This window comes from Erigeron canadensis, chromosome 3, assembly GCF_010389155.1.
Source record: "Erigeron canadensis isolate Cc75 chromosome 3, C_canadensis_v1, whole genome shotgun sequence".
Taxonomy (NCBI): Eukaryota; Viridiplantae; Streptophyta; class Magnoliopsida; order Asterales; family Asteraceae; genus Erigeron; species Erigeron canadensis.
This window is the reverse complement of record NC_057763.1, coordinates 5,315,805-5,387,893: the sequence shown is the minus strand read 5'-3', so window position 1 is coordinate 5,387,893 and position 72,089 is coordinate 5,315,805. Positions and strand designations below refer to the sequence as shown.

General features: G+C 33.8%; 5 protein-coding genes across 6 annotated transcripts; 3 read left to right on the top strand and 2 right to left on the bottom strand.

The window, feature by feature from the left end:
* Positions 1-14,000: 14,000 nt before the first annotated feature.
* LOC122591415 (ATP-dependent DNA helicase PIF1-like) lies at positions 14,001-15,357 on the bottom strand. The gene is made up of 2 exons (XM_043763685.1): positions 15,265-15,357; positions 14,001-14,840 (listed from the first exon to the last, which is right to left on the bottom strand). The coding sequence occupies exons 1-2, from the start codon at positions 15,355-15,357 to the stop codon at positions 14,001-14,003; spliced, it is 933 nt and encodes a 310-aa protein (XP_043619620.1).
* A 17,750-nt stretch (positions 15,358-33,107) lies between these two features.
* LOC122593693 (leucine-rich repeat extensin-like protein 3) lies at positions 33,108-35,706 on the top strand. Its single transcript, XM_043766138.1, has one exon. It carries the CDS (start codon positions 33,111-33,113, stop codon positions 35,451-35,453), a length of 2,343 nt encoding a protein of 780 aa, XP_043622073.1. The 5' UTR covers positions 33,108-33,110; the 3' UTR covers positions 35,454-35,706.
* A 2,988-nt stretch (positions 35,707-38,694) lies between these two features.
* On the top strand, positions 38,695-44,247 carry LOC122592364 (2-methoxy-6-polyprenyl-1,4-benzoquinol methylase, mitochondrial). Its single transcript, XM_043764571.1, has 9 exons — positions 38,695-38,815; positions 39,160-39,262; positions 39,961-40,087; positions 40,174-40,235; positions 40,362-40,520; positions 40,606-40,750; positions 40,885-40,956; positions 41,223-41,331; positions 43,957-44,247. The coding sequence occupies exons 2-9, from the start codon at positions 39,169-39,171 to the stop codon at positions 44,056-44,058; spliced, it is 870 nt and encodes a 289-aa protein (XP_043620506.1). The 5' UTR covers positions 38,695-38,815; positions 39,160-39,168; the 3' UTR covers positions 44,059-44,247.
* A 2,507-nt stretch (positions 44,248-46,754) lies between these two features.
* Positions 46,755-49,677, top strand: LOC122592945 (18S rRNA (guanine-N(7))-methyltransferase RID2). The gene is made up of 9 exons (XM_043765279.1): positions 46,755-46,936; positions 47,019-47,094; positions 47,523-47,606; positions 48,035-48,090; positions 48,204-48,260; positions 48,559-48,608; positions 48,850-49,002; positions 49,128-49,263; positions 49,354-49,677. The coding sequence occupies exons 1-9, from the start codon at positions 46,838-46,840 to the stop codon at positions 49,516-49,518; spliced, it is 876 nt and encodes a 291-aa protein (XP_043621214.1). The 5' UTR covers positions 46,755-46,837; the 3' UTR covers positions 49,519-49,677.
* A 421-nt stretch (positions 49,678-50,098) lies between these two features.
* On the bottom strand, positions 50,099-55,910 carry LOC122592414 (pumilio homolog 5-like). Of its 2 annotated transcripts, none has more exons than XM_043764632.1 (10): positions 55,771-55,910; positions 54,308-54,848; positions 53,231-54,183; positions 52,673-52,814; positions 52,466-52,573; positions 52,066-52,278; positions 51,868-51,978; positions 51,592-51,786; positions 51,189-51,360; positions 50,099-50,439 (listed from the first exon to the last, which is right to left on the bottom strand). In XM_043764632.1, exons 2-10 carry the CDS (start codon positions 54,782-54,784, stop codon positions 50,417-50,419), a joined length of 2,394 nt encoding a protein of 797 aa, XP_043620567.1. In that variant the 5' UTR covers positions 54,785-54,848; positions 55,771-55,910; the 3' UTR covers positions 50,099-50,416. The 2 variants fall into 2 exon arrangements, with proteins under 2 accessions (XP_043620567.1, XP_043620566.1); XM_043764631.1 differs by having other exon boundaries at positions 54,308-54,833.
* Between the last annotated feature and the right edge of the window lie 16,179 nt (positions 55,911-72,089).

Sequence of the window (72,089 nt, the reverse complement as noted above, 5' to 3'; positions counted from 1 at the left end):
TGTTGATTCGTAAGGCGAGCTCTAGCTAGAGCTTGGACATAAAGGCTCGGTCGAGCTCGAGTCGAGTTTCGAGTTTTATAATCGAGTTGAACTCGAGCTTGGCACTGTGTCGGCGGACTCGGCTCAATAATACTCTACTATTTAAAGATAAAGTTATTTTATTTAACTAAATACATTATTTTTTTAATTTTACTTTTCCGATAATGATTTTTTTTTTAGTGAAGTTAGTTTCGATTCAAACATGTTGTAGGTAATTTTTACCAGCGATTTACTGGATCTCCAACCCCCTGCTCAAGGAAAATAGATTAAGATGAAAAACTCAAGACTCAAATACGAGACCTTAAAAGCATCAAGATTATTGGAAACTGAGGAATTAGGGGCAGCTTTGCTCGTTTAGGCCAAGAAGCTTGGTGATTCTTACTTCCTTTCCAATTCCTTATTCAGTTTTTAACTAAAGGTGTTATTTCATTTCCATGTTTTCAATTTCCCTATTATAATCTTTTCGATAAAATATATGTTCAAGTGAACATTTTTTCTTCTAGTTGGTAATATACAAGAATCATTAGATTTTATACGGATGAGTTTCTTTTTGTAAATCCACGCTATATTTTTATATTAGATTTTATACCCGTGTCCAACACTGAACACGAGACTTACAACATTATTAATATTAGATATTACTACATGTAACGCATAAAAGCTTATAAATTCAAAGTTGAAGATATAAGTAGATAATAAGTATTCAATACAAATGTCAAGAATAATAATAACATTGGAAACATCTACCCTACTTGATCATTTAAAAGACTTCTATCATGAACGAAATTTGTTGTAGTGTTTTTTGTCTTATCATCTTTGTCACATATTAACAGCTTAAAGCCCCTTCTCGACTTAACTCGAGATACTGCAATATATGTACAATTGTTCGTGTGTGAAACTGGGCTTTGTAGATAGAAACCAATTTTAGTAACATTGTAAAAATAGTTATTTTAGTTATTTGTTTTGTATTAATTACATAAAATGATGTAAAAAACTAAAAGATGACATCAACGAGAGTCAATTTAATGAAATCAAGCGATATGATTGGTCAATAAATCATTAGTTCAACTGTTTTACTATTAAAATCTTAACATATTTACATTAAATTTAATTTATTTTTAATTAATTATATATATATATATATATATATATATATATGATAGAACATATTATTGGATATATATTAGTTATTATTTTATTAGATTAATATATATTATTCTATTAGATATATATTAGCTATTATTATTTATTTATTATATTAAAGTTATCGGGTAAAAAGTGTAAATTTGTGATGGAAAACAAAATAGTGTAAATTAAATTAAAATCAAAATTGAAAACAATAGATATTGAGAAATCAAGAAATATGATTAATTGATAATTTATTAAAGCAACTGTGCTTTAATATAATAAAAGATGGTATATGAACTATCTGGTCTATTCTTTCGGGCTTGTTTGATTTCTGCATCTATGACTATAGATATGTGACTTACATTAATTTTGTTCATATCCCAAATTATAAGTATTGTTTATCTATTCCTCTTTTTCGAAACTTGTGTAGTCAAATAATATCAACACCTATACCCATTGTTATAATCACAAGCATCACTTTTTATGGATGGTTGAATTCAATGGTTAATAATGTTAAGATCGAGTTTACCCATTATAAATAGTGTTATTTTGTATAATGAAATATAATTTTAATTACCGGATTGAATTTGGATTGATTAGTTAGTTGTTTAGAAAATCGTTATTTTTTAACTCACATGACGAGTATTTCAAAACAGCTATAGGTTAGATAATGAAATGAAATAGATAAAATAAAATAATAAAAAACAGATTGGATAAAAAAAAACTCAAATTGTACTCACAAGTATAAAAACTTTAATGGGCTATCAAAAACATTTTTCAGTTTGAAAAACAAAAATTGAAGTTGTGTCTATTATGTGGATATATTTAATCTAACAGGAATGATAGATAGACCGATGTCATAAAACAAACAAATATATAATGGTTTATTTCATCAACTTTGATTTGACCTTTGGTGAATTAGCTCAACTGCACAAGTTAAAACAAACCAACAAATTTACATAGTACTATACTATACATAACCAAACCACCAACACATGTACATGGTAATCCTTTCTTTTATTGGTTTTATTGTCTTTTTGTCAAGATAATGTTGGCTTCTGTCACAGAGTATTTTGTTTTACCGATTCATTATAGGCTTGACTTTGTGTATTGATATATACTGAATTTCTTCACAAGCCAAAGGAATTTGTGCATCTTTTTCAACAAATTAGACGAGTTCGTTTAGTACTTAAGTGATCATGATGTCATTTGAAGACCTATTCAGTTTTAACAAAAGGGGTCAAAATCAAACAAACTCGTATAACTTATTATTTATTAAGCATTTGAAATCAAGGATGAGATCGATCAGTTGATTATTCTAGCTGTTCAATTCATGCATGACCTAAGACCTCGCTACAGCAAAAAAAAAAGAAAAAAAAAGGGAACTAAAGAGGAGGGGAGACATACAAATGACACTAGTGAATTAATGGAGAAAACTTTTTATTAAATATATGATTTAAATATAATTACAGTTTCAGAAAAAAACTATTAACTCCAAATCCATTATGTGGGCTTCGGGGTGAGTTAACCAATGTTTCAAGTTCGAGTTTTGGGGTTTTCATCTCAAAAGAATTTTCCATGAGTAGTTGGAGGTTTAGAAAATCTCTGGTTAAAATTGTATGTAACACGTCTGAATCGAAACTCTCTTTACTAAAAAAAATACGAGTATATATATATATCTATCTATATCTATACTCCATATATAAACAAACTACCATTTCCCCATTCAACTCTCTACCTTTGAATTGTCCAATATACCCTTCTAATTTATACTACCTTCACATACCTTATCTCTAAAATTCCAAAATTACCCTTAAAAAAACTTCACAATTACTTAGAAACCCTATTATGATAAATACTCCATTCAGCTCTAAAATTATTGCTACGGATAAGAAAAAACATTTTAATTGTCATAGATTATATCACGAAATGTTTAAACAATAATTACTTTTTAATAATTCACGAAATTACTAACCAATTATGTCTTTTTTTATATTTGTATTAAATTTTAATCTTTGACTACTAAATTTTTTAATTGCCCTGGCCTCCTCCCTTACAATTGTATGTTTCATACAATTGTAATTTGTTATTTTTCATGGTTAGTTTTGCACTTCATTATTTCGTTATTTCTTGCACCTAACCCACGACTTATTTTTAGAATGATAGACACGGTTAGATGTTGCATTGACGCATATTATGAAAGAAACCTGAACGCTATAAACCGTTACGACATCTGACGCACTATAGATCGTCGCCGCTGCAACGCGCGGACACCACTCTAGTATATTATAAAAAGAATATCATTTTATTTTTGGAAGTGTTGAAAGTATGTAATATTTTTACTTAGTACCCCTTAAAATACTTTCACATACACTATCTTCTTAACATTAATGATTAGATTACATTATGAATAATTTATCTTTTAAAATATCTCCATTAACATTTTACATCAATTATCTACACCATATTCAAAAGTTTATCTATGTTTCAAATGATGATGGTAATCTAATCAATATGTTAATTTAAATCAACATCTTAAAAAATACAAACTATATTACTCGGTATATTAAAAATAGGATTTTTTTTTCTCTAAAACCCTATATACTTTTCATTTTGTCTCTTTCAGACCATCGAACTTTTTTATTCTGTACTAGGTCATTAAAAGTTATCAAATTGTTCCATATAGGTCATTGAACTTTTATTATTTTCTACTAGATCATTAAAAGATGTTATTAAGTTTAATGATAGCCACATCCACCGTTTGTATCATCACGATCATTTGATTCTCAATCGTTTTTTATGAGATATAGAGAATATGAGTCCTAAATTTTGTAGTTATGGGATTTATGATCGTGATTAGGTTTTATTTATGTTCTCAATTTAAAAAAATCCATTTGTACTTAGTGATGGCAACGGACCAAGTATAGGCAGAGTTTAGGTAATCTCGGGCCCAAACCCGATTTCCCTATTCGAAATCCGGATCCGAACCCAAACCTGGCGGGTCGCCGTTTACTTACTAACTATTAAGTAGCGAATTTCCACGTCGATAACCGAATATTCATTATTATATTTTTTCTAAACCACTTTAAACACTATATAAGTATTAACATGTGGCAAATAGAAAACCAAATATTCATTACATATATATATAATTAGAAAAAGATATTATTATATAATTTAATATATACGGGTCGGGTATAGGCGATACAAAAGATGAAAGTGGGTATAGTAAAACTTAATAACATCTTTCAGTGAGCTAATAAGAAATTAAAAGGTTCGATGAACTAAATGAGACAATTTGACAACTTTTAATGACCTATTGAGAAACAAAAAAGTCTGATGGTCTGAAAGGGATAAAATGAAAAATATATGGGAGTTTTAGGGAAAAAACCCTTAAAAATATATTAAAGAAATTGTTAAAATATCTATATCTATACTATATTATAAAAATAGTTACTCCATGTTGAAAGTTACATAGAAAAAAATGTATTATATTATACTATCAGTATTTTATCTTTTTAAAATATCTCAATTAACCTTTTATATTAATTATGTTTACATCAATTATCAACACCAATAGTCGTCCCCCATCACCACTGCACACCATCCCGCCATGAATATTGTCGTATTGCGCGAGTACATTAACTTATATATATCAAAGAAATTGTTAAAATATATACTAAAACAAACTTCCACATATATTCGATCATTTTTTTTTTTTTTTTGGGACATACCAAATAACATATCATCTATTATTTCTTAATCTTAAATAATAATAAAAGTGAGTATGGGGCTGCTATGTATCCAATTTGGGTGAAAAACTCCTCACATACCAATATTTTAATATTTTGAATAAATGTTTGGCCTTACATGATTTTTATCGTTTAAAAAAAGGTATGTAAGAAGTTTTTCACCTAAATTAGATGCCTAACAGTCTCATACTCCTATATATATATATATATATATATATATATATATATATATATATATAAAATTTACATCTTCATTATTAATAATTTGAATTTTAAAAAAATTGACTATTGACTAACCTGCAGAGACCTGAGACACGTACAATCTTTCGAATTAAATCAAAAAGGATATAATAAAGATAGAAGATGAGACTAATATTAAAGCAAATTTCATGTACAAGAATTATTACAAAAGATGAAATGAAATATATGTCATTTCAAAATTACATTATTTTATTCTGAATATATTTACATTCTTTAAATTTAAATAACCAACTTGTTTTTATTTTTTATTTTTTGAATTTGAATATTTTTGTATATTTAACATTTTTCATTTGAATATATAACGTCTTTTTATTTGCATTTATTTAAGAAATTAATTATTTTATTTCCAAAATCACGTTAACATCTACTATCTAGTAACTAAATTAATTAGCAAATTTCCATCGCAAAATATTCCAATTGTAACTTTGAAGTTTCATGTGGCATCATCTATAGTGCGACTAAACTTCAATAAAACCCACAAGAAAAGGTTTCCTTAAAAATATATGTCAATTATGGTTCTATGATAACTATTTCTAACCATCTAACTATTTAATTAAGTTGAATAACCCTATGTTAGAATTAGCATAAACGTGATAAGCAAATAGAAGGTTCTAGTTCGTATTCTAAGTGTCCTTCAATTCGATAATTAATAATGAAAATGGCCTCCTGTCAATATATCATGGTCGAGCTTGAAATCACCATGTCGTGGTATATTGATTTAGGTAAAGTGGTATGCTTACAGCTGACATACTCTTCTTCATCTCGCGTGTTAAATGTGGGACCAATGACAGATTTTGAACCTTAATTTTCTTTAGAGGAAAAATGTAAAATTTTAGTACATCTCTTATGGTCTATACACTTAACTTGATATTACTTCTAAGCAACTACTTAGTACATCTCTTGGACAGGTACGGGGGATTTCTTCGTGGCTTCGGTTAGATCAATGTTGTATAAACGATCATGGGTCACGAGTTGTATGTGTCTTCTCAAACAAAATGGATTAAAGATATGTCGATTAAAATTACCATTGAACCTTTGTCTTAGAAGGCCCTATACTCTTGTGCCCAAAATTGTGACGAACATGTTGAATCCACAACATGGTGGGACATTGGACTTCTGAATAATTTGTACATTGATGAATTGAATTACGAATAATTAATCATCTAATAAAATCGTTGTTAAGGAAAAAATCGAAACCTCATTGTTGATCAATTAACTCACGTACCACTAAGGTAGCAGCCCTCCAATATTATAAGAAAAAATAGTTTTAATTGTTGCCATCATCAAGCAGGCTTTCAGTAAAGTTTAATGGGAATTCAGTCCAATATGGGCCCAACTAGTTTTGCCATTGCTCAGTGCTCACTTTATTCCCTTATAGTTAATACTGTACTGTATATACCGATTAAGTAAAGTCAAATTATTTTCCCGTTAACGTCAAACCCAACTACTTTTAGTTGAAACATCGTTAAAGTAGATTTATAGGTTAATCATATTAAAAAAATTATTATTTGTGACGATCGAATGATATTTTATTTAATTTTAAGATGATATTACAAGTTACAACTATAGTGTAGATATATTTGATCGAATAAAGTTTTTCAAAGACTTGCATCAACAAAAACAACATGGCCAATACTTTTATAGAGGGTATAAAAAAAAGGTGAAATGTCAAAATTTTTATCTACCTAGTTGTAGAGAGACTGTTTTCATAAGAATCTATAGCCAAACAAAACAATAACAGGACAGTGTAAAAAAATTTAGTAACAATATCTGTCGACTACTGACTATATTACAAATTGATGAGAACAAATTTAAGCATACATCATAACATACTTTAGCGCAAATATAAGAATACATAGTAAATATGACATTTGAACATATTAGTTATCAACACAAAACATAATAAACATATTTGTCTGCATAAAACCAAGCATGTGTAATAAGAGCAACAATTACGTGTGACATGTGAAGGAACTTCTCTTATCGCCCTCCCAACAAGTCATAGAAGCAATATAAGAGTGGTATCTATCACACATATATACATATAAGTAGAAATTAACTAACAAATCATGAGGCCCGATGGGCCTAAGTATAATACGGCTGCTAATCAACCTATGAAATAGAGTAGCTTAGGTTACCTAGCTGCAAGAACACTACCCATAAAAGGTGCAAATAATTCATAGGACCATATAAGAAATGTATCATGCATGACATTCCTACATATAAGTAGATATTACGTAGGGTGCATAAGGTCCGACGAGCCCATCTAAGATAACGGATGCTACTCAACCTACGATCAAGCTGGCGAGAGAACTAACCCTAAAACCCCTAAAGGGATTTACTTATTACCATATTCCTCTAAACTAATCTTATTTCTCTGAGTTTTCTCTTAACGGTCATGTCCTCCGACAGGCAAAACACATTTGGGGTCAAAAACAAACGCTAGAGTACCCCCCCCCCCCCAACACGGTTTAGGCATACTTCTACTCAAGGTCAAACAGAACAAAAATAAATTTAAGTAACCGCCCATATGCCTTCCACTCCTTGTTTGCATCCTCCATCAAAAATACTCGTTTTGGAGGCATATGTCTTCCTTTCTTGGTCCGAGTCTACAAAACCAAAAATACTCCTTTGGGAGGCATATGCCTTCCCATATGTCTTCCACTCTTGGTTCGAGTCTACAAAACCAACCACTGGCTTGCATATATCTGATATTCGCACATACGTATATATATTAACGAATTGCCAGTTTTACTTACCAATTAGCTATGAAATAGGTAACTTTTCGGTAATTTGGATTGATGGTTTGGTTACGGCTCACAAATTTGATGAGAGATGGTCATTGAAAATTTCAAAAAGAAAGATGTGTATATATTATACTTAAAGATCACATATTTTAGAAGGATACGAGCACAAATCTCAGCCAAATATCTATTATTTCTCTTCTTAAGAACCTTCTCTTAATATTTCTACCATACACACACACACACACACACATATATATGTATATATATATTATCATCGTACGTATTAAAACTTTTCTTGTATCTCGGTTTTCATGATGGTTGCGAGTTTTTTTTTTTACTTTTTTTATAGTCCTCGCAGTTCAAAACCAAAGCAGTATCTAGAAATTTGTTGTTCATTGTATTTTTAGATATAGTAATTGTACTTATTTCCGTGATTTTTGCGTTTAATGCTTTGCTAGATTCCTTTTATAGTTGTTTAAGATATATATGTGTGTATAGGGAAATGTTATTTTCAGAACCCCAAAAATTGCAAAAACTTTTAAGAACTTTCTCTAATTTAAAATTATTTACTATATGATTGCTTACACGTATTTATATGATCATATAAGTGCTTACAAATGTTCACATAACTATTTATATACATTTGATTATCACCAATCTTATGAAAACATTAATTTACAAAATAATTGCATATATATGATTGTATGTGATCATAAAATTCATGTCTCCAAAAATTATATAATTAATGATAATCCATGTCTCTACATAATTGTAGAATCCAACATTGCACATAAGTAACTCAAAAACAATAAAAAAACAATCACCAGGTAAAGAATAATCAATTGTTAAGCTTGATTTAAAAAGTTTCTAAAAATTATTGCAATTTTTGAGGTTACTAAAAGTTATTTTATGGACCCAAAACTTGAAGAAGGTTGCTTTTGGAAAGAAAGAGATAGAAAGAATTTACTTTTATGTGTAAATATTGACTTTTATGTGTAAATATGGAATTTTTTTATTTACCTTTATATGTGTAAATACCATATACGTTTGTAAGTCTACAACACATATGTTTTTTTATTTATTTTATTTTTTAGTATAGGTTTTTATTTAAAAAAAATATTAAAAGGTAAAAAAAATTAAAAACAAGGTAAAAAATATTGAAAACTATCTTTTTTTTTCTTAAAGAAAAAGTTACATTATCATTTAATCTTTATCCAATATATTATTATGTACAAATTGTAAAGCTTTTTAACGAAAAAATCTATCCTAGACACATTAATATGACCATGTCATAACTTTAATATAAGTTTAAATTATTGGTACATCTATGATGAATAAGTTGCAAATCAAAACACATTGTACTCTATAAACTAGAAAGCAGATACAACAATAATGTATAATATAATAGACGTATATATATTCATGGTTTTATATAAATATGTAAAAAAAAAAAAGTATAGTAATAAATACAAAAATATTATTAAAAAATATATTATAAATTAAAATGTATCTCGTTTCGGTTTGTTTTTTCCTGTTGTTTTTTAATACGAAACCAAATACCGAACCGATACGGTTGATTATCAAAATATCAAAACCATACTAATCGGTTTAGGGTGTTTGGGATTACATTTTGAACGGATTATTCGATTATTACGTTTGTAAAATACGAATAATTAATCTAAAAAAGCATTTTGATAAAAAAAAAAGTGATTATTTTATATGAAATCGTAATTTTAGAAAACAAGCATATACATGTCTTTTCAAACGCATAATTTATTTTGAGAATGCAAAGTTTATTTTGAAAATGCAACAACAAACATCCCCATATATAGTTCGGTTCGGTTTGGTTTACATTAATAATTTACACTACTTGCAACCGACGCCCCCGCCACTAGTCGTCACCATTACCACCACCGGTCATCGATATCACCATCGTCGTTACAGGAACCCTTTACTCTTTAGCAAAATTTTTATTTATTTTTTCAATTTTAGCAACGACAATTCGGCTCTATTTATTTTTTATGATAACATGTGACATGTCGAATTGGCGAAGACATAATTGCGGTATAATTGTTTTTTACTCGTATTGTTTTTAAATTTAGCTACATGACTTCGCAAATAAATTAATCAAAGTCGTTGCAAAATATCTTTTGCATCAACCTATGGCGAATTGGCGACGACCTTTATGTTGATGTGATGACCCGTCATCAAAAACGATTGCGCTGAAACTTGCATGATCCTTAATTTAGACTTTAGTGATAAGTGATGAGTACCTTTGTCGTCGTGGACAATTTCTTTTTGGGCAGTGAGAATCGTACAGCTTCACCATATTTTTCCCTTTTTTTTTTTTTTTTTCTAACATCAGGAGAACCTCATCATATAATACTAAAGTTTAGTACATATATTAAATTATTAAACATAAATTATGAAAATAATTATAGTCACGTGTTAAAAATGCATATAGGGATGTATATATCGAAAATTTGTATGTCTTTCTAAAACTAATTATTTGTTAGCTTGTCTAACCTTTTCGGATTTCATTAATTCGTTCCGTTGAAAAAAGTTTGTTGCAATTGTGGGTGTTAGTGGAAGAGTGGATACTTGGTAAGTGCCTGGAAAATTTGTATCAAAATGTATTGAACAATGTTGGTATTAACTAGCATACATATATAGATTATTATTATTATTATTTTTTTTTTGAAAGGCATCACAAATAGATGTTAATCTGAATTTTCTAACTCTCCTTGGATTAATAGCACGATTCTTAAATTTTACAAATGTGGATATGACAAAGTAGTTAAGAAATCTCACTTAAATGGGAACTATATAGGAAGTCTTCCTATGAAGGCTTGGCTTGGGTATACCCAGGTTCAAATCTGAGGGGGCAGGGTTTACCCCTATTGATCGTCGTGCATTTGGGCGGATTAGTAGGGGGTTTTCCCCCATCGGGTATTTGAAATAGGCATTTCTATTTCGAGGGAGCTCTCTAGCGTGGACCCGGTTAAGACAACGTATGCTAGACCTCCCGCTGTCGAATCGCGACACGAAGTTCTCAAGCGAAATTCACCTTTAAAAAAAAATAATAATAAAGATACGTATAAGATTAAAACGCCAAATTGTGATTAATTGATATTTGATCTTATGAATCCAAATTTGAACGAAAAACTTAGAGCGATGCCACTTGATTGGTTTTATCCAATAATATACAATTTATGTTAATTAATGTCAATAACAACAACCAAGAATTTATTTCATTTTCATCACCTTTACTGTACATCAATTTGGAATTATTGATCATTGAATGCATGAATATTGTTGAATTGAAGTTAGGAGATACATATAGTTTATTATATAAAATTAAGATAGTAAACATTTAGGATGAAGTGGTTTACCAGTTCGGGTTTATATTCAAAGCCATCGTCCCCTCTGACCCCCCTCAAAAATTCAATCAATCCTTTATTTCTCCCCTAAAAAAAAACCATATATGTTTGAAATTATACTTTTCGACAATCCACATATTAGGTTTTCAAATTTAACACGATGATGTTTATAGTTTGATTCAAAATAAAGTACCTGAACATATGATCAATCACCTTTCTAAAATTCAAAGTCGCTTTTTGGTCACTAGGGCATCAAAGTGATATCACAATTTAATTGTGCACATCTTAGGTAAAAAGCTATAAAAATAAAAGTTCGATCATCTGTTTAGGTGTTTTATAAAACGTAATGTTTCAAATCACCTAGTCAATAGAATGGCACAGTAGAAGTAGAATATAAATATAATATAATCGTTATTCCAGTTAGCTATCTTGACTTTTTAGGTTGTAGTATTTGTAAATGTAAATCAATGATGAGTTGGTAGAGTGGTTTGGAGTTTCCTTGATAACCTATAGGTCTCAAGTTTGAATCTCCATTTTACCAACTTCGAGATATAAGTAGTCATTCTATGAGGGTTTGGATTGGGCATACCCAGGTTTAAGTCTGAGGGGGCAGGTTTTACCCCTATTAATCGTCATGCCTTCGGACGGATTAGTGGGGGGTTTTCCCCCATTGGGTATTTGAAATAGGCATTTCAACTTCGAGGGAGCTTTCTAGCGCGGACCTGGTTAAGACAACGTATGTAGACCTCTCGCTGTCGAATCACGACACGAAGTTTCAAGTGAAATTCATCTTTAAAAAAAACTAACTATATTACATACAATGAATACAACTTTAGTTATAATAGTTAGTTACATTCACAGATACCAAACCCGACTTTTTAATATAAACTAGAAATATGTATGTACGATTTGGCGAAAATGGTGGTAACATCGGCGGTGTGGTGGTGACGGTAATGGGTGATAATATAGGCGATGATGACAATGTAGATCATGTGGTTATTTATGTAGAAGTTTTAATGTAAAATAAGGTAGTGTAGCTATTTTATGACTCGAGTAACTTTTGTTGTAAATTAATTCATTAAAGATTATATAATTATATTAGATGGAAGTTAAGTGAAGAAACAGAGGTGATAGTTGAGGAATAAAACAGTTAATTTTAAAGGTTAAGAGGATGGTTCTTTTTTTTTTTTTAACAAGGGATAAAGATGCACTAATATAAAAGGATATGTATAAAACTGTTTCTGTAAGGAAAATGAAATTAATACGTTACTTTTTCTTTTTCTAACATATAAAACCCGTATATAAAATCAATGTGACTCGTCATTTATTGCATTTGCTTAGTAGGTACATGATTTTTTGACGAAGCGTCAACACTTATAGTTGGACATGTTTTATCACGAATTTGATTAACATATAGAAAAAGGAAAATCTCTATAAAAAATTACATGATTATCGTAATTATAGATTGAATTAGTTTTATTAAAATTAATAATAAAAAAATGTTGTAACTTCTTTAACTTTTAACTATATTTAATTTTGTTAGTCATAGACATTATGCAATAAATTATTAATTAATTTTAAATTAGATTAAAGTGTAAATTTGTGATGAAAAAATAAAAAGTGTAAATTAATTTAAACATGTGTTGATTTAATTTATTTTGAAAAATTGATAGTTGTGATTGGACAATTGAATCTAGGTCAGTTTTCTTTTAAGTTTATATAATACTAGTATTAATGAAGCAACATGGTTGGATCAGTGGTAAACACTCTGGCCTTTGGAAATAGAGGTCATGGGTTCGATCTTCATCTCATGCAAAGATTGAGGGTCTTTTCTCTACCTTTTAGATAGAAAATGGAAGCAGTCTCTCTACCCTCAAAACCCGCGGAAGGCGGCACTGAGTAGTTTCTTTCTTTCTTTTTTCTTTTATAATACTAGTTTTAATACCCATATGATGTACGGATTGACTATATACATGTTTAATACTCGTATATGGAATGATTTTTATATACATTGCATATAATGAGTTTATAATTAAACGACATTGGAAACAAAAGATAAGTTGGAGATTAGTGGGTGTTATTAGACTTTATCGATAGAATTTTTATTTTATTTTTTTGAATTATTTAAAAGGTATTACTGGTATTTAAATGATAATTATGTTTAAATCAAATACAAACTACATCTACGCGTGATAAGATTGGAACACGATACATCATGTAACAAACAAAAAAAACTATAGATAAATACATACTTCCGTAAAAAAGTATTTGTATATGGTATTAAACGGAAATAATATATAATCGTCATAATCATCATCATCAACATCATATACACTATATTACAAACTTATTAATTGATAAACGAAATACATATATACAAACAAATTAAATAACCAAACCTGATGATTGAAGATCGTTTAAGAATTAGGTTAGACTATCGGAGTATATTAACTAACTAGACTTTAGACCCGTCCGATGGACGGGTACTTTCAAAATATAGCTTTTAACTTTCGTGTTATTACGTATATTCAGATTAGATTGTAGAATATATCGAACACATAAGTTTTATTTCAACCAAATATAATTAAAAATAAACTATAAGGTGGAATGATGATAAATAGAATGCAAAGAATCCAATGAAATAAATACCGAAAATGTAGAAGGAAATAATGTTTGTAGTAGTTATAAGGCTGTCAGAGGCCCTGAAGAACTTCTTTGTATACAACATTTGTCGTATGGTTTGTTGGATGGCCTTGTTGATCACAAATAAGCACCTTCAGTCCTTGTCTACTTTTGACCCTCGACAATGCAACGTAAAGTTGTCCATGCGTGAATACCGGCTTGGGTAGATAGAGGCCAACCCTCCCCAACGATTGTCCCTGACTTTTGTTGATAGGTATCGCAAAACAAACGGAAAGTGGGAATTGTCGTCGCTGAAATTGGAAAGGCAGTTTCTTATTAGAACTTGTCAATTTCATACGGGGGATATATGTGATATGACCAACGTGACTTCCAGAAATAACAATTGCCTCAATAACATGTTCACATAGACGTTTTACCTGCAATCGAGTACCATTGCAAAGACCTTGTTGCTGATCAACATTTCTAAGCAACATGACAAGAGCACCTTCTCTCAGAGTTAGATTATGATTCGGAAGACCAGAAATCTTTATTCGGTTTAGAAAGTCTGGAGAATATAATTCTGGGCTAATATTTGGATTTAAATCAGCTTGGCAAATAGTATCAGAACTTAGGTAAACCCTCTCGTTACCAGGAAGAGTATTCAACATTCTATCATTAATGAGGTTCACAGTTTCAAGTGTCGGTGCAAGTATTGCTCTGTCTTCAAAGTAGTTCTTCTCATACAGTCGAGCAATGTAATCTGGATAGACATAGTTGATAATGTCGCTTACCGGGTCTTGCTCAGATTCAATAAGAAGGTCTTTTGGTATGGGTATGTCAGCCTCGCCATCATTAGGTTCGCAAAGTTCACCATTTCCAACTTTAAGAATCCACTCAGCAAACTCTTTGATCTATATAGATGTGTTGTTATCTTTTAGGTCAAGTAAAAATCAAAAACAATCTTGCAGAAAATTAAGGAGATATATCAGGTTTACGGAAAGTTTTAGAAGATTTTGTTATATATTTTAGATATTTTAGGAGATTTAATTTCGTTAATATGATTATAGTGTAAAAAAAATAGGAGATATACTCTATACTCTAATTTAGATAACAACTGGTATATTCAAAAATATAGGGATAGGAATAGGAATAGGAATCACGTACATAATTGGAATGAATATATGTAGATAGTGGTATCTGAGCAATAAATGTAAACATATGACAACAATTGACATCACCAGATGGGACAATGATTAAGTTTTACGGGAAGGGACTAAGAGTCTTCAAGTAACAATATTTATAAATAGAAATGATTTAAACAATATTACAACTCACTTTATGAAATATAAGCAACTCATCTAACCATGTAACATAAGTTACAGCAGAATCACTATGGCAAAAAATTTTAAGATCATAGTTTCTCACCATATATGACTTGGAGTGAAAACGAACTACAGAATATGAGTTGTAATAGCTCTCCATTAGGCAGCAGTTTGAATGTCTTGAAGTCAAGTGTGAAGCGAACAACCTTCGACAAGAAAAACACACCATTAGTTAATAATCCGAATTCAAGCTCCAATAATCAAATTTTGAAAGCTTGATATAATCTCATATTCGAACTTCAAATCGACAATTTTTAGCGAGTCTGACTTGAGTTAAACCCATACCAAAGGCCAGTGCCGGTCCTGAAGATTTGGATGCTCCGGACAAAGAGTTCACATTATGCCCGTAAGGAAAAAAAAACTTAAAACAAAACAACACAATATATTTAATTAAGTGTTTTGAATCTAGTGAAGCTACATGTTCATGTGTTAAAATATATAACTTTCACAAACTATAAAAATAATGTTTACTTACATATGTCGTTGAAACTTGCCATAACATCACTTACTTTAAACTTAATTTTTATAGGGCATTGACAAGTTCACAAGTTCACAATAAGTTTTAACCATTCAAAACAAATATACTTATATTACATGAATTATATAAAGGTACAGTATTTTAAAAACATCTACTTCAACTTTTAATGTATGCTGTTTTATATAGAGTCAATATATTAAAAGGGTCGAAATCTTAAAATACGGCATGTTATAATCAAAAATATTGAAATATTATTTTAATATTTCAAAAAGTATTAGAACTTTTTTATGTCAGTATATATAAGTAGAACTGTAGAACTACATAATATAAGATAAAGTACAACATTAAGATAGAAATGAATTTTAAAAGAATGAAGGTTTAAATTGAAAATTTTGAAAAATAGAGGGTTGTAAAAGGAAGTTGTGTTTGTAACTCCGTCTTCTACCTTTCTGCCGACTGCAACTTCTAGTTCCCCCATTAAAGCATTGTGCTAGATTTGTTTTTCTCAGAATTTTTCCTTCTATAATTAATATACCATAGCTTTAGTATCTAATCGAACATAATATAACATATTTTCTATGCCTAAATGAATATCCTATAACATAGCATGGAAACTAAATACGTCGCTTGATGCCCCCTCCGATTATGATGCTTCGGTCAGTCGCCCACTTGGCCCACTGATGAGCGATTTATTTGTGACTTTTTCATTACTAAATTGTTTTGATTTCGAGGCATGAATGAATCATTAATGTAAGCTTTAAGGTACTTAATGGATTTAGGTTTGTTGACAGGTTCGAATTGAGAGATGACTGATCGAGAGAGTAGGAATGAGTGTAGGAGAGTTAAGGACGAAGTTCAAGACTTGTGAGTACGAAGATTGAGAGTTGAACCATGGAAATGTAGGCGAAATGAAGTGTTCAGCGACGCTGGAATTTAAACCAGCGCCGCTGGAGTCCTTCAGGCACCGGACCAGCGCCGCTGGCATGAAAACCAGCGCCGCTCATCCTTCAGGCATACACCAGCGTCGCTGGCACCAAAACCAGCGCCGCTCGTCCCTTCAGGAAGCAGACCAGCGCCGCTGGCACCAAAACCAGCGCCGCTGGAGATAGGTCGGCCAGAATAGGGTTTTTCGTATTTTGCCTATAAATACCCCGTTATAAACCCTAAAAACATAAGCAGAGCACATAGGTCGAAAGTGACGGCTAGAAATCAAAGAATAGGGTTTCCCAAGGCATTCCATAACAGATTTAACATCATCAACACTTGGCAATCCATTCCAGTGATTCTTAATCACCCGGTTCTTCATTCTTTCTTTCTCTCTGTTGATTTCAGATTTCTATGTTATTTTATTTTATCAGATTGTTCATGGCTACTCAGTCTATGAGTAGCTAATTTACTAGACATTCGTTTGGACGTGATGTAAACATGACTTGATTGTTGATTATGGTTGATTGTTGAACAGTTTCTATGCTAAATCGTCGACCCATATTTATTTGATCCTGCTTGTTATTAATTTTCATATACAAACTGATTTTAATTGATTGAGTCGACTTGGTACCGAGGCTCTAGGGTCATTTTAATTTGTTTGCGAAACATTGATCGGTCTTTAATCAGTGTAATCAATTGATCTATAACTGGACACTTGGTTGGGAATTAATAATTGGTTCAAACGGGTATGATTTTAATTAAGATTAACTAAACCAATTTGGCGAACGGAAACCGGAGCCAAGTGGTGTGGGTAATCAGCGTCTTTATACTTTAACAAGAATTTAGACTTACATTAAAGATTTCAGTCATAGTAACAGGCTCAATACTTAATGCTTAATGAATGACCTTAGCAGGAGTTCATTAAAGTGTTCAACCAGTCGAAAGGCAGTTGAACTAAATTATTCAAGTGAATCTAACGAGAATCTGAATTTGAAAAGAGTCGTTCAACAACTTCAATCATAATTGCTTTTAAGCGTGTCAATCAAAACCAAACGAATGTCAGTTCTTACATTTATTAATTCTCTCAAATTTATGTGCAATTAGTTAATTAGGAAAACCCCCAATCACAACTTGTAATTTCATTTCTAAATATTTTAGTTTTCTTAGAATTAAGTTCCTTGAGAACGAACCTGGACTTACCTAGGCTATATTACTACTAGACAGAGTACACTGCTCTTAGTTGCGTTTTAAGATCGAATAGGTAATCCTTGAATTATAAATTTAAAACTTAGGTAGTTTAATAAAAACGCACATCAAAGTTTTTGTCGCCGTTGCCGGGGAACTTTGAAGAAGCTAGGAATATTAGAATAGAGAATTATAAGTTAGGTTTTAAGACTTTTCCACGAAATTAGAAACCTTAAGAGTAATTAGGATGAGTAACAGTGAAATGGAAGAATCGATGTTAGTAAAACATAGGAAAGTTCCCGAAACTCCCAATCCACCTATCAAGGTACCTGAAGCGGACATTCCGATTTTTGCGAAATCGACTCACATCAGCATGGTGCAGAGCTTGGGGTTTGATGGTGAGGTGAATCAAGATCCGTATCATCATCTTTCGCGATTTAGGGAAGAAATGCAGTTGTTTAACTACGGAACAGGTACTGAAGAAACAGTCAGATTAGGGATGTTTAGGTATTCGTTGCAAGGAATGGCGTTAGCATGGTTAGAGGAGCTCGACCCGGACTCGATCAAGACTTGGGAAGAATTGAAGGAGGCCTTTTGCAATAGGTTTTACCCACGAGAGTTGCGAAGAATGAGAGAGTTGGTAGTGGAAAACTACTCTCAATTAAGTTCAGAATCGATGGGAGAAGCTTGGAAAAGACTTAAGAAAATGTCAAGGGCTTGCTACGGTCGAGAAAGGAGTAGGGAAGAGCTAGTGCAGTTGTTCTATGGGGGAGGAACGCGAGACACGAGAATGTATTTAGACATTATGAGCGGAGGATCGCTTGACTACAAAACCGCAAACAGCAGCTATGCGGCCTTGGATGACATAGCCAAAAGGAATCTAGATAAAGATTGGTTAAAATCAGCCTTATTAGAAGGAAATGTGAAAAATTTCCAAAAGCAATTCGAAACCTTGAGTAGGGAAGTGAAGGAAACTAAAGAGGAAACACATAGGCAAATTGAGGAGGTCAAAGGCGAGCTTGGTAAGGTGACAAAAATGGTGGAACTGATTTATGAAAAGCTATCTCCAAAAGTAGAAACGGCAAAGGGAATTACGACTAGGTCAGGAAAAGCTACGAAATCGCCGAAGAATCCTCTGGAAGCTGAGGAAGAGGATAACGAGGAAGACACAGTAGAGGAGGAGCAGCCTGAGACGGTGAAGCAAAGAGGTAGAGAGAAAAAAGTCGAGGAAGAAGAAGCAGTTACACGTAATTGTCCCAGCGCCGCTGGCAGCTCCAGAAAAGCAACCAGAGCCACTGGTGAAACACCAAGCGCCGCTGTGTCTTCAGGAAACTCATCCAGCGCCGCTGGTACATCACTCCTAAGCTGGAGGATCCAGGAAGTTTCATCATACCATGTACATTGGGGAACCAAATCGCTTGCGATTGTCTAGCGGATTTAGGAGCAAGTATCAACTTGATGCCATGGTCTATTTATACCAAGTTGAGTAAGAAGGCCCTAGACACAACCATGATGACCATCAAACTGGCAGATCAAACCTTTCAGCGCCCTCTAGGTAAAACGGACAACATAGTAGTAACCATAGGAGATTTGCATTTCCAAGCCGAGTTTGTGGTAATGAACATTCCTGAGGATAAGAAGGTCCCAATAATCCTAGGTAGACCCTTTCTGAATACAGCAAAAGCAGTAATAGAAGTTGCAGAACGCAAAATCACCATAGGAAATGGTAGAAAGAAGTTGAGTCTAACCATGGAAGGAGACCCAGATTTGGGAAAGGATGAAGTAGGGTTATGCACTGAAGAGCTAGAGATGACCGAAGTGTACATTAAAGCTAATTTAGAAATAGAGGAGGTTCTTGGGATTGGATCACCAGAACGTCCTTGAGATCTAGGAGAGTTGGAAGAAGATGAATTCGATGGGGCATTAACTCCGACACCAAACAACCTGATTACATCTCTTGAAGAACCACCCACAGATTTAGAGATGAAACCGCTCCCGCAAGGATTAGAATATGCTTACCTTCAAGGAAAATCACAGCTGCCTGTAATAATCTCATCAAAATTGACCGTTAAGGAGAAGGCTGCTTTGATGAAGGTGCTAAGATCTCATAAAAAGGCTTTCGCCTGGAAGATAGCGGACATTAGGGGAATTGACTTATCATACTTTCATCATAGAATTCATCTAGAGACAAACTCAAAGCGAGTAGTTCGGAGGCAAAGACGTCTTAACCCAAACATGAAGGAAGTAGTGAAAAAGGAAATAATTAAGCTCTTAGACGCAGGGATAATTTACCCAATTTCGGATAGCGAGTGGGTGAGCCCGATTCACTGTGTTCCAAAGAAAGGAGGAATGACTGTGGTGGCCAACGAAAATGAAGAATTAAGAGCAACAAGGACGGTCACATGATGGAGAGTTTGCATAGACTACAGGAAGTTAAATGAAGCTACAAGAAAAGACCATTACCCGTTGCCATTCATGGATCAAATGGTAGAAAGGTTGGCGGGAAACGAGTATTTATGTTTTCTTGATGGTTTTTCAGGATATCTGCAGATTCCAATCCACACCGAAGATCAAGGAAAGACTACTTTCACCTGTCCATATGGAACGTACGCTTATAGGAAAATGCCCTTCGGACTATGCAATGCGCCGGCGACATTCCAACGATGCATGACAACAATTTTCCAAGACATGTTGGAAAAATCAGTGGAAGTATTCATAGACGATTTTTCGGTTTTTGGAGATTCATTCGACTCGTGCTTAAAGCATTTAGATAAGATGTTGGCTAGATGTGAAGAAACAAATTTGGTCCTTAATTGGGAAAAATGTCATTTCATGGTAAAGGAAGGAATTGTACTAGGTCATAAGGTGTCAAAGGCAGGAATAGAAGTGGATAGAGCAAAAATTGATGTCATGGCTAGATTACCAGTCCCGGTAAATGTGAAAGGGGTTAGAAGTTTTCTGGGACATGCAGGATTTTACAGAAGATTTATTAAAGATTTCTCGAAAATAGCTAGACCCATGACAAGACTCTTAGAAAAAGAAGTTAGGTTTGACTTTAATGAAGATTGCGTGAGGGCTTTTAAGAAACTTAAAGCTCACCTAGTAGAATCACCGATTGTAGTATCTCCAGATTACGCACTACCTTTCGAGATAATGTGTGATGCCAGTGACTATGCTGTAGGAGCAGTTTTAGGGCAGAGAGTAGACAAGCATTTTAGGCCAATTTATTATGCTAGCAAAACCCTAAATGAAGCTCAAAGGAATTATACTACTACTGAGAAGGAATTGCTAGCAGTCGTTTTCGCCTTGGACATATTTAGGAACTACATAGTCATGCAAAAAGTCACAGTATTTACAGACCATGCGGCAATAAGATACCTTGTTAACAAGAAAGATGCAAAGCCTAGATTGATTAGATAGGTGCTATTACTTCAAGAATTCGACATTGAGATAAGAGATAAAAAGGGAACAGAAAACTTAGTCGCAGATCACCTCAGTAGGTTAGATGAGCTATATGGAGAAGGATTGGTGACCGAAGAAATAAGAGAAACATTCCCTGAGGAGAATTTGATGAGAGTAGAGGTCAACGATAAAGAAGACGCACCATGGTTTGCAGATATTGCAAATTATTTAGCTGCAGGAGTTTTACCGTTGCATTTAGATTATTATCACAGAAAGAAGTTTTTCTCGGATCTTAAGTACTACTTTTGGGAGGAACCATTTCCGTTTAGGATTTGCGCTGATGGGATGGTTAGGAGGTGCGTATCTGAAAGCGAAAGTAGAAAAATACTTGATGATTGTCATTCAGGACCGACAGGAGGACATTATGGACCTTCTACTACAGCAAGAAAGGTTTTCGAAGCAGGGTTCTACTGGCCAGGAATATTCCAAGAAGCGAAAACATTGGTTAATTTGTGTGATGCATGCCAGAGACAAGGATCGATAACGAAAAGGGACGAGATGCCCCAAAAGAGCATTCAGGTTTGTGAAATTTTCGATGCATGGGAATTGACTTCATGGGACCATTTCCCCCATCTCATAAATATAAATATATATTAGTAGCAGTAGATTATGTGTCAAAATGGGCTGAGGCGAAAGCACTTCCCACAAATGATGCTAAGTCGGTCATAGATTTCCTTAAAAATCTATTTAGTAGATTTGGAATGCCAAGAGCTTTAATAAGTGATAGAAGGACTCATTTTGCTAATGCTCAGCTTGAAAAAGTGCTTAAAAGGTAGGGGGTTAATCATAGATTTTCAACTGCATATCATCCACAAACTAGTGGACAAAAAGAAAATACCAATAGGGCACTTAAAAGAATTTTAGAAAAAAATTGTATCAGATAATCCGAAAAACTGGGCACTTAGACTAGATGATGCATTATGGGCATTTAGGACAGCGTATAAAACACCCATAGGAACAACCCCTTACAAATTAGTTTATGGTAAAACTTGTCATTTACCCCTTGAGATAGAACACAAAGCCTATTGGGCACTTAAGAATCTAGATCTTGATATGTTTGAGGCAGGAGACAGAAGATTGTTACAATTACATGAATTAGATGAAACTAGGTGGATGGCATATGAGAATTCAAAATTATACAAAGAAAGGACTAAAGCTTGGCATGACAAGAGAATTAAGGCAAAAAGATTCAAGGAGGGAGACTTAGTTTTACTTTTCAATTCTAGATTCAAACTAAAATCACCTAAGTTCAAACCGAAACGGTCAGGACCTTACTTAGTTCTTAGAGTTTATTCTTCAGGATATGTGGAATTGAGAGCCAAAAATGGAGACAATTTCATAGTCAATGGTCATAGAGTTAAATTATATAATCAAGAAATAGGAGAAAGACAATCGATCCTAGTGACGACTTTACTTTCAAAATGAACTAGAAATAGGACAGAATTTAGTTTAAGTACTAACGTAGTGTTAGGAGCAGAAAAGTATTGTATTCTTTGACACATTGCAGGTTGAAGATAAAAGGGAATCATTTAGCTCGAAAAGAAATTCAGGTAAGTTTAATGCTGCATCGGAGCAACCAGCGCCGCTGGTCGCCACACCAGCGTCCGCTGGTACCTCACCTGTACAACCAGCGCCGCTTGCATCGAAGCCAGCGCCGCTTGCATCGAAGCCAGCGCCGCTGGCATGAAACCTGGAAAATGTATTTATAAAAAAAAAAGTGTTAACATGCGCCGGATTTGCTAACGTGCACCGGCCAGATTTTGACCAGTCAAATAAAGGTTTTAACCCTTTTCTCTTTTCCCTTCTTCCTCAAAAAACTCAAAAACAAAATTATCCACCCACCCCCCTCCTTAGCTCCGATCGACGGCCACCACCATACCCATCTTTCCATTTTTCATCACTTTTTATTCCTTGAAATCATGTCCCACGAGGTAATGTATCTTTCCCTTAATATCTTTTACCTGCATTTTTGATTTTTAATGAATTATTAAATAAGTTTTAGGTTGAAATTAGAATTTAATAATGTAATAGGTATTGGAAACTAAAAACGGTTAGGATAGGTTAGATTTAGTTAGATTAACAAAACCCTATTGCTAGATTTGCAAGAATTCAATGGTTTATTAAGATTATTAATCAAAAAACCAGTTTTTTTTTAACAAAAACGGAACCACCAGCAGCCGCTCGACATTTCGCCAGCGCCGCTGGCTTTAAGTTTGAACACCTCTAGCGCCGCTGCTTAATTTATAAGCGCCGCTGAATCTGGGACTTGACCACTAGCGCCGCTGGTGATAAAACCAGCGTCCGCTGGCCTTTGAAAATTGCACCACCAGCGCTGCTGGAAAATAACCAGCGGGCCGCTGGAAACCTACTGCCCAGATTTTCTACTTTTCACGTTCTTTTGGTTTGCATATGTTTTGCAGCATAAAAGGGCTAGAACCAGTTCGGATACTGGAAGTTATAGCTCTGAAGAGACAGAAACAGATTGGAGGCCACATGGATGGGATTTCACATTCAAATCGGAACATGATTTGAACATATACTTTACTGAAGCCAAAAAGGATAAAGGGTATAGCAAACTGAAAACAGAAAGTCATGAATGGTTGCTATGGCCAGGTCAAAAAAGAATGAGAAAATAAGGTTGAATAACAAACTGTTAGGACTGCAAAACAAAGATCTAGCACCACCAAAGAGGTTAGATTGGGATGTTTTGGAGAGTTTAGGACTCAAGAAGAAAATCAAGAAAATGATGGAAGCAACAGTTGTGGCTCAAGAGGATGAGATTAGTTGGCAAATGTGGGTTTCGTTGTTCAACATTACAGAACATGTCTATAGAGAATGGTGTTTGAAGTTTTTATGTTCACTTTATGTTGAAAACTTTAAAGCAGGGGAACTCAATACCGCACAAATCATTCATTTCAGAGCAGGAGGAGTTTGGAGGCATTGTACTGTGGCCGATTTTGGCTATTTAATCGGATGTTGGGATTTCAACCATTTGAATGACAGAGATTTGGATACATTCATCGATGGAGCATCTACAGTGAACAGCAGTGTGGAAACAATAAATACCTTTTGGAACAGAATCAGTGGAAAGAACAATCTTCAAGGCAATTCGAGCAAGGCATCGGATATCATTGACCCCACTCCTCGTCTCCTGCAGAAGTTAGTTGCCTATAACTTTAGGCATAGATCAATGAATTGGGATAAAGTCTACAACATGGATGCACAGATCATGAGACTATGGATTGAGGGATCTCCATACGAGTACTGCTTGGTCCCATTTCTACTAGCTCACTATCTTCAGTCCCACAGGGATGACAAGATAGTTGGTGGGCATTTTATTTCACAGATTTTTGTGAGGTTGGGACTAGGCGGCACTCGTGAGTTTTGTTCAGAGATGGAGGAGACGGAGGTTCTTGATGCTAGGGAGTTGATTAAGTTGCAGATTTTGGACAGACAAGGAAATTTACTTTTCAAAGGAAGTCAAGAAGGTGAAGGGCATCATACTCAGGCAGGCACCTCTACATTTGAGACTGGTCAGAGCAGCAGAAGTCAGGTTGGCAGGGGACCCACTACACAGCTGAGAGAGGATGTTGATGCACTTACAACCGAGCTCACTAGGATCAGGTTCCAGCAGCAGCAGGAGCAGCAGTACCAGGGATCTGCTTTAGGTTACCTGATGTACCATACAAACAGATACCAGCCTGTGCATGAGCGTTTGGTTGATCACTTTTTCCCCAGCACACCTCAGTACTCATCACCAGCAGTCTATCATGTAGAGCAGCCGAGTTATGATCATTACTACCCCGTGTCACACCAGCAGCAGCAGCATACCACCAGCACCACCACCGGACTAGGGACCGTATCTTTCGGCATGAACCCTGTCAGGGGTTTTGATACTTTATTTGCTAGAGGTGCAGGTACATCTGGAGATGCCAGATGATGATGCTGGAAATCAGTAGCTGCAGCACGGGTATATGATGATGATGTCCCCCAGTTCGACGATGATTCTCAAACATCTGTGGTTAAGTAACATTTAAACAATCTCTCTCTTCTCTCTTATTTGATAATTCTTATAATATGATGGTGAAGGCATGGTTGGTTCCCGCCTGCGTGCGGATGAAACATTTTAAACGATATTCTCTCCCTCCCCCTTTTAATAATTCTTGGTCATGATGGTAGATTCCCGCCTGCGTGCGAATGAGACAATTTTAAATAATCTCTTTCCCCAAACCCCCGTTAATTCTGCAAAAATGTTAGCTTAAGTAGTATGTAGGCTACTGGCACAACTATCAGACATTTCGTATGGTTTATGTTTAAATTATTATGATGCTATGTTTTATATTTGTTGCTTTGATATTTGTTTGAGTATGTTTGACAGTGAGAATAGTCGAGTGAGGAATATATTCAGAGATCTAACGAAGTTCACAGCTTAGAAAACCCGGGAAGTTTCACTTTGCTCTTGCTGACAATTTTTCCTATTCTTTCTTTTATAGCGTGGTTTAGGTTTTACAATGAGGGCATTGTAGGTTTTAAGTGTGGGGGAAGATTTGCATAAATTAGGAAATATTTCAATAATTTTAGCTATGATATTAAGGTTTTAAAGAGAATTTAGATGGGTCTGGAATTAGTAATTATTAGGTAAAAATGATGAGCTTTGTTCTAGATGTCGTTACTAGCTACATCTCTTGAATCCCTAGCGCTAATTAGGTCTACCCTAAGTGATGAGCAGTGTGTTATGCATGATGAACTAGACTTAATTTGAAACGATTGATGATGCGTATTAGAGGAAGCTTTGGCAATTCATTTGTAATCTTAGATTAAAATAAATAAAACTGCCGTGTTAAGCTAAAACCTTTAAGATTTATGGGAATCCTTAAATCTCAGGAAATAGACTTGACCTAGCAAGAACTTTTATGCTAGTATGACCCATTTGGGGGACCCATTGGCTACATAAAAATTTAGAATAGTAAGTATCTCTAGATTGCCGATGTGTTTTAAAAAGGGTGTACGTACCTTCAAATTATCTAGTTATGGTATGAATCAAGAAAATAAAGATCAAAATTGAGGTCAAGTTATGTCGCTTTGCGCGTGGGGAACCACCGACCTGTCACCGCTGTCTTGACTACCTAACTAGATTGGCACTAAAAATAGAACAATATGTACCTTACTTGAGTTAAGTTATGTCGCTTTGCGCGTGGGGAACCACCGACCTGTCACCATTGTCTTAACTCTTAAAGATGTAATCGTCATATGATCATAAATATGTCGAACTAGTTTAAGCTATGGAATGAGAGTATTTCGAGAAGGGGAAGGAAAAGACACATCAATAATAATCTTGCACTAGGATTACTTGTGAGTTGTTAGCATTACTCCATACTAGTTATCAATCATGGTAATTAAATTAATAATGATTGCATTAAGACATTTGCATAAGCGATAAAGGTGAGAACGAAATAAGTGTGGGGGAGGAAAAGAGATGTTAGCATAGGTAATGTTTCTAGTAACCCTGATTTGCAAATAGCTAATTCCAGACTTTAAGAAATGATTTAGAGCTTGCTTGAGGACAAGCAAGGACTTAAGTGTGGAGGAATATGATGAACGATTTATTTGTGACTTTTTCATTACTAAATTGTTTTGATTTCGAGGCATAAATGAATCATTAATGTAAGCTTTAAGGTACTTAATGGATTTAGGTTTGTTGACAGGTTCGAATTGAGAGATGACTGATCGAGAGAGTAGGAATGAGTGTAGGAGAGTTAAGGACGAAGTTCAAGACTTGTGAGTACGAAGATTGAGAGTCGAACCATGGAAATGTAGGCGAAATGAAGTGTTCAGCGACGCTGGAATTTAAACCAGCACCGCTGGAGTCCTTCAGGCACCGGACCAGCGCCGCTGGCATGAAAACTAGCGCCGCTCATCCTTCAGGCATACACCAGCGTCGCTGGCACCAAAACCAGCGCCGCTCGTCCCTTCAGGAAGCAGACCAGCGCCGCTGGCACCAAAACCAGCGCCGCTGGAGATAGGTCGGCCAGAATAGGGTTTTTCGTATTTTGCCTATAAATACTCCGTTATAAACCCTAAAAACATAAGCAGAGCACATAGGTCGAAAGTGACGGCAATCCATAACAGATTTAACATCATCAACACTTGGCAATCCATTCCAGTGATTCTTAATCACCCGGTTCTTCATTCTTTCTTTCTCTCTGTTGATTTCAGATTTCTATGTTATTTTATTTTATCAGATTGTTCATGGCTACTCAGTCTATGAGTAGCTAATTTACTAGACATTCGTTTGGACGTGATGTAAACATGACTTGATTGTTGATTATGGTTGATTGTTGAACAGTTTCTATGCTAAATCGTCGACCATATTTATTTGATCCTGCTTGTTATTAATTTTCATATACAAACTGATTTTAATTGATTGAGTCGACTTGGTACCGAGGCTCTAGGGTCATTTTAATTTGTTTGCGAAACATGATCGGTCTTTAATCAGTGTAATCAATTGATCTATAACTGGACACTTGGTTGGGAATTAATAATTGGTTCAAACGGGTATGATTTTAATTAAGATTAACTAAACCAATTTGGCGAACGGAAACCGGAGCCAAGTAGTGTGGGTAATCAGCGTCTTTATACTTTAACAAGAATTTAGACTTACATTAAAGATTTCAGTCATAGTAACAGGCTCAATACTTAATGCTTAATGAATGACCTTATCAGGAGTTCATTAAAGTGTTCAACCAGTCGAAAGGCAGTTGAACTAAATTATTCAAGTGAATCTAACGAGAATCTGAATTTGAAAAGAGTCGTTCAACAACTTCAATCATAATTGCTTTTAAGCGTGTCAATCAAAACCAAACGAATGTCAGTTCTTACATTTATTAATTCTCTCAAATTTATGTGCAATTAGTTAATTAGGAAAACCCCCAATCACAACTTGTAATTTCATTTCTAAATATTTTAGTTTTCTTATAATTAAGTTCCCTGAGAACAAACCTGGACTTACCTAGGCTATATTACTACTAGACAGAGTACACTGCTCTTAGTTGCGTTTTAAGATCGAATAGGTAATCCTTGAATTATAAATTTAAAACTTAGTTAGTTTAATAAAAACGCACATCACCCACCCCCAGGGCCGGCTCTGCCAAAGGCAAATTTAGCAAGAGTTATCAGATATGCAAGTTACCCGGTCACAAGTTACCAAGTCAACACAAACCCTTACATCAACATATGTATAGTATTCAATGTAGACCATTGTGTCACTACAATATATGGGTAAGCTGAAATCTAAATGATTATTTAAAAATTGGATTGCAAACAAAATTTTCACTACAATGAAAGGTAAAGAGAAAATTGCATTATCAAAACATACCAATAAAACATAAACTAAGAAACTAAAATATGTTAATCGGGTAAAAAATACCAGCTAATGTACTCATGTTTTCTCATTCAGGCATTATAGCAAACAATTGGTGGGCGCTCAACGATTTACCATAAAATTCATCCATATAGCAAGTGAATTCAACCAAATTCTGATCACCTAAGTATTTCCTCCAACAACATGTCGCGAACATCATCTCCATCAACAACAACGATTTAGGGTTTTTTACGGTTTAGAGATCAAATGTAAACAAAATTGGATGGAGAACAAAGAATAATATGTGGCTGAATGCTTTGATGAGGATTTCAATAAAGGAACAGGTAGGTTGAATTGTGAGAAGAGGCTGAGGAAGAAAGATTGAAGCAGATTGATGTTATATTCATTTGTATTAGAGAAGGGTTGCAGGGTTTTTTTTTTAATTTTTTTGTGGTTTAAAGAAACGTGGAAAATGAATTAGAGGGGTGGGAGCGGGAATTTGGTTTCAAGAGGGGCTCTGGTGGCTTCAAATGCTTCTTCAGCCTCCTCTTTTAGTATAGTTATAGATGTGAAGTAGGGAACTATCCCCAATATAATGGCAAGTCTCGAAGATGAACAATGAAGTAATCAAAACTCTATAAAATTATTTATAAACATATATGATTGTATTATTAATTTAATTAATAATAATTAGAAACATAGTTGGATTAGGATTTTTTATTTAAATATAAATGTTTAAAAATTAAATAAAAAAGATACGTATCGATTAAGGATTTCGTCACATGTCATTTCAAGGATACTATAATAATGTTTTAGTATATTAGTAGATATTAAGATAAGATTAAGATTAAAAGTAAGATTCAAATAATCTAGTACTTCAACTAGATTGCCTATTCTTCATTTTATAATTTTATAACTAGGGGCATTTTCCGAATATATTAAATAAAAAATACGTAAAAGTTCTTGAATATTTATCGTACAATATGTTAACCTACTTCTTCTAAGCCCATATTTCTTCCTAACCCAATTCTGCTTCTTAGCCCATAGTCCTTCCTGACCCAATTTTTATAATTTGGGTTGACTTGCGACATTTTCTTCACCCATAGGGCCACAATATTGCCTAGGCCCAATTCCATATTTGGCCATTCTACTTTGCAATTAAAGAGAAAAGAATACATACATTAATTTGTATATTTGCCCAAAAAAGGACGTTGTATTTTATATAAAAAAAAGGGATTTGCTAGTGCCCTTGGGGCACTAGTTATGGTGCATTTAATGAAGTCAAATTTTCCTTAAATATTTAATTAGGTATTTATGATTCATATAAAAATGGTAATTAGCAAGTTGATTTAATGAGCTTTAAATGTGATTTTTAATAATTTAGGAAAAATTTGACTTCATTAACTAGTTAGCAAATCCTTAAAAAAAAATGAAAAACATCACAAATAAAAGTTTCTAACTTTAAAGATGTTACAAGAATAGGATGCCAATTGCCAACAAAAAAGATATTCTACAAACGCCGTCAGTCATGGAGCTTCCTATACGCGTCTCATTATCGCCGTTTTGTGGGCCCCACCTAATTAGTGGATTACTACTACTCTCTTATGTTGATTTTGGGAAAAACACATTGTATCAACTTGATGCCCACACACTATGTGACAAATCGATAAATATGTTATGAGTTTTATTGATTATGATTCATTTTTAGGACTATGACGTATGCCCAGGGCTCGATGGCGATGGGTGACGGCAGCGATGTGATTATTAATGTCAAAATAATTGATGTAAAAGGAAGCAGTGTACTAATTTCTATATATATATATATATGATTGGTTTCTAATGTTTTTAATGAATTAGAAATCAAGATATGAATGTATCACATCCAAGTTTAAGTGTCGAACAGTTATTTTTTTTTAAGCTCAACATACATTGATATGGCTAACCTTGCTTAAATTAGATTAATTGCAATTAAAATTTGAATGTTGTGATAATGTACTTTAAAATATATATTTGTTTTGAAATCTAACTGATTATACAAATGGTTGTAAATGCATAATAAGGGATTATAAATTACTTATTTATTATTTTATAACATTATAAATATAAGAATTAGTATATGAAACAAAAAAAGATACTTATACGTTAAATTTAAATATTTAACTTTTAACTATTTTTTGTTGTTAAATATACATTATGCAATAAAGTATTAATAATTTTTTAATTGGGTTAAAGTGTAAATTAGTGATAAAAAACAAAAAATGTAAATTAATTTTGATTTAATTAGTTTTGTGAAATTGAGGGTTGTGACTAATCAATTGAAGTTACGTCAGTTTCTTTTTAGTATGTATTAAGATTAAGATTAAGATTAAGATTTTATGTAATTATCTAAATTATGACTATAATCATTTATTTGTATGTTTGTTATTCTTTTGTAAAACATTTGTTTTTGGGTATGTTTGGCACAAAAGCTTGGAGCTGAGGCTGTAGTTAAGGGCTTGGGGCTGGAGCTTGACGTTGGGGTTAGAGGCTGGGGCTTTTTTTTCAACTCTCTTCCTATGAGCTTTTATTTTAAAAATCTTTTGAGGCTTTTAGTAGTATTTCGGGCTAGGGCTTTTGATTTCTTATGTAATACCAAACACGGCTATAATTTTCAAATACGCTTATTTTTAAAAACTATGAGCTTTTAAGCCCTTAAAAGCCCCTAAAAACTCCTTGCCATATAGTCCCTTTAGTTAGTCCGATATTTCTTTTTTATAAAATATAAAAGTGGTTTTTTATTCTAAAGAAGAGATAGCTCTAATACACTCTTTCAAGAGTTATTTAAATTTGGACTTTTAAAAATTTAAAACTACTATAATACCAACATTACAAACTCTCCACTACTCCAATTATATTGTCAACTTTCTATGTATTTGTTTAATGTTTTAATTTTGTAGTTATCAATCCTAAAAGTCATTTTCCGATAAATTCTGGCAACGTGCTGGCTTGTCATATTGTCCCTTTTTATTATTGAGCTCAGATAGACTTTTATTCTTGCCGGTGCAGCGTCTATAATTTTGAAAAGCATTAGGGGGCTAAGTTTCTAGAGGCTTTTTAACTTTTATGTTTTACTCGTATTTATATGATTTCATGTTTAGTGACATTAAATTCATTATTTTAAAAGCATTACAATAATTAATTCTAGGAAAATGATAAATAAAACCCTTAAGGTTTACGTGTATAAAAAAGTTGTACGTTTCCATATCAAAAACTCACCTCCTGAATTTTATGGTAGGTGTTCAACTATTTAATGTAACTTAACGAAACTTTTAATTCTAATGCGATTATGTAATGTATCTTGTTAAACACGCAAATTAGGAAGACCTTATGGTTTAGAAATTAACATGAGAAAATAACATTTATTTTGAGTGTGTTTACTTTATGTATAAGACTGAAAATGGGTATGGATTTGATTGAAAAGAACAATAGATGGATAAAGTTATTATTGTTTGTTTTGAGCACTGGTTATTGAAATATATGTATGAATTTGTGTGAAAATATATTAAAAGGAATAATTAGTGGAAACTTTATGTCAAAAGGGACTCTGGTGGTTTCAAATGCTTCTCTAAACTCCTTTTTTTAATATAGTATTAGATTGAAACTGTTTTATATTAACGGTATGTATTTCAATATTTATCATTTTGTTCATTTTAGAAATATAAATTATATGAACAATTCGCATCTTGATATATGGATAGATATCAAACTATTATGGTTCTAAAATGAGAACTACCCATCAATTAAAACATTTGAATTACTAAAGACTAGGGAAAATAACTATACAATGCAAGCCATAAGTTTATGTTTTAACAATAATCTATAATCTCTTAATAATTAATCCAACATCATATACCCTAACACACATGTTACTCATTGTAGGATTAATCAAACATAGGTGTAAATTAGCAATTATTATTAAACAAAACCGTGTTATCAATTATTTAAACAATATTATAAAAACAATAAACAACATTATTATAACTTTGGAATACAAGTAACAGAAAAAGCCAGGGAAGCCAGAAGACTTAACATGGGTTTGGTGGCAGGTGAATCACTCTTTAAACTAATATTTTGATTTTGAGAATAATACATACCACAACAATCAATTTCAATTCAATTTATGAAATATAATACTCACATTTTAATTTTATACTATTTATACATATTTAACTATATTAATATTAATATAATAATAAAATGTCTACCTTTAAATATACACATTGGTGGAAATTAACACAAAACACGCATCGGCCAGTTGGGCCATTTTTTCATAAACACACACACATAAATACAATATACATATACATACACAATATACAAGAAATACATACACCGATTACTTCCTCATATGAAAAAAAATATAATGCCACCACCACGTTTACACCTCCTCCTCCTTACCATTCTCCTCTTTGCCGCCTTCCTCCGCCACGCTGCCGCCGCAGACAGCAACGACAACGATGCCGACGACGTAAAAAACCTTGTTTTCGAGAACCAAAGTCTTAGAAAAGCCTACATTGCTCTACAAGCATGGAAAACCGCAATCTTTTCTGACCCATTTAACTTCACATCAAATTGGACCGGTCCAGCGGTTTGCTCTTACCCAGGAGTGTTTTGTGCTCCCTCACCATTCAACGTCTCGAACCGAGTAGTCGCTGGGATCGATCTCAACCATGCTGATATCGCAGGTTACCTCCCAGAAGAGCTTGGTCTTTTGACTGACCTTGCACTCTTCCACATTAACTCGAACCGGTTTTGTGGGACCGTCCCAAAAACTTTCAAAAAACTAAAGCTTTTACATGAGCTTGATATAAGCAACAACCGGTTCGTTGGACCGTTCCCAAATGTTGTTTTATCTCTTCCGGTTTTAAAATTTTTAGACCTCCGGTTCAATGAGTTTGAAGGGTCTGTTCCATTTCAACTTTTTGATAAAGATCTTGACGCGGTTTTCTTGAATGACAACCGGTTCAAGTTCGGTATTCCACCAAATTTGGGCAAATCACCGGTTTCGGTTCTTGTATTGGCTAATAATAATCTGGGTGGCTGTCTTCCTGCAAGTATTGGTCAAATGGGGTCAACATTGAATGAAATTATTCTTATGAATGATAATTTGACAAGCTGTTTGCCGGTTCAAATTGGGGCTCTTAAAAAAGTGACGGTTTTCGACGTCAGTTTTAATAGTCTTCAAGGACCATTACCTGCAGCTATAGCTGGGATGAGAAGTGTGGAGGAACTTAATGTCGCGCATAATAAACTGACCGGAGTCGTGCCAGATAGTATTTGTAAGTTGCCCAAGTTGCAAAACTTTACATTTTCGTATAATTATTTCACCGGTGAAGCGCCATCCTGTGTGGCGGTTCAAGGTGGTGGCAAGTTGTTTGATGATGAGAAGAATTGTATTGTTGGAAAATCGGGTCAACGGTCTGGTAGGGAATGTGCTTCAAGCGATGCACGCCCGGTTGATTGTAGTAAGATGGGGTGTGGTACGGTCGCACCTGTGGCCTCGCCACCACGGTCTAAGTCGAAGTCAGAATCTAGAAGGAGGGCTGGTTCTCCAAAACCACCCGCTCCTAAAGCGGCTACGTCGCCCAGGCAGCGTGTTAGGGCTAGCCCACCGCCTCCTGTTTTTGAGTCATCACCGGTTATGAGATCACATCCGCCACCACAAGAGGTTAAACCTCGAGTTATACCACCACCACCACCAGTTTGGGAAATATCGCCAAGTGAACGACACGCACCACCACCACCAGTTTGGGAAATTTCGCCAAGTGAGCGACACAGGCCACCACCACCTTCGCCTCCCATGTTTGAGACTTCACCTGTGACCCGTGTAGCACCACCACCACCGTCACCTCCACCACCATCACCGTCACCGCCACCACCGTCACCACCTCCACCATCACCACCACCACCATCGCCACCTCCACCACCCTCACCATCACCCCCGCCCCCTCCTTCACCATCGCCACCACCACCATATTACTCATCACCACCTCCGCCACCTTCACCATCTCCACCACCTCCACCATCACCATCACCACCACCTCCGCCATCACCATCTCCACCACCACCTTATTATGCATCTCCGCCGCCGCCCCCACCATCGCCATCACCACCACCTCCACCAACCCCATCACCACCACTCCCATGCTCACCACCACCACCACCTCCTCCTCCTCAGTCACCGCCACCACACTACTCCTCCCCACCCCCACCACATTACTCATCACCACCACCACCACCACTGCAGTCATCACCACCTCCTCCACCAGCATACTACTACTCATCCCCACCACCGCCACACTATTCTTCACCGCCACCACCACCACACTATTCATCGCCGCCGCCACCACCACCACACTACTCATCGCCACCACCGCCACCACAACATTACTCATCACCACCAACAGCTGACTGCCCTCCAGCATCCCCACCGCCACCACCTCCAAAACCATGTGAAACCCCCACTCAATCACCACCACCACCACCACCACAACAATGGCACCATCAACCACCACTAACTCAATCTCCACCACCATCACCCAAATATCACCACTACACATCACCACCACCCCATAAACAAACGCACCTATCTTCGCCACCACCATCACCATCATTCGATGACATTCCTCTTCCACCCGTCTTCGGAGTTTCCTACCCCTCTCCACCACCACCTGCAATCCCCTATTACTAATCCCAATTCCATACATATATAAATACACACATTATATACAAACACATTTAACATCCACCATTAATCTTCCTTCCTTCAAATCCAAGGAAAACATATATGCAGGGAGAGATAACCATTCTGTCTGAAGATGGGGCTTTTGCTTAATTTGTTTGTGAAAATTGATCACAGATTTCATTGTAATTGTTCAAATATTATACCTTCTTTTTTTGCCTTCATGTATAATTTGAGTTGTGAAAATAGGGAATTTAGAATACTTTCATTCTTTTTTATTTTATTTTTTTATTAATCTTTACATATATAAGTGAACAAAGGTTTATCATCATGTAATAAGTTTTCATATTCTTTTCATTGCATTCATGTGTTATAATGCGCATAAATCTATATCTATAAACTTCAAGTTATAAGTACTCGACTCATGATGTATTTTCGATCACTTGGCAATTACTTGGTCATTGTTTTACTGTGATTATGTCTCGTTTAGCACCTGCTGAATGTTCATTAAGCCTCTATTGTAACCTCCCCTGTATATCAAGACCACAACAATGGGAGTTGTTGAACGGATGTATTGCACGTCACCTCAACCGCCACATACTTTTTCATTATCTCATCGAATATGTTACTCTATAAGGTTGGAGAATTTCTGGGTGTTCATATATGTTTACCCATAACCAAATGTTTTAGTTCAATGGAGATTTCATAAATTCACATTGCAAATGGGCTAATGTGTTCCAAGCAATTGTGATTTAGTGTTGAAATCATTTATTTTGGTAGATATGATAATTAACTTGGTGATTATGTGTTCCTAGCAATTTTTTGACTAATATGAGATATGTTTTGTCTCAAAAAGAAAATATCAATATATGGACTAATCAGTGTTAGGACTAATGAATTTAGTGGTAGCTATACTTAATGTGAAGGTATAGGAAAACATGTATGGGATAAGTAGATACTAAAACCAGGGCAGTCCTGTTAATTGATGATGCCTTTTTTCTCTCAAATATTGCTAATATATATGAGCAGGCTGCTCAAAGTTTTTCATTTCACTTCGGGTCTCAAAATAAACTTCAATAAGTAAAGCTATATGGAACTGGTGTTGATCTTGAAGAAACAAATGGTTTGGCATGCTTCAATTGGCTCTGAGGTTGGTTTTTTTTCCCTGAAAATATTTGGGCCTGATCATTGGTGTTAACAATGAACTGTCAACAGAGTAATTACTAATTAATTGGTATAAGGTGGTGGAAACTTTTGAAGCGAGACTTTCCGCTTGGAAATCCAAAATCTTTGAGCTGGGGGTAAGCTTACTTTGCTAAAATCTGTTCTTGAAGCGTCGCCTACTTATTTCTTTATATATAAAGCCCCTATATCCAAGCCATCAACAAATTGCATTGCTGACAAAATGGTGCTGGAGGTTTAAAATTGAGCCTAAGGCCCTATGGAGAAAGGTTATCATGGCCCTTCACGACTCAAACATGAGTTGGCATGTTCTACCACACTCCAAAGGTATTACTGGCACCTGGAACTCGATTGCATTTCTAGTAAATCTATTAGCACAGTCAAACTTGAAGCTGCAATCATTGATTAGAGGTACAGTCGACAATGGCTTTTAGGAGCGGTTTTGGTTGGTTGCCTGGGTCAATGAAGACCCCTTACGGCTAAAGTTCGCTCCCTTTTCTCTGGTGCTCGTGATTATGCTTTTGACCGGGAGCTGGAGCAAGGAATATATTGGAAAAACCATGCTTTTGAGTTCCTTAGTCTAAGCTTGTTGCTGCAGCAGGTTACTTGTTCTAACAGCGGCGATCCATGAAAATGGACTGCCAACAAAGATGGCCATTTTATGGTTGACTCTATGAAGCAATGTCTTACCAGGCCAGTGTCTTGGATGACTCATATGTGATGATACATTGTTTTAAATGTGTTCACAAAACAAACCAAAAACATTTTTTTTTTTGGCTAACATTACTAATTAACACTGCCAATTGTATATGCAAATCATGATCCAAACTAAAATACAAACTTATATTTGTGAATTATGATCTGGAAATACTCAAATGCCTACTTGTTAGTTTTATATTGAATGAAGCCAATATAAAGGCTTAAAAGCAATCAAATGAGAATTTGTCTATTACTTCCATTTGCATGATACTACTATTTTCCTTTGTTGACATAGTCACGAGGGTTGTCGATCTAATTTAAGGAAAAAGTTACCTTAACTATATATTAGTAGGCTGATTAAATTGCAATAGAGATCGATAAATGATGATCCTATGTACAGATAAGTTTGTAGGGACCCCGATCGATTATAGAGTTTTTGAGCTGGATAGTGAGTTAATTTTATGTATCATGTATTGTAGCTAAGTTTGGTAAAAAATCCAGAGAAAGATTTTTTTATTTTACTTATGAGACATGTTTTAATATGTACATAGTTACATACCTTTTGATATATTGACTTGTTTATCTGAGATATTTCACTGAAAGTTGTTTTGAAATATTTTTTAATCAAGAATGTTTCATACTCCTCAAAAGTATATGAGAATAATTTTGGAGGACAGAAAGATCATATAGTCAAATATTGAATAAGATGTAAACAATGATACAGTATGAGTACATGACAATTATGTATCTATTTAGACATTGATAATCATTCATTTAAGCTCATTACTACTTGTAATTAAATATAAGATTTTAATACATATTGTAAAGAGTATCTGACACTAAGATTACAACGTAACAACTATCGAACCTAATAGACACACCAACTCCATTTAGATGGGTTGGCCAGAAGTATTTTCTAAATTCATTATGTGGACTTCGGATGTGAGTTTTTTTTAAAGTCTCAGGTTTCTCATCTCAAGGTATTTTCCATGAGAAGAGAGTTGGAGGTCCAACAAATCGCTGATTAAAATTGCCTACAATACGTCTGAATCGAAATTAACTTTAAAAAAAAAAAAACCCTATTATTAGACACAACTATAAACTAATGTCGTATATCACGCCATCAAAACTAAAAAATGGACTATAAATTATGATTCTCGAGTTATAATTGTACCCAATTCCGACATACACGGGTTATGGGAAGGTGTAATACAGAAAATCTTACTTCTACCGATTCATAAGAGACTGACGTGGTGATGTTCAATCAACTTGTGAAATACGAGTAAACAAATAAAAAATAATTAATATCGAAGTCTTGTCACTTTGGTGCATAAAATGCAAAGTTCTTAAAACTTAGCGGACCTTTGGAAATAAAATAAAAGAAAGCAAATTTTGGGACAAAAAGGATTTCCATCCACCGAACTCGCCTCTCAGCGCTCACCGACGTTCATTGATCAACCAGAAAATTCACTCACTCGCCCACTTGTACAGTTAAGCATCTGTCTGGCTTCTAAGGGTCTCGGTGACACCTATTATTATACTTATAATAAATCAATTTATGAGAATGCACACAAGGTGTTTGATAAAATGTGTGTGGTTTATATTCAAAGGAATTGGTTTTTAAGTTGTGATTTTAGTTTGTAATCATCAGGGTAATAGTTTCCTGTATGGATTTGCTGCAATCTAATATGATTAACCATTTTTAGTGAATCGTAAAAGCCTATATGTTTCGGTTTTTGTTTAATCCCATAGGGTTTGTGCTGTTATATTATATAGTCTTTGATCTTTTTTTTTTTTTTTTTTTTTTTTTTTTTTTTTTTTTGTATGTGGCAAGGTTGAAAAAATGTCGGTCAGAATGGTTGCCCGGAGATTGGGGGGCAAGCTATTACCCAGGTTTACTCCTGCTGCATATCTGCATTCCCATGCTACTAGCTTTGGTAGGTGAACACTTATTACAAGTTTACCGGTTTACGTCTGTTTGTAGTAATCAATTAGAGTATGAGTAGACGGAGTCGAAGCTGGTTTTGTTATTAGTCTTTCTGCTTTATTTAGGCGTTATAATTGTATGAAGTTCTCGCTGTTAAGTTTTAGGCCAATAGTACATGACTACTTAAATCTCGAAAACTGATCCTGTGTTGCTACTAGCTCACAGGGGTATTTAGAATCCACTTATGAACCCAAGTTAGAGTAAAACTCTTATGCGCGTACTAAACTGAACTGACCGGAAGTATGTTAGTCAGTGTTTACATTGCTTACCGATGTTTGAGAATTGAGAATTTTGGAAAACCAAATCTGCTATAAAGTACTTTTGTTTTTCGTTAGGCTTGATAGAATACTAATACATCACATAAAGCATTGGATTATTTTTTACAAGTATACTTCGTCAAGCGTTGGTAATTAGGAAGGCTAACTTCATTTAAGAAGGGTTTTTTTTTATTTTAAATATGGAATGCACACAAGGCAATGCAAAGTTAGGCTGTTTTGTCTCTTCACCATTCAAAGTTAGATTGGTTTGTTAATCTTGTCGATTATATTGAGGACCCCAAATTGAAACTAGTTGTTTAGAGTCAGTATCTCTAAGAAAATCAAATAAAAGCAGAGAAAAACCTCGGTATTGACATCCTAGTTACTGCAGGATTTAAAAAAGTAGATGAAGAAGAAAAAAGCCAATTGGTTGGTAATGTCTTTACCAAGGTTGCATCAAATTACGACATCATGAATGATTTGATGAGTGGTGGACTGCATAGATTGTGGAAAGAGAGGTGAAGTGTAAAATTTACATTCATATATACTCCATAATTTCTCTACTAAGGGTTTTTCGTAATTCAGTCCTCACCCTATTATACAGATTGGTTACAAAATTGAATCCTTTTCCTGGGATGAAGCATCTCGATGTAGCTGGTGGGACAGGTAAGCATGTCTCTGATGATCTTATCTATCTATACTTTCTATCTCGTAGATCTTTGAGTTTGATGCTCAAAATAATGAAGTTGATTCTTTCTGTTTATGGAATTTGATGTCATTGAAATATTACAGGTGATGTGGCTTTCAGGATCCTGGAAACAATTAATAGTGTTAATCGAAGAGCCATAGAAGACACCCTTGAAGATGATTTGCAGCAAGAGACTCAGATTTATGTTTGTGATATTAATCCAAATATGTTGAATGTTGGCAAAAAGCGAGCTCAAGAAAGAGGTCAGTGTTTTGTATCTCACAAACTAAAATGCCTGTTCCATGTATATATTTTGAGAAACAATATGCAATTTGGTCCACAATGTAGGGCTTGGAGATCTAGGGTCCCTTGTTTGGGTTGAGGGAGATGCAGAAAAGCTCAATTTTGAGGACAGTTCAATGGACGGTTACACTATTGCTTTTGGTATTAGGAATGTTACACACATCGAAAAAGTGCTTGTTGAAGCACACAGGTGCTTCTTCTACCCTGATATTATACTTTTATTATTTAATGAAGTACTGGTTAGATGGCAACAAAATCCATAATATAAATGTCATGTTAATTATTAAAAATTCGTTCTCTGTTAATAGTTAAATTTTCATTCAGGGTACTCAAGAAGGGTGGGAGATTTCTTTGCCTTGAACTCAGCCATGTAGAAGCTCCAGTTTTCAAGCAGTTGTAAGTATCTCCAAAGTCCAAACCTATGTATGCGCATTGTATAATATCTCCGTATTTATATAAGAGTTGATGCTTTACATTTAAATGCTAATTGTGTGGCTTCAAGTATAAGATGTGACAACTCATTATCAAGTAGAGACATTTTGGATTTACTTAAGAGAAGGCATTTGTATTGGCTTGAGCTTTAAAAGTCAAAAGTTGGCATTTTTTCCTTATGCTTTCTTTTTACACTTGCTCATAAAAACATTGTTTTCCTTACGTGTCAGGTATGATTACTACTCATTCTCGGTCATTCCAGTTCTCGGAGAGCTAGTTGCAGGAGATCGTGATTCTTATCAGTATTTGGTTGAGAGCGTTCGGCGTTTTCCTCCTCAGGTATGTTGTTTGTTTTCACCAATGACCATCTTTATGTTGACCCCCAACTTAATGAAACGAAACACTAATGGCCTGTCTCATTTCTTTTGAATATGTCATAATAACTAAAGGAAACTTAACATGACACTGTTAATATATCTGTGAGTTTATACAACCTAATGTAGTAATATATCTTTTGTTGACACTAGATAGTAGGTACATTTTACCGAGAAGCTCATCAAAAAACAAAACGATAAACGTACATTATAATGGTATCATGGCTTCATCAGTCAATATCTGTAGCTATTTTTAGGGTAAATATTTAATAGAGATCCGTGAGTATGATAAGAAAAAAGTTGATGTATTAGGTCTTATTTCTCTAGGTTATTCGATATTTCCAGCTAGTGTATGAGATTCTTTTGTGGGGTTATATACATGGCATCAGGGAAACCATTTCACTGGACTAGTGGACTAACCAAAGAACCACCATCAATATCTATGCCGTTTACTTAACTAAGGATATCAGAACATGTCAACTTCTGGATTTTAACTTTCTAAGAATTAAACTCGCAGAAGTAATTAAATGCAAATTTATAGTCGATGTTGATTAGTCCCCATTCTGGACTACTTAATCGTGGTTGTATATCTAAGAGATCCTATATTACGCGAGTATTAAAACACATTGTTTGGTGTAGAGGATTACTTGCAAAAAATCATAAAATATGACTAAATGTAGGATGGTTATTTTTTATCTACTAAGGGTAGGATTTTTTATTTTTTATTTATAATGCCCCCTGCCAATTCTGCTATCCTAAACCATTCATATCCAACCGATTTCCAGCCACCTTTTTTGTTTTCTCTTTTGCTATCTTACTTCATAGATATGCTTTCTTTTTTAATCACTCTCATTATCTTATTGGTAAAAACAAGTTATAAATCTGTTTTTCACAAAAGTGAATTTGATTCATTAATAGAGAATTTTACAATACAAGTGACAAATATATTAACATGATATTTTACATTATATCAAAGCCTCGTTGAGAATTTTGCTGATTATGACCGGCTATTTGGGATTGTCCACATTTATGAGTCTTTAGGATAATTGATGTCCATTTCATTTCATTTTGGAATTGTACACTACTTTTGACCACTTTAAAACCTGGTATTGGGGCAACGGCCACAATGCTATTGCCTATTCAAATTTCGTTTCCTGATTCATTAACATCATTAAACAAACTTCATCATCCATTCATTATATGGCTGAGCACTTTTTGTGATACACTTATCTGGATTCTCACTTTCGTTGCTTTCATCATTAGACTCTTCCACAAGATTACTAGCTAACTCACTATCATTGTCACTTCGCCAAACTTGTTATCATACTTATATCTATCTTTATTAGGGAATATATATCCACAAATATGCTGCTAGCAACATATTTGTTTTTCCCTACTTTTTACGAGATGTATGGGTGGATATATTGTCTCAAAAATCAAAATCATGAGATTGCTTATGAAATGAAGACATATTAGAAGAAATAGGAAATGCAGGTGACGAACTAAGTTCAACAATTCTTTGAGAAGATCCAAAAAATGGTTGTTCATGAAAACTATGAGAATCGAAAAATTTGTGTCGCTCGATTGAATTGTCTTTCGGATTGATTTCTCTCCAACTCAACATGTTTTTGACACCAAAAGTGGGCTTGTATTAGAATAATGTGAAATTACGTATTACTTGGTGATATAGTATGATGTTCAACTTAAATGCTACTTTTTCAGCCTCTAAATGTGTGTAAATAATATATACAAATTCATAGAACTGAAGTTTATTCTGAGTTCCAATTGCAGCACTATAAGTACTTAAGTAGACTGATTACCCTTTGATCAACCCATTCTAATAATCTATGTTACCATCCCAATATACGCAGTACGCTTACAAAAAATGGACATTCGAACGCCATAATATATACTAAATAGTAACTGAATAAACTTGAATAAGATGAAACTAGAGCCAAGAAGACTACCATTCTTAGAGGACATGTGAAATAAGTTAAAACAAAAAGTTTTTAAAGAGAAGTTGTTTTGACACATGTTTGGAAGGAGTGTTTAATAAAATTTATGAACAATTTCATGAAAAGCGAATGTATTGTTTGGGTCAAATCCATTTCACTTTTATCGGTTTGAGGTTCACGGGAAAATGTTTGCTGTCTAGATTTCTAATTAGTTAAATAATTAAGAAAAAGATTATATTCTTATTCTCAGTCGGATCAAAATGCAGATACTAACACAAAGAATTGAAAGACGTAGCTGGAAATTCGTTGGGTAGGGGTAGTTTAGAAAAAGTAAGTAACTGCTCAGTGCCGCCTTCCGCGGGTTTTGAGCCCCAATACCTCGACGGTGTATGGGGGAGGTTAAGATGGAGGCAGACCTTACCTCTACCTAAGTAGAGAGGCTGCTTCCAGTTTCTACCTAAATGGCAGAAAAGGCCCTCCAACCTTTGCATGGGATGAGGATCGAACCCATGACCTCTGTCTCCAGAGGCAAGGATGTTTACCACTGATCCAACCATGGTGCTTGGGTAGGGGTAGTTTAGAATATCTCCATTATGTGTAACATAATACTTACTCTGTTCTTGGTGCTTTTCCAGGAGGTTTTTGCATCAATGATCGCAGATGCTGGGTTTCAGAAGGTAGAGTATGAAAATCTTGTGGGAGGAGTGGTGGCTATCCATTCAGGGTTGAAACTCTAGGTGATCTTAGAAATTGGAAACTTAATCATATTTTCTCGGTGTAGTGCTTACAACCAGAGTTCACAACAGTTTAGGTAGATCTTAGCTTCAATTTGTTTGTTAAGTATTGTTGTTTTTCCCGCTTAAATTTATACATCTACACGAAAGTTAAATTGATATTCACAGGAATAAACATTTTGTTTGGAGCAAGGAGTACATTTTTTCTTATAAAGGTTCTATAAGCAATTTCCTTATCTTTGGATAGATGTATAAATGTTACCATCTTCCTGGTACCCCGCTTTTCACAGTAGCAACATATTACTGGAAACTCAAAACTATAACAACGCTATAATGGCTTCAACGATCAAAAGCTGAAGTTAGTATGAAGAGATATATCTCTCTAACTAACTAAAGGGTTTCCTACTTTTGGGTATCATACCGTTTTAACAAATACAAAAGCATTTTTTTCTAAGTTTTAGAACTTAAATTAGTCAAGGAATTTAAAATATATTGTTTACATTATTATCTATTAAATTTTTGGATAAACCAATAGCTATACTGGTAATTCCTATATAACAAGCAAGGTGTGACGTGACAGAAACGTCCAGTGATGAAATGTTGTCCTAAAACAAAAAAGGGAAAAACACTACAAGAAATCATCAAAAACCCCTTAGGAAAAAATCCGAACGGGTTGAGATGTGACAATTTTTGATGGGAAATGATTTTCGTACCACATCTATTGATAAATCTACTATACAGTACAATTTTTAAAACACACTGTATAAGCCATTAAGCATATGTGTGGTAGATTTATTAATATTTGTGGTACTATACAGTATAACTTCCCATTTCTGATACGACATGATCAACTTGAAACTCGTCACGTCACGTTTTATTATTCACGTCTTCTGCTATTCATATAAAAATTGATATATTAATAATATCAAATCACATCATCTAATCTAATACCTATATATAATGATTTTAACCATATATTTGAAAATAATTTTGAGACATGTGAAATTATCATTCTATCCTTAATTAATTAATGTAAACAAGTCCCTAATCTTCTTAAATATCTACACCATCGTTTGCATGGCACGGATACCATGCTAGTATTATATAATATTTTATTAGTACTAACGAACATAGTATCTGCGCAATGCGACAGCGGTGGGGAATGCGGTCTAATGGTGTCGGTGATGGTACTATTGGTGGTGGTGGCGGTGTCAAGTGGTGTAGGTTGATATAATTGTGATAGTGGAAATTTTTAAAAGATAAAAGGCAAAACATTATAAGGGAGTAAAGATTTAACATTTGATAAAGACTCATTCATTTCATGACTGTATTATTTATATCTATACTACTAGTATATTATAAATTAAATAACCTTGTTTAACATTTTAAGTTTCAATATTTACTTCCTTAAAATGTAAATCATATCTATTCTACATTTACTTAAAACTAAACTTATGCCCGCGCAATGCGACGGCGATGAGGTAATGATGGCGGAGGTGGTAGTGGTGACGGTGGTGGGGCGGTGATGGGGAGACGATGATGGTGAATGTAAAAATAATTGATGTTAAATGTGATATTGTGGTTATTTTATTTGTTGGAGGATCTATACTGTCAATTATTTCATTAAAGGTTTTATATGTATATTAGATAAAGATGTTTAAATTAGTAAATAAAGAAGAACAATATTTTTATTTTTCAAAGATAGAAAGTTTAAAGGAAAAAATTTGGTGTTTTGTTTTATTAGACTAGCGTTGTATCCACGCGATGCAGCGGGGAATAAAAAAAAAATGCAGGTGGTTTGATGGTGGTTTGTGGGGCGGCGGCAATGAAAAAGAAAAAAAATAAGCCGGCGGCGGTGGATGGTGGTTTTTGGGGCGGTGGTGGATTGTATTTATGGGGGGATAGCGTACATAGAAGGTGGATTGCGGCGGTGGATGGTGGTATTTGGGGCTGTGGTGGATGGTCTTTATGGGGGGAGAAAAGCAGAGAAGGGGGAGGGAGAGAAAATCGAAAATCGGATGAACGTATGTGTGTGTAATGAGCGTGATGGAGAAAAAATAGGGTAGTGTAAATTAGGAGGGCATAAAAGACATTTTAAAGGTAGAGATGTTAAAAGAGGGGTGGGGTAGTTTGCTTATTAAGGGAGTATAGATAGTATAGATAACTATAATAACCTTTCTCTCTCCTCAAATCTCAATCACTCATTTTTTTTTTCTCTCCTTCATAAATTATTTTATTCTCTAATTTATTTAAAATATTTTATCTCAAAATCTGACCTCAATAAATTATATATATAAAAAAATATATGGGTGTTTTTAAATTTTCATGCTCATTCATTAGAGAGGTCATTCGATATATATTTTCGACAAATTTTTAAATTCGAAGGCGAAGCCTGTCAGGTAGATCACCTCATCACCGCCACCGCCATTACATCACCACCCCGCCATCACCTTCATTACCACCGCAGCGCGCAAGTACCTTTCTCTCGTTATTTATGGATTGAGATTGTCTAAAGTTGATCCAACTTTATAGGACCAACTTTGACCATTGGATTAAATCCCAATCCGTTATTTATAACGCTTTTAAAATGGAGAATTTTTCTAAATTTGAGGGTTTTATGTGCAACTCACCTTATTTCTCAGGATGTATATATAAATTTTAAAAAAACAACATAAAAATGAAAACCTAATTCTGAGTAGAAACCCTTTGTCCAATAGAGAGGAATTTGCAGCAGTAAACCCCAAGCAACACCCTAACAAGCACCGCTGTCGCAGCCGCCGTGATGTCATCCCGGCCGGAGCTACAAGCACCACCGGAGATTTTTTATGACGATGTTGAAGCTCGCAAATACACTTCATCTTCTCGTATCGTTGGAATTCAGGTATATATATATATATATATCCTGTATACATATATACATGAATATTATATATAATGATTGTTAATATTGTGAAAATAAAAAGGCAGAGCTATCAGAGAGAGCACTAGAGCTACTTGCATTGCCTGATGATGATGTTCCTCGATTGCTTCTAGACATAGGTAATTTTACTTTTTCCTTATATATATATATGTATGTATGTATGTATTGCTGAAAAGTGAATATCTGTTTTTAAGAAAAATTGAGATAAGGAGAAGTTGCTGAAATGAGTATTAGGAACTGCTTAGTGTCATATGTTTAAGTAATAGACATGGGATTTGTAAAAGGTTTGTTAGTGTTGGGTCGTATGTTGTGTTGCTACGAAATTCATAAGCAGACATGTTTTTATATGTCTTTAGCAAATATTAGTAAATGCTCAAGAAACAAGGAATTTTCTCAAGTGTGTTATAGGTTTTGGGTTTAGAAAATTGAAAAAAATGGAGATCTTTCTTGATGGAAAAACGTCTCGTTTATGAGCTGATGGGTTGTTGTTATTGGTTCTGTCCCTGGAGTAATCGGACTTGATTGTTTTTGCTCTGATGATTTGCAGGTTGTGGTTCGGGTCTTAGTGGTGAAACATTATCTGAAAATGGACATCAATGGATTGGACTAGATATATCGCGTTCAATGCTTGGTATATCTCTGTCTTCTCTTTCACAAAATATCAGAGGAATATACTTTTATTCTAAGTAGTCAAGTACATAAATTTCGGTGTTTCGGTCACGGACTGGTATACGAAATATCGTTTTTTTCGGTGGTATTTCAGTGGTATTTCGGTAATTCTAATATTATATATGTATTTATATATATATACATAAATAAGAGTAAAAGATAAAACCTGGAAGTGCTGAAACAGAATTCACCGAAATTTCGGTCAAATTTCGGTAATTTCGGTGGTATTTTGGTCAAATTTCGGTCAAAACCACCGAAAATTTTGGAAACGATATATAAACCGAAATTCAATACCGAAATTATGTCCCACCATCGAAAACCGAAATTTCACCGAAATTGATAACATAGCTTTTATTTGGGACACTCGTATGTAAAGTTTACCTTTTTCAGACGTTGCTTTGGAGCGGGAGGTGGATGGCGATCTTATACTTGCTGACATGGGTCAGGTAGCCATCTTTTTTCCCTTTTACTTATATTTTACATATTTTAGAGTTAACTGAACTACCAGAATTTTATTTTTATTATTGTTCTGTTCTCAAGTGTTTTATTGCATATGCAGGGACTAGGGCTCCGTCCTGGAGTGATCGATGGTGCCATCAGTATATCGGCTGTCCAGGTTTATATACTTATGTGTTTATCTTTTCTAAATCTTATACATTGGTCAACATTTCTATTAAATCTCATTGTACCATTACTCTGGCTCAAAAACATGCGTCTATTGCTCTTGGGAAGGTCATGTTTGTTCCCAGTTTCATCGCTCACAGATTTGTGTGGCTTTATTAGAGTTTCTTATTGTAGCTGCTTCTACTAGTCTATTAAGATGTAATTTGGATTATACTGATGTCTGACTTTAGCAAGTGTGTTGATTAGGAGTTAAAAAAGTTCATGCTCTCATGTTTGTATTTATTATGCAGTGGTTGTGCAATGCTGATAAATCTTGCCATGAGCCACGACTTAGATTGAAGTATGTACAATCACGTTTCTCCTTATTCTTAAAGTGTACATAATGATCATAGCTCAATTGTTTGTTCCCTCTAATAACAAAACCCACCAAAGATTGATTTTATCTTTTTTATTTTTCTAAAACCTAATGGGCATGAACTTAATATTGCTCTTGAAATCAGCAATTACTTCAAATGGTTCAACAATCACAATGATTATGAAATAAACAGTAATGAATTACTGCTGTCCGTGTCTTCTTGCAGGGCTTTCTTTGGTTCGCTTTATAGATGCTTGAGCAGGGGAGCTAGGGCCGTTTTTCAATTGTATCCAGAAAATAATGCCCAACGAGAGCTAATCTTAGGTTTTGCAATGCGTGCCGGATTTGCTGGCGGTGTTGTCATTGATTACCCCCACAGGTATCACTTGTAGAGATAGTCTTCAGATTTTGAAGTATTATCATTGTGGGTCTGCAAAGTTTGAAAATTTTGTTTTCATCTTGAAACTTATGTGGTTCCCTAATCTGCAATGATCTTTTAAACAGCTCAAAGAAAAGAAAAGAGTACCTTGTACTAAGCTGTGGGCCACCTTCTATGACCACCACCACACCAAGTGCCAAAGGTGAAGATGGAAACAGTTGTTCAAATGACGATAGTAGTGGCGACGAAGAGAACCAAACTGTAAGTTGTGTTGTGACAGCATTTTGAAGATCAAAATTGCACCAAAAGTGATTTCTATATGTTGAGTTTTTTTTTTTGTCTTTTCTGTAGGTGTCTGTCTCAGATAGACAAAGGCCACGAAAAAAGCAAAAAACAACAAAGAAAGGCAAGACAAGATCATGGGTATTAAAGAAAAAGGAGCAGATGAGGAGCAAAGGAAATGTTGTCCCTGCTGATACAAAGTACACCGCCCGCAAAAGGAAGGCTCGATTTTGATCATCTTTGTTGTATCTCTATTGAGAGTTTTTAGGTTATGTGATTTAATATGTTTCACCTTTTACATCTTGATGTTCTACCGAAAGTCACCATATACTATTGAGAATTACTAATTGAGAATTTTGAGGTTATGTAATTTATTACATTTCACCTTTCCAATTTTGATGTTTTATCTAACTTGGCGATAACTGTGATTGGGTTTTTATATAATATTCTGTGGACAAAACGCGCCTTTACGGTTTGTGTTGAATGAATACTACTTGCAATAAAAATAAATCGACTGAATGATAGCTAAAAACCATATCAAATCTTTATTCTAACGAATTAAACGTGAAAGAAGGTACAAGAGCCCTCCCTAACTAAAACAGATGTTTGACAACACACGCTTAGACAAATGGTTCAAGAATGTACAACAGCTGCAAGGATGATTGCTATTCTGTGCTAACAATTGTTCAAATGTGATCTATACATGTCGACTGGTAGTTGAGAATTTTGGGACGTTCTAAGAAACCTGTGTTTCACGCGCCCTTACGGTTTGTGACGAAGGAATAGTACTTGCAATAAAAATAAATCGACTGAATGATAGCTAAAAACCATATCAAATCTTTATTCTAATGAATTAAACGTGAAAGAAGGTACAAGAGCCCTTCCTAACTAAAACAGATGTTTGACAACACACGCTTAGACAAATGGTTCAAGAATGTACAACAGCTGCAAGGATGATTGCTATTCTGCATCACAATTGTTCAAATGTGATCTATACATGTGGACTGGTAGTTGAGAATTTTGGGATTCTAAGAAACCTGTGTTTCACTATATCTTTTTCTCGTTTTTCCATTTCAGCAAAGCATGCAGGGACGATACACTTCAACTGAAATGTGTTCAGCCGATAGTTGGGTTATGAACCAGACGTCTGAACTTCTGCAAACAACATTTAAAACATATCAAATTCAAATCCATATCAAGAATGGTTGATAATGCCCTGTTGCAGGTGTTGGTATAAAATAAAGGGTGTATGGGATAAATAAGCTAATCGGCTTCTAGAGAGCTCCTTTTGTACATAAGCTTACGGTGCAGATAATAAGCTAAATCAAAACACTTCCCCAGGTAAGGAAACTACGCCTCAAACAAGCTTCAGTTTACATTTCTACTCATAAAAGGCAAAATGCAGAAAAACTGTTACTCATATTTCACTCACAAATTCAAAATTTACAACATAAGAAACCAAGGCCTGTGAAATGCTGGTGTTTGGAGCTAACAAATGGCAAGTTCACTTAGAGGTTAAAAGGTTTAACAAGTCTTTTAGGTGCAGATCCAACCTTCCCTAAAAAATTTCAAGTTACCCAATTTACAATGTGTTATACGGTGTTCTAGATATTCAAGTCGCATATGGAAAATCCCCAAAAGATAAATAGCAATTTTCATAAGAAGCGACAGCTGGTATGCGGTATGAGTTGTATTATAGGTACTTATTATCTTATACTTAGTTTAGTTGAAGACATGAAACTGATTATATGCCCCAAAATGATAAAATACTGGGTCAAATAATTTGTCTATTCCAAACAGATACATGTTCAAACGCACATCCCAAAGAATCCCAAACCCCACCCCTACAGAAAAAATAACTTATAGTTCTAACGACAAACATAAAAAAGAAAACAGATACACACCTTCCCCATATAATTGTTCAAAACGAGTAACGATATGTTTTCCGTAAGTATATTTCTTCAATGAATTGAGATGGACTTTTATACGACCAAGCAACAGTTCACGCTGATCCGCTGTGCATGTTTGAAGAATCTTCTGGATAACATAATTTGCAAATTGGTCTTTCACCATTGCCTACATATCAAAATCACACTTCACACTTACAAAATAACCTTTCACAAAGGGCATAGAAAGTACACTCGTAACAACCAACTATTACAAAATATTTTATTTCTTTTTGAACAGCCACTATTACAAAATATAATGACTTAAAACACCAAAACCTCTTCCCACAGAGATAATTTGACCCTTTTACATACAGCACAAAGGTGAAAAAGAATATGCACTTCAGAAAAGATCACTTACCAATAAGTTATCACTATTGTCGCCAAGACCAACGATCTCTTCAATCAAGACTCCTCTAGCATTAGAATCACCATATTCCAAACACTTTTCAATTACATTAGACGCAAATTTATGTTGGCTTAGTTGTACAACATGCGGCGCCAACTTTTGTACAATTTGGCTTCTTTCCTCGGGCCTTCCCCTCTTCAAAACATGCTACAAGTGGCATTGAGAAGAAATGCTTGGTTAAATTGGAACCTCTAGTCTTAAACAAGTTTAAAGATAATAAATACAAACCTGAGTTACATAATTGCCATACTGATCCTGTGCGAGAGTATAAACGGATTCCAATATCTCATCGACTATAAATTGGCTTTGTAATTCATCTGGGGAGTGTTCTAGTACCCTCTATAAGCAACAAAGTAGAAAATCAAAAACAACCTCTATAGTTTATATTGTTACAACAATACAAAAGTATATAAGTGACATACATACCTGTATCACACGACACCCATATGGATGTGTTGAAAGGGATGCAACTTGACCACGGAAGGATGAAATTACAAATTTAATTTTCTCCATTGGAATACTCTCTATACACTTTTGTATCACATGATTTCCGTTCTGATCACGAACACATCTCAAAACATGTCCATCAAGCTCACGAACAAGCTTAATTTTCTGTTCTAGCTCTATAACATCAAGGGCCTAACATAAGTTAAAAGAAACATGTCATATATAATCTAATCTTCAACTAATCCTTCCATAGCAATAAAAATTCAAATATCCTTCCGTGAATGTCTTAAACCATGATTACTTCAGTAATCCTTGACAATGTCATTATCAGGGAGTATTTAATATATTTCACACTAGTCAAACAATAATATTTGTCTACCTTTTGGATGACTCGGCAACCATACATCTGTAGACTTAAAGGCAATATCTGACCTTCAAGCTGGTTTGCAAGCTCCCTCCTTTGCTCACCACTACCATACTCAAAAAACTGCAATAAAACCAAAGTCGAGACTCAAAAAGCGAACTCGAAGAGATTATAAACGGTCAGTAATACTGGTATGTAAAATTACACATTTACCCATAATACCTTTTGAATCACATAGTTACCAAAAACATCGATGATTAAACTAGAGGCATTAGGGAGAACTTCCTTAAATACGCATTCCTTCTCCTCATTGCTACATATTTCCAATTTCTGCTGAATGAATCGACTTCCATGCTGATCACCACTGTGTTAATAGTTTCAAATATGATGTCATTTCTTCTAATAAAAGCAAAATATAAGAGGCAAGATTGTTAACTTGTTAATAAGTCAATGGGCCGATTTGGTTTGTCTTCTCATACTGGTCAAATCCAAAGTATATCTAATAGGGGAACAGGGTTGAAACTTGAAAGCCGCCTAAAATCTACTTTTAGTGAATACAACCTCCTAAGTCGTATTCGTATATGTAGACCAACATTGCAACAATATTGAGTGTGCAATCATAGAATAGTAAAGTTTTAGTAGGTCATATTTACCTGATCTGGCCCATTTTGACCTGTACTAAAAAATGACCCATTTCACACGAACACATGTAAACTAGTCATCCAACCCTCCCATGTTGCCACCTATAAAAAGTATGCTTCAGATTTTAACATCACTCACCAGAATTCAACAATGTTGCCTAAAATATCAGAAAGCTCAAGCCTACGACCTTTGCCGGATTTCAGTTCTTCGAGAAAAGAATATGCTTTTGGATCTTTGAAAACTTGATTTCCACCATATGGCCTCATTCCGTTTCTGTGAAGACTGACCCCACCAATTGGCGATCTTGGCACAGGTGGACTAGCATAGGCTGTGGTTGGAAACTGTAGAATACCCGTATGAGTTGGGCTTCCATAGTAGTAAGGATTTGTAGAATCTATTCTTCTTGGATGCAAGTTACTATGACCCATGACTCCAAAGGTTTGCTGTTTTTGTATATGGTCATCTCCATGAGTAGGAAGCTGCAAACTTTCAGCAAATGGAGGTTGAAATGGTAACCCAGGATGCGTATAAAACTTGTTCAGATTTTGCATAGAAGTTTGACTTTGACCTTGACCAACATAGGTAGGAGAAGCATTAATATCAAAAGGCATATGAACCGGGGGAGTAGGGAGATATCCAGATACATATGGAGGATTAAATGGATATCCACCTACTGCATACTGTTGAGGAAAGTACATATTTTGGTAAACATGATTTCCTGGCATCATATAGGCTGAACTGGATGCATATGGTGACGATTGTAGTACCCGTTGTACCTCAAAATTTGAGGGACTTTGATGAAACTGATTCATGCCAATAAATGTTTGACCTTGGGAAACTAACTGAGGGGGTGGAATATTAATTTGAAGCATACTTCTTTGTTGTCGGTATGTTTGACCTTGACTTTCTGTATTCGGGATGCTAGACATATTAATAGCAGCCATTCCGTTTGCTATGCTTGTAATATCTACATCAGTAATAGCACTAGTCGATACATCGTTTTCTGAATTACCAATTGGACTTCTGTCTGGATTAGTATACAAATTTTGCCCCATATCATCACCTTCCTGATTATCTTGAGTAAAATTTTCCTGTATGAAGATTACTTGGTAGTTATACCTTTAACAATATCTTTAAACATATGTACATGTATAATGTTAAACAAGACACTAACAAAACATAAATCACTTTCTCTGCTATGAAGAAGTTATTTACCTGTTTCGTTGATTGATCATCATCTGTTTCTTCCTCGTGAGTTGAAAGGTTACTTTGAGTCAAACCAGCAGACTCTTCAAAAGATGTAAATATTGGATTGTTTCCCATAGTTGCTACATTACGAAATAGATGTCGATTTTCATCTGAAATGATAGGCGGAGGAAGTCTGGGGTTCAAATTGACATGGGTAGAGTAATATGCAATATAAGAAGGATCGGACCGAAGTTGTTCTTCAGACTCAGCAGCATGGTTTGGACTTGCATTTGCAGCAATTTTATGTCTAGACATGAGGTTTTCAATAGCTGCAAATGAACCTTCCATGCTAGGAGGTGCACTTCCGCTTCTATTAGGACCCGAATTTCTCTGTTTTTCTTGAAAGTTTTGGCCCTTTAACACTAATCCCAGTTCCTCAAACGTTGCTTGTGAGGCCCATTTTTCATTTGCTTCCATGATTCTGATCGGGCTTTCAGTTGCCATTTTCCTACATCCCTCTCAAAATTCTTCCATCTTTGCGTCGAATAACTTACTGTCCAGAATTCAACTTCAAAATCCCAACAATTTTTTTACAAAAAAAAAAACTTATATAACAAACTTTTTTTAAATTACTAATTCTGACGATTAGAAGTGCAGCCGTACAATGCAAGTGGTGGATGGGTGCTTAAGTGTCTACATCGAATTATAAACAGAAATTCGTAAATAATGATTAGTACATGGCAAAAGGTGAAGGTAGAGCCGACTTTGGATTGTTTAACACATGTACATCTGTATTGCCATATGGTAACATTCAGTCGGGATACGACATTAGGGAAACTTCATCATCTAATGGTGAAGACTTGCACGCACCCTAGACAACTAGATGCTATTGTCATATATTAAAGATGTAAATGCTTAGGCAATTATATATTAACATTTATTACCAAGGGCATGATAGTAATACCCATTCAATCCTCTTAATATACTATTTCTGACTATATTCCTTAAATTCACTAAACACATACTGTAATACTGTATCATTGACCTCAATAATTCACTTCCATTTTGACTTCATTTTCTCAACAACCAAGCAAAATCCAACAAATTTTATAACTTTCTTGAAACTATTAATCAAGAAACACAAAACCCATATCCAAATTAACAAAAAGATACAAACTTGATCAACTCATAACACTTTTTAATCAATATAACCTCAAGATTCTCTAAGCCACAAAATACCCCGGTTATGCCGTGAGTAAAATAAACTCGAATAAGGAAAACCTCATCCGTTTATTCGCTAAATTAACAAAAAAACCACAAAAACACATGCAGTTTATTGTAATTACTAACTATATAACAAAAACAAAACATACAAAATCTTCATAAGGAACTTATTATTAACTTAACAAAACCCTAAAACTAAAAAAACAAAACCCACTTCAAAGAATTACAAAAAAAACATACTAAAATAAACAAAACAAAAAACTCACCTGGGTATTGCTTAAAAAAGCTGCATATACAAAAATCTTGAAAATATTGAGAAAATAAATAGCTGCAGCAGGTGATGATGGTGATCAAAGGGAAGGAAAAAAAGGGGGAGTTGAAAATGAAAATGAAATGGGGGTGGGGTTTAAAGGTGAAAAATAAAATAAAAGTGCTAATACCAATCTTCTTAATCTTCTTTTATTATACTCCAAAAATAATAGTAATAAGTTTTGTATTTTTAATTTATTTTTATTATATGGGTACAAATAATGACACAAGAAGTTGAGGAAAGGAGAAAAAGACAAGAGAGTAACCTGCCAAAGAGATTTTTTTTGGTTTAAAAATGGGAATCCGATTATTCATTAGATGCTGCAGTCAGCATGGTGGATATATATATATTAAGGATATAGATATAGATATATAGAGATATATAGAGATAGATAGAGTATATACACTCAATCTCCTTGTTTTCAATCTAAATGAATTTTTAAGACTAAAAATAGCAAGGAAGATGTTTTTTGCTTTGTTTGGACTTTGGAGTGTTTTATTTGTTTAGGATAATTTTATGAAAGCACATGTGTCAACATTATTTTACCTTTTTTATTATCAAAAAATGTAGTAGCTTTTACCATATTTTTTTTTAATATTATATATATATATATATTTAATTTAAGGATAATGGTCCATATGTATAATAATATGCCTAAAAGTATAACTAATGCATTCAAGTTTTGATATACAGATTTTCATCTTATCTTTCATAATTTTTACAATTCAATTTGTCATGTGTAAATCCCTCCTTATTTGACATACTTTCAAACATATATTTTAGACACATTAATCATTTTCCTTAATTTAAGGGTTAAACTTGTTAGATTAGAGGTGATTTTGTATAAATTTGAAAATTACATAATCCTATACATGTAATAAACAAAGTTTGGTACACGAAGCTTTTTAAGTTTTATTAACTACACTAGTACTACACAATAAAATATCGATTTTAACATAGACGGAATTAATAGGGGTTTGAGGATGTTTGGCCATCGTCAACTAATCTAGTATCTAGTGTATGTTTTTGTTTCATGGTTCAAATTTACAAGTAATATTTCCAATTAAACCCCTTCCAATCATGAAACAACGATGGAGCTATATCTCACGCAATAGCTATATATCAAAAGCAAACATCATTTTTAAATCGTAAATCCATACCAATAACTATAATCAAAAGGGAGGGAGTCAGAAATTATTATTACCGGGGTCAATAAAAATTTCGATCAACATTAGCAAATGCTCACATGAAGACGATAAAAACAAATGTCGCTTGTACTATTCCTCTTAACACATTTGTATTTACATGTTTATTCACAAGTAGCAATAAAAGAATGAAGCTTCAACCTAAATTACGATATATATTCTTTTATCAGTTGAAACTTTCATACTATTTGGTGGGAAGTTTATTCATATTTACTCTTTTAGTTAAATTAATAGACATGAATATAAAAAAATTCATTTAATTAAATAAACAAACATGAACATAATTACTCTCACTGTCTCATTTTAGTTCTCCACTATTAACTTTCAAAGTTTTTTTTACCTCAACTTCGACTGTAAATATTTTTATTTATATTTTATAACACTTGATATAAAATATATAAATAAATTTGATTTTAAACGAACTTTTCAATAACTTTTATCAAGTATTACATAATACAAACAAAAATATTTACGGTCAAAATTGAAGCAAAAAGACTTTGAAAGTCAAGGGTAAACAACTAAAATGGGATGGAAAGAGTATTATTCATTCATTTATGAGAAATGATTAATCCTCCCAACAAAAATAGAAAATAGCCTAAAGAACTTCCTAAATATTGAATTATGACATGTAGAAAAATCAGGGAGCAAGATTAGAAAAGATAATTAGTGGATACCACATGTCAATTTCTAAAAATGTTAAGAGGTTTTTTAGACTATTTTGTTAGAAGGATTAGTCATTTTCCTTCATTTATATTTGTTTACACTTCATAGTTTCTTATGAAGGTTCGTTCGTTCATTCGTTGATGTTTGATACATTTATTTATGTTTGATACATTTATTTATGCAGCTAAATAATTTAGTTTCCAATGTACCCTGAACTTAAACCATTTGGTCTTATATCAAGTGGCCAATGGGCCTATTTTGAGACATTGGTGAAGGAGATGTTGGCTTAGAGACCTGAGATCGAATCTTGATTCATCATGATTTTGGGCATTTACCTCTTGAACGTGCGGGCGCATGTATTATCAATCATGTTTTGCAAGAATGTGTGGGTTACAACTTCTAGATACGAACCAATGGCTTGTATCAAATGATAAGAACAATAAGATGGATAGGCTGGTATTCGAGAACCAGTAAACTCTCAAATTTAACTAAATAAGAACAGTAAACTTTCTGAATAATATTCCACATAAAAAATTACAACCCTAATGTTCTATTTATGCTAATCCTATATCTTGGTTAACAAGCTAACTAAATAATAATAATGTTATCTATAATACTTTCCTAATAATAATAATAATAATAATAATAATAATAATAATAATAATAATAAAACTAATATTATCTAATAATAATATTATTGATCGTATCATTAATTCAGCCTAGCCCAGCCCAACCTCCTGCTATTCCTTAATACGTATCATTACTCCCACCCCAAAAAAACACCTTGTCCTCAAGGTGTTGCATTAAAAAATTGCATAGAGTAATCCCAGGATCCCATGGGTAGTCATCTTCATAATGAACTTCACTTCCAAAGTCTTTGCAGCCAATTTTCTTCTTTAATGACTCTTGTGTTTGGTTCCCAAAAACATCTATTGCAGCATGTGTCTCCTCAAATGTATTAGTTGCTGCTATTTTTGGCATAGGTAAACAACCCCAAGAAGTTGAGTATTAGACTTAACAACTACAAAAGTAGTTGCCTCAGGCTCCTCGCTTACTTCTTTTAATCTTGTAAGATCAACAATGTTTTTTCGAGCAACAGTTTTACTAGGGAAACCTTTTAGCAATGCAACCTCAGGTAACACATAAGCAGGATTGTCAATAAATTGATGCCCGAAATCTTCCAACTCCGGTATGGTTGGTGTTGTTGGAGTTGTTTCCAGATCAAATGGAGCAGCCATAAACTCTAGATGACTATTTTTTCCATTACAACCTCTTCATCCCTTTCCTGGAGTTTTTCTTCAATCACTGCTAGTATAATAGAAACATCATCAAATTTATATTTATCTAGCACTTGTGTTTGTATCAGATTCATCAACATTGCCATGATTTCTGCATGGCGTTTTGTAGCTTTCTCACTACTCAGTCGTTTCTGCTCATGAAGCCTGACCAAGGTCTTGTCAATACTGACCAAGGTCTGATTTTCAATGTTTTTTGATCCCATCATTGAGACCCAAACCACAGGTTGCAAAATCTATGGCTCTGATAACAATTGATACGAACCAATGGCTTGTATCAAATGATAAGAACAATAAAATGGATTGGCTGGTATTCGAGAACCAGTAAACTCCTAGATTAACTAAATAAGAACAAACTTTCTGAATAATATTCCACATAAAAAGTTACAACCCTAATGTTCTATTTATGCTAATCCTATAGCTTGCTTAACAGGCTAACTAAATAATAATAAGTATATCTATAATACTTTCCTAATAATAATAATAATAATAAAACTAATATTATCTATTAATAATATTATTAATCGTATCATTAATTCAGCCCAACCTCCTGCTATTCCTTAATACGTATCAACATACTGACTACTTTGGATATCACTGCTAGGGTTCAAATTATTAACATCTAACACTTGCCTTTTTTTATAAAAAAATTATCCTGCACTTAACGTGTATAAAAAATTTGTACATTCCATATCGAAAGCTCACCACTATGTTTTATGGTAAATGTATAATTATTTAATGTACCTTAATCGCAGCCTTAAAAGTTGTGTTTTGCAAATCATTAAAATAAAAACAATGCGATTTGATGGAAAGTTAGCTGCAATAAATATATATTATTTTTCTAGGGATACTATATTTTGTCAAATATGAAAATGCATGTAGACGTAAATTGATTAGAAATTTCCCTTACATTTCATGATTAGTTCATTAACCCGGGTCAACCCGAGCATACTAATATGTTCACCATTAAAATTACAAGAATATTAATCGGGCCTATTCCGAAATACCTATGTGATAACTTACGACGACGTACATTTTTTAGGTTTTAATAATCAAAATGCATATAGCTATCTTCAAGTTTTTTTGTATCAAACATACTTATTGTGCAGAAACAACAAACATAAATATATTACTCATAACCTTTGAACAATATACCTTATGTTTCAAATAAATATATTTAGCTTATTAACCCGTATAATATGTAGACAACTTAAAAGTCTGTTATGCTAAATTTATTTAGATAATAAAAATTTAAAAGATCATAAATAATAATAAGAATAAGAATAAAATAAAATTTAAGAAGGAAAGTGTTTTATAACATCACAAATAAGTTTAAAAGAAAAAGAACAAAATCTCTTAAAAAAAATATAAAGATGACAAATAAACTATTTTTTAAAAATGTTTATGTCATAACAATCTTTGAGATTCTTTATCGAAGTTAGATTTCCTTATGTCATTTTTAATTATTTCGACTTGTTTGTGTCTAACATTGACTGCCATTTATAGGGTCTTGTATAATCTTGTTAATAAGCTTTCTATATAGATTTGTTAAGGGTCTTGCTAATTTTGAGTTGTCGTTAACAATATTCATTAATAGTTTGTATTTTTCGTTATACAATTTAGGGGTTTGCTAAATACATCCCTTAGGGCTGTGTTTAAAGTGCATAAGTTGTTTGTACATTTACCATAAAAATCAGGGGGCGGGCTTTTAATAATGGAAGGTACAAGTTTTTTTATGCACGTTAAATACAATCTTTAGGGCTGTATTTAGCATTTCCCCTACTTTTTTTTTTGCACGTTAACGGCAACCCAGGGCTATAGTTAGTATTTTTTTTTGTTATACATTTTTATAGAGTGGGGATGTTTGGAAGTTAATTGCTTATTATCTATATCTATACCATATTAATAAACAAACTACCTTTCTCTATTTTTAACTTTCTACCTTTAAAATACCCAAAATACCCGTAATTTTCAACATATTTCTAACTCACACACCAAATCTACCAAATATATCTCTAAAGTATTTTACACCTATATTTATCTATATCTACATTATATTAATAAACAAACTACCATCCCATATTTTCAACTTTCTACTTTTAAAATACCCAAAATACCCTTATATTTCAACATATTACTAACTCACACACCAAATCTACTGAATATATCTCTAAACTATTTTACACTCATATTTATCCAAACTATCTATTTCCTTTATTAATTAATTTTAAATATTTATATCTAATATTTCTATAATATTCTTAATAAAGTTATTTACAAAAGATAAATAACCACATCAATTATTTTTATATTAATAACCACATCGTTACCACCACCGCCACTAGCACCCCCGTTGCTGTCACCGCCGCCGCATTGCGCGGGTATCAATCTCGTTTATTTATACACAAACTCATGTGTGACTAATAACATGAAGAGATAATACATAAATAAAGAGAAAATGATTTTACATGTGACTGGTCCACTTAATTTGCCACATCTGTTTGTAAATGTTTATTTGTAATTATTTTGTATATTTAGCATTTCTCAAATATAGTTTAAAAGAACAAACAATAAACAAGTAAGTAGAAATATACCGCTAGGGCGCTAGAGTTGTAAATGAACAACATAAACATGCACGAAAGTACGAAACATTACTCATGTGCTCGTTTAGCGTAATAAACAGTTCAGAAGCACATTATCAACATAAAATTATGTTCATACTTGTTCAAAATTGATTAATTTACGTTTGTGTTCATGAACAAACACAAACGCATGAAAAAGAACAGATACAAGCGAAAACATATAATTAAAAGTATTGAGATTATTATTCAAACTTTACAAAATATCCTTCTTCCAAATATAATTATCGGACATGTTTAATTATGATTTAGGGAAAAAGTATGTGAGAATTTTTGAATCGAAAGAACCATGAAAATTTCCAAAATGATTTATAAACAAATTTGTTTACATATGAACAAATCAGGTTATACTCAATTATAAGTATGCTCATAGATGAACAGTTCTCATATGTTTTAGTATTTAATATTCAACTATTCAAATAAAAGTTCTAGATCATTATTTAAATTAACTTCTCTGCAAAAAAAAGATGCTCAAGCAAAGGAAGGCTATTAAGAGACAGGGTCGTATTTGAGAGGAAGCTAGTAGATAAGATGAAAAGTTATAGAGGTTTTATCTACTTTTATATATCTATATATATACTACCTTGTATTTGAAAGGAAGCTAGTAGTCTAGATGAAAAGTTATAGAGGTTTTATCTACTTCTATATCTATATATATATATTACCTTATAAAGTATTTAATCATTCCCATTTGTTTAAAAAAAGAATTTGATCTGCTTAAATAATTCATTTCCCTTATTCACTAATTTGAATATCTTTTACCTATAATACCCTTTATGAAATTATTTAACATACAACACTCAATCCTTAAAATAATTACACTATCTCCTTCACCACTACCGTTGCCACCACCCGTCTCTGCCACTACCGTTGCCACCCCCACCCGCCCCCACCGCTGCCACATAACACCGCTGCATCGCGCGGGCATGTAACTAATATCTTTTAATTCTTTTAGATATAAGGGTTTTTGCTAAATGAAGCCTTAAAAGCTTTCGTTAACGTGCATTAAATAATTGTACACTTATCATAAAATTCAGGAGTGGGCTTTTAATATAGAAAGATACAAATTTTTTATACATGTTAAGCGAAACTCTAAAGTCTTTATTTCATTTAACATTTTCCTAAAGAGAAAATCGCGTCATTAGCCAAGTTTTTTTGGATTTTCACAAAATAGCCAACAAAATCGCAATAATCTGACAAAATCGCAATGAGATCTTCAAAATCGCAATGAGAAAATCAAAATCGCAATAAAATTAATGGAATCGCAATGAGATTATGAAGAATCGCAACGAGATTCTGATAATCGCAACGAGATCTTGAGAATCGCAATGCGAATCTTCTGCAAAATCTTATGAGATCCTGCATAATCTCTATGAGATCATACATAATCTCTATGAGATTCTTCTACAAAATCTCTACGAGATTATCAGAATCGCATATAGATCATCAGAATCGCAATGCGATTCTGCAGAATCCTGTTGCGATTTTCAAGTTCTCGTTGCGATTTTCAAGTTCTCGTTGCGATTTTGTCAGTTTATTGCGATTTTGTGGGTTATTTTGTGAAAATCCAAAAAAACTTGGCTAATTTGGTATAATCGCAATGCAATTTGGCTAATGACGTGATTTTCTCTTTCCTAAACTCTAAAGTTTTCGTCCTTAAAGTTGACACGTTTTTCACTTTTGATCCCTAAAGTGAAAAAATTACAATTTTGATCTTAAACTTGACCAATTTTTTCAATAGTCGCATGGCCATACGGTGTTAAAAATTGACCGTTAACGAGCACTCGTGCCAAACACGTGAGGGCACTAATGTCTTTTCATCTTCACAAAGTCCTAATACACTGAGTTAATTAGACCTTACGTCCCTTAGACATTGTCATACCTCTCAGTTCCAATCCTTTCATAGTCTTCTTCCTCATCCAACCATATAAACCCAAATACAATCTATTATATATTCTCGATCGAACTCACCTAAAAAGCAATCACTCCAATTGAAACACATGTAATTAATTCTATAAATCATATCAAATATAATTAAAGATAAATCAAAATCTAAATAATAGCATGCGGTGGTGGTGGTCGATTTGCAGATTCCCCAAAACTCATTTCATTCCATTCTCTTAATCCTTATTCTCATTATCATATAAAAGATATGTACAAACCGATTAAAGTTGGAGATAATTCTGATCTGGGTTCTATGCACAAACCGATTGATAAAAAACCCCAATTTTGGTTGATTGGTTGTTTTTGAGTGTTATGAGTTTGAGTAATGATTTTGTTTTTAGTTTAGATTTGAGTAATGATTTTGTTTCGTCGGAAAATAAAAGTCTGGGTTGGATTGAAGGGTATTTTGAGTAATGATTTTGATTTTAGTTTAGATTGAATCTGGATTGGATTTGAAGTGGAAAGAGTGATATAGATGATTAGATACCAATATTTTACTTAAGTTTGTGAATTCAAGTGTAATCACTTAAAGATTTGGGAATCTAAACGTTCATATATACATATGAATCTGGGTTTATATGATTTGATGGAGAAGAAGAAGGAAGGATTGAAACTGAAAGGTATGAGTATGTAAGGGACGAAAATTGTGATTAACTTGGTATACTAGGAATATGAAAAGACTATTTTACCCTCACGTGTTTAGCACGTGCTGCTGTTAACGGTAAAAAACCAACGTCGTTTAGGAGAATGACGATTATTGAAATAATTGGTCACGTTTAAAGTCAAAATTGTAATTTTTTGACTTTAGGGATCAAAAGTAAAAAACGTATTAATTTTAGGGACGAAAAGTGTAATTTAATCTATATATTATTTTGGTAACTTTTTGTAGTTAACAATTGTATAGTGTCATACAAATTCAAATGATAAAAAAATTGTAGAATTAAAAAAAATGTAATTTACTCTATATATTATTTTGGTAACTTTTTGTAGTTAACAATTGTATAGTGTCATACAAATACAAATTCAAATGATAAAAAAAATGTAGAATTATAAAAAAAATGTATGATTCAAATACAAAATATTAACAATATAACCAAAATTAATAATAGTGTCATACAAATTCAAATGATAAAAAAAAGTAGAATTAAAAAAAATGTATAATCCAGATACAAAATATTTATAATTTAACCAAAATCAATAAAAATATCATAGAGTGGATAGTGTTATTGATTGATAAAAAAATGTTAGTCATTATATGTTTGTTCATTGATATTAGAACGGATCCATGTAGAGATAAACCGCACTAACATTTTTACAGTAACTAAGTTGCCCAATAATTGTGAGGAAAACGACGTTCGAGGAGTAGGTTAATTGGTTGCACCATGATATTCCGCTTCAATGCTCAAGCGAGAAATAGTATGTTGTCGTTTGGAGGCCCATGAGACCAAGTTGTCTCCTAAAAATACACAAACCCTGATGTCGATCGATGAGTATATAGACATCCATCCCACACAACATCGGAATAACCAGTTAGGGGTAGTGAAAATTGGGACAAGCTGCTCTCGAGCTACCGGGATCGTATAAACCGAGTTCAAGATTAACCATTTCAAGCTCGAGTTAATAGAATGATATAAAAGAATATTTTTTTTAACTCGGCTCATTCAAAAGTTCGTTTAAGTGTTTAAAGAGCGAGCTGGATGAGCTCAATGAGCTATGGTTAAAATTACACATTGTATATTATGCTAATAGGCAAATTAGAATCAATGGTAAACACATTGTTAAAATGAGTTTTATGAGTTTTTTAAGAATTAATCACAAGAATGCTAATGTGTTTTTTTCATATGCATTGTTGCCCGTTAAAATGGATCATCAAATTTGTACATGATTAAACATTTTTAACCGGAAAATGATTAATCAACCTAATTGGTATGCTTAAAGATATGCCTAAAACCTTAGGAATTTGACATGTAGAATGCACTAATTCTCTTTCCTAATCTTGCCCCCTGATTTTTTCACATGTCATCATCTTACAATTAGGCACAACTTTAGACACACCAATTAAGTTGATTTATCATTATCCTTTTTAACCTGATGACCCATAATTAGAAGTTAAAATTTTGTTTTTTCTATAAAATATCAAAAACTCATCATTCTCTTATATATGTTTCTTTCTCATATTAACCTTGATTCTTTCTATTTTAAACATAGTGGAGAAAAACACTATTTGGCAAAATAATCACTTTAGATTTTCATTTTCAAGTTTTATACTTTCATTAACCATCAACTAAACAAACAAACAGCTCAGTGGCGTCTTCTGTGGGTTTTGAGCCCCAATATCATGACGGTATATGGGGGAGGTTAAGATGTAGGCAGACTTTACCCCTACCTAAGTAGAGAGTTAGACTGTTTCCATTTTCTACCTAAATGGTAGAAAAAACCCTCCAACCTTTACATAGGATAATGATTGAACCCTCTAAACGTCATAGTATTTACCACTTATACAACTCTATTTGTCTAAAGATTCAAAAATCCCAATCTGACAAAAAAACACAAAATAAAAAGAAAGTTCTACTCCGTAGTTCCATAAAATTCTCAAATCATTTACATTCAATTATATAACCTTCATAAACCCCACATTACCATTGCTCTAAAAAGTAATACTATGATGTTTAAATTAATATGTCAATCGAAACTATATATATATACAACATGATGCTGTATAATCACACCATTGATATGCAGTTAACACATTAATTAGTGCAATTTGAAGCATTTGAAGTTTTGAAAAAACATACAAAATTAGTGTTTTAAAATTAGGTGTATATGGAAGCCACAATTTGGCATATATCATTCAAAGAAACCCTGGCCTCATGTTTTCTCTCTTGCTTACAAATGCACCACAAATTTCTTTATAGTGGTGTCACTATTAAAACACACGATAGCAATTAGCAACCTAACTAAAATTGTAAAGTCATATTATATGTCGACCCACTTAATCATTAAAAAAAGAAAAAAAAAGGTGCCGTCTCAATTATATCTATGTGGATTAGACTTTTGAAAAATTGGTATTAATCTATTTAAATATTAGGTCTCCCTGAGCTAGAACTTCATCTACCTTTTTCACACCTCTTTCATACTGTTACATCATCTTTTCTCTCTCTTCATCCATCTCTTTCACAATCACTCCCTATAACCCCTCTTCCACACTTCTTTTACACTTTTTATTTATTTTATTTTATATTTAAACAAAATATAAATAATTCAACATTTATTTAAAATTAAACATTACAATACATAATTAAAAAATACAATACATGATTAAAACACGAAATAGATAATAATGCTATGATTACTCTTCATCATCTTTTATTGATATTTTTCCTAAGCCACAGTAAGCACTTTCGTTTGCCCACCACTTGTCGTGTTGCGGACATTTGACTTCCCACGTTGATTTGTCTTTTCCGCAGTTTTTGTGGTACGATTCAACCCAAGTGCATTGGTCGGTCAACGTTTGACTGATCTTTAAAACATTGTCGATCACCATCTTCACTCTTTTGCTCTCATCCTTCAGAAAATAAGAATATGTCTCTTCGTGTTTTGAGACCTTGCGGCCTGGTGCTTCTATTTCCTGAACGTGTTGGTCGCATTGGTGTCTCTTCTTCCATAGGTAAAGCAGGACCCCAGAGAGTTCATTTTGAAGGAGGGTGTCCTCTTTGACATCGTCCATGATTCGTGCTTTCATCTCATCTTCGGTGAGATGAGGTCGGTGAACGTTCTTATTTGATGATGATGATGAAGAAGCCATTTGGAATAGTAAGTGAGTTAGCAAATGAAACAAGTTTGAAGATTAGACACAAGTGGAATGGTGATAAAACTGGTTAAGGCTCTGGGTAGCTATTTATAGAGTAATAATGTAGCTAGCCGTTAAGGGACTGTAAATGTAAATATTTTGGATTTTTAATGTTGGAGGAGCGTCTGTGACTTCAGCTATAAATACTTTCTCCTTACCAGAGATTTCATTTCAAAACTCACACTTTTATACATCTGCAATGGCTTCTTCATCAAATGTCCCTAACCGAAAACCACGAATGATTGTCGATCAAGTGAATGACAGTATCATGACTGATATCCTCGACCACCAAATGTGCAAAGACAAGCTTGTTCAAATTGGTCTAAAACTTCAAGCGAAAAAGAAATGGTGTTAAGAACAAATCAGTTACATACAAACGGGGCATTGTACTGAGCTTGAGTGTCAATACTTTACTTATTTGCAGGGGAAGTTTGACAAGATTCAAGAAACTGTGGAAGAAATTGCTTGTGCGGTCATCACCTTGAATGAGTTCATCAACACTGCCAAAGCAATTTATGCCCAAAAGAAATAAGTAGCCTCTTTTAATATTATGTTGTATGTTTTTCTTTATTAAGTTTCTAATGTTTTAAAATTATGAATAAACTTATGTTCTTAAAGTAGACTTATTTTATTCAAATACTTAAAAACATTACAATAGTAAAAGACAACACACAATTCAAACTGCTAAAACACACTTAATTAAAATACGAAAACACACTTAATTAAAATACGAAAACACACTTAATTATTATAAAAGTTGGGAACATTCATAAGCTCCTGGAAACACCGCTCGTATTTGAAGTCCCTCCCATAATTCACCCGGTACTCTTGATGGGCCATTACATAAACCATCTCATCCGATAAAGTCCCCTGTGCCTTCAACCTCGAATAGATTGCCTCCAACTGCTTACATTCGTTACGAATTTTGTTGAATTGACCTACTAGTTGAGTTTTGGTCCTTGGACGTTCAGACGTGTTCACATTGAACCTTTCACATATTAAGGTCCACATGGACACACTGGAAACGTTTAGGTTAGGCATTTCAGTCATCCATATCCAACACATGACCACCAAACGAAGTTCGTCTTCAGTCCACAATTGCTTCGGCATTTTGAAATGGAATGGTTATGGAAGGGTTTTATGGAATGGTTATGGAATGGTTTTTTGAAATGGTTTGATGAATGATGTATCGAATGGATTGTGAAGATAGTATATATAGAAGGAGGATTAAAAAAAGAAAAAAAAATTTGACCGTTACGAATTTTTTAAAAAAACGTTTTTTTTTTGTTTTTTTTTGTTTTTGGTGTTTTGCGGAGCCTTGCCCTCGTCAACACTCATCGATGGATCAAAAGGAATTGAAAGATGCAGCCGTCGACGACCTTGCTCCCTATGGTGTCCCCATCGAAGAGCCATCGACGATTGGTTGAAGCTCTCCTTAGGGAGAGGCCTTAGTACATATTTGTATGTTCTAGCTTGTTGAATTTTGACTTTTTTTTATAAATGATACGAGTAATAAAGCGTGTTATATATATGTGTTATTAGGGGGATGGCATTGGTTGTTCCATACTATCTTCCACCACTCACTTCTAACCAATCAAATTATGCCACCTCACTTCACCACTCACTTACTACTCATTCAAATTTCGTTGGCATCCGATCACTCACTTCACCACCTACTACCTTTTTGTTTTATTTAAACATTAAAATCTCATTAAATTAAAACATTACATAATAATTAAACTAAAACATACATAATACTTAAAATAAAACATACATAATACTTAAAAAACACAAAATACTAAACCATTACATAAATAATATTAAAATAAGTAAAATACTAACACTCGGAATAATCTGAGTCTACGGTACTGTCGTCGTCGTTTCGGTGGATGTATCAGTATGGTTCAGGAGACCCGACAGCATCTCCAGCTGGAGGACGCGCCACGTACTCTTCCTCTGGGTCGGTATAGTAATCCACATACTGACCACCACCGACATCGCCTTGCCAGAACTCCCCATGGTCTAGCGTAGCCGTCAACGTCGACGAGGCGGTGGTAAGCTGTAAAGTAACCTGATTGAGCCAATCGATCTTCTGTCGAAGATACACCACATACTTCGTCTCGGCGGCGGTAGGAACCCGATTCGGTGATTTTATTCGGCTAATTTCGGCTTCGTAAGTAGCCTTATTGCCGGCTACGCTCTGAATGACATTGTTTATTCCAGAGCGGTATCTGGCGTCATAATTCAGGTGCACTTGTATCGCCATCTTAACATTCCGGAGATTCATGTTGTTAGCCATGAAGATGAAGTGTTGGTTTTAAAATATGAGTTTTGAAGGTAAAATGTGTGGTTTGTTTGTGTAAAATGATGTGTTGTGTGTTTATATATATAAAGAAGGTGAAAAGTAAAAACAAAAAAGCAAAAAAAAAAAGCTAGTCAAAACTAGTCGTTTCCTACCGTTCCTTTCTCCTCGAAAATGTAGCTTTGGAAATTCAGATGCGTGGTCACACCACGCAAACCTTCACCATGACCCGTCAGAAATTGAAGGTGGCGGTGTTGAGTGGTGGCACCACACTCACCACACACCCAACTTCCATGGGTTGCCATCGCCCTTATACATGCTTTCAGAATAACTTTAATAGTGAGTCACAATCTTATCATACATAATTAAAAGATAACGTTGAAGTGTGTGACAATGTTATGTATAAACACAAGTATGTATATTGCTAGACGAGTATGTAATTATCTATATATTTTGCTAGTGTATACATGTAACGCCCAAAGTTAGAAGACCAAAAATATCACAATCATTTACTTTAAAAATCGAAAAATTTGAGACAAACTTATACTTTGAAAAATATTGCAAATTTTCGTTAAAAATAAAAGTTATCGAATTTGAAAAATAACAATTGGAACCTTCCTAATATGTTATTCTAAACATATCTTAGAAGTACTGGACCTTGAAAATGTCAAATGAAGCTCGGAAATTTTTGCTCGAGAACAGAAGGACTGCGGCCGCTAGCACGGTCGACCGTGTTCCTAGAAACTGATCACCAAGACAAAATACTGTAGACGCTGAGCACAGTTAGCCGTGCCTGCGTCTGTACTATTACTGCACCCACTTAAAACACCAATTCACTATCATTTGAACTCAAACACTTACACCATTTCAAAACATAATCATCTTGAAACCACAAATTACCAAAACACATACATTTAAACTATAAATCCATGTAGAACAAAATGACCAAAAACTTAACATGACCATATATTTTCCCACCAAAAGAACGTGTTCTCCCAAATCAAAAGCTTGTATCAAGCGTCATAATAGTCATAGGGATTATCTACAAAATTACCCAAAATGCCAACCTCCAAGATGGCTAAAATCCTTCAAGCTTAACTTCACTTGGTCAAATCTTGCTCTTGCTACTACCAACTCCTATAAAAGGGTTAAACAACTAAAACATAAGCAAAACGCTCAGTGAATGCATATACATATGATCATAATCAAGTTACCAAAACATTAGTGCATCAAGCATCATACATAGCCTATCTTTTGATAGTCATTTCATTCATATTAATCATAACACAAAATCATCACAAATCATTTTCAACATGGCCATGGACAATTTGGCTAGTAGGAATTTACCCACCTACTAGCTCTTTCAAACAATTTGACTAGTAGAAATTTACTCACCTACTAGTTTACACAATCAATCAAATAAATTGGCTAGTAGGAATTTACCCACCTACTAGCTCTTATAAACAAAATCACATTATGCTAGTAGGACTTTACCCACCTACTAGCTTTCATTCATCAAATCAACATTTTGACTAGTAGGAATTTACCCACCTACTAGTCTTCATTTTTCAACAAACATATGGGTCATAGGAATTTACCCACCTATGACCTCTAATAACTAGAACATGATCATATACATATACACTTACCTCAAACTTGGCTACTTGGCACTACAAGGCAAATAGGTTCAACAAATTATTCTTCACCACCTATACATAAATCAACATACAAAGTATAAGTTTATATTTACCACTTGACTAGTTCAACCTAGTCATACCCAATCACTAGCCTTCCTACACCCAAAACCCAACCCATTTGTCATTGAGTCTCATTTTCTTCAACAATAATACTAGGTAGTTCAACCTACCATTTTCATCAACAATTCCATAACTAGCCAAAGTTCATCTTTTCGCATAAACTATAATTATCATATGAACTTATCAATTTCATATTCAAACTCAACACATAACTCAATGACAAACTAGCTTATATAAGGAATTGGGGAAAAATCACCATAATTCAATTTTTATCAAAAACCCCCAAATTGATTCACTCCATGAATCCTAATTTCAAAAGAAATATGAAGACTAGATTAGGGGAAATCAAATACCTCAACAATAATAAGAAATTTCAAGACTTGAATTAGAAATTCTCCTTCTTTCTTTTTCCTTTAAAATTTCGGCCATCACCCCTCTTTCCCACTCAAAACCCTAACTTTAAATTCCTTGATTGAAGATTAGAGATGGTGATGATTATTATTGTAATTTCTCTCTTTTACTTGGATGAATTAATCTTCAATTTTGATGGAAGTGAGAAGAAGATTTAGAGAAGTTCTTGATGTAGTGAACAAGAGAAAAAGAAAATAAAATTATGAGTC

Bases quoted from the DNA above. Each gene is read 5' to 3' on its own strand.
- LOC122591415 (XM_043763685.1), bottom strand. From the start codon at position 15,357: ATGGTGAGAAACTATGATCTTAAAATTTTTTGCCATAGTGATTCTGCT. The intron at 14,841-15,264 runs GTGAGTTGTAAT...ACATCTATATAG, and splicing joins AGTTGCTTATATTTCATAAA to ATCAAAGAGTTTGCTGAGTG.
- LOC122593693 (XM_043766138.1), top strand. From the start codon at position 33,111: ATGAAAAAAAATATAATGCCACCACCACGTTTACACCTCCTCCTCCTT.
- LOC122592364 (XM_043764571.1), top strand. From the start codon at position 39,169: ATGTCGGTCAGAATGGTTGCCCGGAGATTGGGGGGCAAGCTATTACCC. The intron at 40,236-40,361 runs GTAAGCATGTCT...GAAATATTACAG, and splicing joins CGATGTAGCTGGTGGGACAG to GTGATGTGGCTTTCAGGATC. The intron at 40,957-41,222 runs GTAAGTATCTCC...CTTACGTGTCAG, and splicing joins GCTCCAGTTTTCAAGCAGTT to GTATGATTACTACTCATTCT.
- LOC122592945 (XM_043765279.1), top strand. From the start codon at position 46,838: ATGTCATCCCGGCCGGAGCTACAAGCACCACCGGAGATTTTTTATGAC. The intron at 48,609-48,849 runs GTATGTACAATC...GTCTTCTTGCAG, and splicing joins GAGCCACGACTTAGATTGAA to GGCTTTCTTTGGTTCGCTTT. The intron at 49,264-49,353 runs GTAAGTTGTGTT...TCTTTTCTGTAG, and splicing joins GCGACGAAGAGAACCAAACT to GTGTCTGTCTCAGATAGACA.
- LOC122592414 (XM_043764632.1), bottom strand. From the start codon at position 54,784: ATGGCAACTGAAAGCCCGATCAGAATCATGGAAGCAAATGAAAAATGG. The intron at 51,787-51,867 runs GTTTGTATTTAT...TGCCACTTGTAG, and splicing joins ATGGCAATTATGTAACTCAG to CATGTTTTGAAGAGGGGAAG. The intron at 50,440-51,188 runs GTGTGTATCTGT...TGTTGTTTGCAG, and splicing joins TGAACAATTATATGGGGAAG to AAGTTCAGACGTCTGGTTCA.